This window comes from Mus caroli, unplaced genomic scaffold (genome assembly GCF_978045245.1).
Source record: "Mus caroli unplaced genomic scaffold, Mus_caroli_1 scaffold_4, whole genome shotgun sequence".
Lineage (NCBI taxonomy): Eukaryota > Metazoa > Chordata > Mammalia > Rodentia > Muridae > Mus > Mus caroli.
Genome location: NW_028227259.1, coordinates 69,787,465 through 69,850,070, shown reverse-complemented (window position 1 = coordinate 69,850,070; position 62,606 = coordinate 69,787,465). Strand labels below are relative to the sequence as shown.

The 62,606-nt window shown below is 41.7% G+C and overlaps 1 protein-coding gene across 2 annotated transcripts; it reads right to left on the bottom strand.

Annotated features, from left to right (window-relative positions):
* Positions 1-11,848: 11,848 nt before the first annotated feature.
* Positions 11,849-34,770, bottom strand: Tmem33 (transmembrane protein 33). 2 transcript variants are annotated; one of them, XM_021162531.3, is made up of 9 exons: positions 34,638-34,770; positions 34,411-34,480; positions 31,551-31,645; positions 30,919-31,106; positions 28,903-28,970; positions 27,595-27,728; positions 18,747-18,830; positions 16,969-17,089; positions 11,849-16,185 (listed from the first exon to the last, which is right to left on the bottom strand). In XM_021162531.3, the coding sequence occupies exons 2-9, from the start codon at positions 34,453-34,455 to the stop codon at positions 16,180-16,182; spliced, it is 741 nt and encodes a 246-aa protein (XP_021018190.1). In that variant the 5' UTR covers positions 34,456-34,480; positions 34,638-34,770; the 3' UTR covers positions 11,849-16,179. The 2 variants fall into 2 exon arrangements, with proteins under 2 accessions (XP_021018190.1, XP_021018189.1); XM_021162530.3 differs by having other exon boundaries at positions 11,849-17,089.
* Positions 34,771-62,606: the final 27,836 nt, after the last annotated feature.

Here is a 62,606-nt window from a genome sequence, read left to right as displayed (position 1 = left end):
GTACAGAGGCTAGAGGTTGGTATCAGGTGTCTTCCTCTATCTCTACCTTTTATATTTAAAATCACATTTATGTAGGTGTATGTATATGTACATGTGTTTGGTGAGATGGTACAGTGTGCCTTTGGAAGGCAGAAAAATAACTTGTGGGAGTCAGTTCTTCCCACCAGGTGGGGTCCCGGCATTGATCTCAGGTTATTTCATTAATCATGTGTGGTGACATGTGCTGTATCTGCAGAAACATCTTGCCAGTCCCTCTGACTTATTTCCCATTTTATTCATTCATGTGTGCGTTCACGATGGGGAGAGCACGTGCCATTTTACACATGTGAAGGTCCAAGGACAACTTTGTGGTGTCACTTATCTCCTGCTTTTATGTGGGACCTGGGTATCAGATTTATGTCATCAGCCTTAATGTAGCAAGCAGTTTGACCCATTGAGCCATGTCCAGAGCCAAGAGAGGATTATTCTTATGCACTGACTTCAACATTCCTGGATGTGCTTGTGGGGGAGTCTGGGCACAGGTGTTTTGTTTCATAAACAGGATCTCAACGGAGCATTTGCAAAGAGATGAAACATAGATCTAGTCTGACCAGATGGGGAGTTTTTTAACTAAAACTGAAAGTTTATATGAGGACTAAAATTAAGTACCTGGAATAAAAATTTTCATGACTAAGGGGCTGACAGCTAAAGGAGCTACAGCTTGAAAAAAACGACAAGTGTAGAAAACAGGAAGCTCTCTGCTTGTGCCTCCTAACCTCCTTAGAGTCTTAGTCAAGCAGGTTAGCGCTTTGTCTCCCCTGTGTGCTGTGAACATCTTTAGACTTGGGGGCATTTCTCTCATCTTCTTACCCTATGTGTTCACTATAGGTAATAGCATAGAGTATGCGTAGTGGATAAAGGAATGGAAATTTAAAGCTACACAGTTTTAATTCTCCTTTTCTATCTAACCCTTCTTTGAGAAAGATAAAGATGAAACTTCTATGAAATCTCTCCGACTTCTACCCTAGACAGTGAACTTTCAATGCACTTCCTCATTTTCTGGTCAACTTCCCTTCCTTCTCAATATAAATAAATCTTAGCGCCCCCTGCCCCTTTATCTCCTGTTATTCCCTCTCTCCTTTCTTTTGTTCATTAAGTTTGGCTTAGAACTGGCAGGAACTCCTGACCTTAGCTTCCTGACTGCTGGGATTGTTTCAACAACATAAACACATTCCTCAGTTGTTTTACCTTGTCCTAACACCTCAAACATTGTCACTGTCAATGTGTCACTGGAAACACTTGGCTGACATCACTCTTCTGCTTGCTGATTAAAAAAAAAAAAGCCAGGCGTGGTGACTCACGCCTTTAATCCCAGCACTCGGGAGGCAGAGGCAGGCGAATTTCTGAGTTCAAGGCCAGCCTGGTCTACAAAGTGAGTTCCAGGACAGCCAGGGCTATACAGAGAAACCCTGTCTCAAAAAGCCAAAATAATAATAATTAAAAAAAAAAAAAAGCAGTTGAAAGCATGCCAGTTGTTAGTATTGATTTTAGCCAGGCCTCATCCACTTTTGGACATAGTTCTAGAGAAACTGAAGAAAGACCATCTCCTTCCTGCCCTGTTTTCTGTTAGAAGGAGCAGAAGGGAGGCCAAAGCATGGTCTGCTTTTGCCTTTAGAAGATGAGGCCTTGGCTGTGCCTGGGAAACTGTAAACAAGCCTGACTGCTTTGGTTTCCTTAAGATAAGGAACAAACCCACTGAAGCATCCAATGGTCCCATGTGCAAAAGAAGGAAACTTTAAGGAGCCAAGACTTCCCAAAGAACTGAGGCACAAGTAGGAGGCTAATAAACAGAAACAAAAGGAAAGCTCAAATTGTGGAGTTAAATGTTCTTTTCAATAGTTACAAATATAAAATGTCAAAGAATTATTACTAAACCCACATGTCTTTGACAAGTGAATTGCAATCAGAGGTCAGGGTACAAAAAAGAATTATTAACTTGCACCGTAGCACAGACCACATGTCGCTTTAGCAACTTTCTACCCTTGCTTTTTCTGAGAATGAACTCATATCCTTGTTCCTTTCTCATGAAAATAAGGTTTTTTTTTTTTTTTTTTTTTTGGTTTTTCGAGACAGGGTTTCTCTGTGTAGCCCTGGCTGTCCTGGCACTCACTTTGTAGACCAGGCTGGCCTCGAACTCAGAAATCCGCCTGCCTCTGCCTCCCGAGGAAAATAAGGTTTTTTTAGTAGTTAACTTACTTCTGCCCCATAGCTAAGAAATACCAGTCCATAATGGAAGAAGATTCACACCCTTATTCCATTAAAAAAAGAAAAAAAATCCAGTTCTTACCTTAGCCCCACCCCCAGTCAACAATGAAGGTTGTGCTTCCAGTTAAGGATCTAGGCTCTTACTAGGTCAAATGAAAATTAGATATTCTTAGATGCACAGAAGCATTACTGTAGGTGGTCCTTTGTTCCCCACCTCACTTAGAGGGTAGAAGGAAGGGCGTGTAGGGAGCAAATCGATTGAGCCTGGAATCCTGAGGCTGGTGATGTGGCAGTCCTAGCAACAGGCGGGAGAGCTGTGCGAGGCTCAGCTAGGGATGTCTAAGCTTGAGATTTTGTGTGGAGGAGGCATGCTGAGAGGATTCAGCAGATCCATCGGTTGCTACATCAAAGCCAAACTGTGGGAAAGGGTGGGCAAAGCAGAAGTTTAAGGAAGCTACTGCTAACGTCTAGGTAAGAGATGAATGCATTTTCTGTTCATGTGGTGACCGGAGCTGGTGACATATTCTGGGTATACCTGACAATTGGGGACAGAGGACTTGTGAGCCATCCTAATGACTTAATCCTTCTGATGGCATGCTTGAGTTGATGCACTGCTGGTGGTATGAGGCCTTCTATGGTGTTAGTTTTATAGTTCACAATATCGGATGCATGAAACAAGATGTCATCACTACTACACAGGAACTGTAAAATCAATATTGGGTGGGAGGTAGCCGGGTGGGTCAAGGGTTGCCACATCAATGTAAGGACCTGCGCTCAAATTCCCCAAACCCACATAAAAAGCTGGTTGTGGTAGAACACATCATAACTCTAGCATTCCTAGGGTGAGACAGGAAAGAGAGGCAGGTGAGCCCTTAGAAACTCGTGGACCCATAACCCTGGGCATCCTGATTTGAACAAGGGGCAGGGCATACACCCATCTAACGTTGTCCTCTGGCCTCCACGTGTACAGCACAGCATGCTTGTGTCCCCATGTAAATGTTCATTGCCTACTATGCCCAAGACAAGGTAGACTTGAGTTTACAGAGACCATTAGTGTTGAAAGAGGTGGTGAGAAATCCCAAGCACACAGGCCTGCTGGCCTTACAGGAGGGGAAGGCAGTCAGGCTGCCTGAAAACTTTGTAAATAAACTAATAAACAAACAAATAATAAATAAGCAAGCAAGCCAGCCTCAGAAGTAAACCTTAACCTTTGATTTCCCAGAGCTCCAGAAGCAGGAAACTACAAACTTGAAGTCACCCAGTTTATGAGATTTTGCTATGGTCATCCAAGTTAATTTTGTAAGGGGAACAGCATTTAATCTATAGCAAAACAGTCTTTAGTTGTCCAGTTTAACACACACACACACACACACACACACACACACACACACACACACACACAATCTGAGAATGTTCAATCATAATTTTATATTTAGGTCACATAGGCTAACCACAAAATTGAAAAGCACTAGTCGCTGACTTTTTTTTTTTGTAAAAATTTATTTATTATATGTAAGTACACTGTAGCTGTCTTCAGACACTCCAGAAGAGGGCGCCAGATCTTGTTACGGATGGTTGTGAGCCACCATGTGGTTGCTGGGATTTGAACTCTGGACCTTTGGAAGAGCAGTCGGGTGCTCTTACCCACTGAGCCATCTCACCAGCCCTAGTCACTGACTTTACACCCCCAGCTTGTCCTTAGGGTCCATTCGGGGCCATGAGGTCTTGGGCTCTGGGGAGAACATGTGTGATGTGACAATCAGCAGAGACACTCCAAAGAGTGCTTTCATATAGGACATGACATTAAGAATAACACATATAGCAGGCTCAAAGACTCAAAATGGGAAAAAATGAAATACACCAATTAGCTTATCTATCAGTTGCTGAAATGTTTTGATTATGTTAAATAAAACATTAGAAATGAACTTTATCAATGTTTTTCATATATTTACGGTTCTAGGATGGACCCCAAGATTTCTTACATAGTAATGCAAAGCACATACTACCAAGGCTGGCTTGCTTGCTTATTTATTTATTTATTTATTTATTAAGTTTTCAGGCAGCCTGACTGCCTTCCCCTCCTGTAAGGCCAGCAGGCCTGTGTGCTTGGGATTTCTCACCACCCCTTTCAATGTTAATGGTCTCTGTAAACTCAAGTCCACCATACTTTTTATTGTTTTTAATGTGGCTAGCAGAAAACCCAAAATTACCTACATAGCAGCACTGCATTTCTACTAAACACACATACACCACCCCTAAATCTAGGTCGCCTTGAGGTACTCCTTCCTTCAATGTCAGCTCTTACAAGTCATCTTCGAATTAAGAAATCTTTCTCTGCTCCAACTGGTTTTGTGTGTGTGTGTGGTCATGGCAGTGGTGGTGGTAGCAGGCATGTGTGCACACCTGTCTAAATGTGTAGGCTGTAAGAGGACAGAAGATGCTCTGCTTCACCACTCTCCTTACTATCCCCTTGAGAAGGGTCTCTCACTGTCCCTGCCTCCCACAGAGCTAGGGGTACAGGAGCACATGACCATGCCCAGCTGTTTACATTTGGGGGTGGGCGGATTTCCTAATGTTTGCACAGCAAGCACTCCTACCCAGTGAGCCATCTCCTCTGCCCTCCAACTGGTTTAACATCAACAAGGGGCAGTTTTCAAAATGTGTGTGTGTGTGTGTGTGTGTGTGTGTGAGAGAGAGAGAGAGACAGAGAGAGAGAGACAGAGAGACAGAGAGAGAGAGAGAGAGAGAGAGAGACAGAGAGACAGAGACGAGACAGAGAAAGACAGAAGAGCAGAATCCTCACGAAGCCTAGAGAAATGAATCTACTGCAATGAAGTCTTTTCCTGTTTTACTGAGTTCCTTTTCTCCTTGGGTGCCACTGCTTTTTAAAACCACCCTTTGTTATTTCATTAACCTTTAGAGATTCAACACCCTAAAAAAAATGGGGCTGACAAGAAAACCATACCCTTAATACATACTTTAATACTTGGGTCCTGTATAACATTTTTCTAAGATGTTTCCAAGAGAAACAGATGTTTCGAGCAATTAAATGTATTCCCTAAGGTCACAGAGCCATATAAGACAGTGCTGAAATATGGGTTCCTGTGACACTTTTATCATTATATCAAAATATCAATCATGTCTGCAAGCTCTAAAAAAATTTCAAACCTAAGGAGGTAAAATTATATCTATCATTACAACTATCACCTATTACTATATAGAACTATGGGATTTTTTTTTCTTCTTTTTCGAACTGGGCTATAAGTACACAGGAAATTATGTTAGTTTATCCAATGAAGCAATCTGCAGAATTGTTCTAACTTATAGATTACAGTGAGAATGACAGCCAAAAGTTACCGAGTTCTGTATGTAAAGCACTATTAAAATTGCTTGACTCATTTATCATCTCCCAAAAGATGATGTGTTGCCAGCATGCCAATTTACATGCGATTTAATTTTGTGATACAGGCACAAAAGCAAAGTGCAACTGAAACCTCTCCGACCCGACTTCAGATCCCTGACCGTGGCCAGACCGCGTGGCCTCCCACTGCCGTGAGTCAGAAAACTGTGACTCCGACACACTCTCTGCACGTCACAGGTGCACTGAGCTCTGAGCAGTTCATAAACTACTTCTGCATCCTACTTGTGTATTCACTGGGGATAATTCGAAAGAGTGATGCCTTTTAATCATTTGCTCATTTTAAAGATACAATTTCTGCAAAGAGCACTTTCATTTAGACAAGTGTGAAGTTTCACTAAGTAACCATACTTCTGGATTCTACCTGCTGCATATATTTCTGGAATTGGCAGGCTAAAACACCCTACTGTTGACACACGTTTTTACACTGGAATGGGGGAAATTTTTGAATAGGTCCAAAGTTTAGTTTCTTTTTTACTTCTTTGCTGGAGATTAAACCCCAAGTCTTGCAAATGTTCAACCCAAGCTCTTTCACTGGGCTACAAGCCCAGTCCCGAGTTTCATTTCCTACAGGGGTCACAGAAATGAAGCAACCCTGATTCATCCAAGGTCTCTCTTGAGAGCAGCTCCTTACAATCTCCAGGAGTCCCGGCCTAGAGGCAGAATGTAGATAAGGCCCCTGAAAAACTCTTACCACCTGCAAATACTTTCACATACACCCCATCAAGCAATCTGCCAAGTTTTTCTACTAGCCACATTTTACAAATGAGGACATTAGGTCCAGGAAAATGAGAATATCCAAATGCTAGAATCATAATTTCTGACATTTTTGAGACAGGGTTTCATATAGCCCAAGATAACCACAAATTTGCTATGTATCTAAGGTTTCAACTCCTGCCTCTACCTCTCAAACGTTGGGATTACTGTAGGCTGCCATGCCTAATTTCTGACATGACTGCTGGTTGTGTGTGTATATTGTCTTTGTTTTAATATTGGAATGCTAAATTAGATCTACAGTGGATGATTTTGGTATTTGGGGTTTGGAGGTTGGTGCTAGGAAATTAACCCCCAGGGCTTTGTTCGTGCTAAGCCAACACAATAGCACTGAGTTATACCTGCCAGCCCTAACATTTGCAGGCCTTTGTGTTTAAACATGTACTCTCCTGCTCAATTCACTCTCTCTGCTTCTGTGCATGTGCATGCCCACGTGTGGAGGCCAGAGGACATCAAGTGTCCTCTTCCTGCCTTCCCACTGTACCTGGATTGACAGTATTTTTTGAGCTAGGGTTGTGGCCAGTAAGCTTCAGCAATCCACCTGTTTCTGCTTTCTGAGAGCAGGGGTTACGAGCCCTGGAGCCTTTTTAAGTGGATGCTAGGAGTCCAGACTCAGGACTTCCACACTGGGTAACAAGCAAGCCCATTCAGAGCCATCTCTCTAACCCCTTCCCACTTACTGTTAGTAAGTCAGGTAGCTAACTCTGTGCCTTTACTTACTCTTCCACCAGAGTGGCTAACCAAACATTTTCTATTTTGTTAATGTCTCTGAGACAAGGTCTTGTTCAATATACCATGCTGATTTCAAAATTTGCAAGTCTCCTGCCTCTGCCTCTCAAACGATGATTAAAAACATGTACCACCAACCCTGGCAAGACAAGTACTTTAGTATTAAACCTTCATTCACTGGCTGAGCTCCAATCACCCCCCTTGTTTGGATGTCAGCCTTCTCTTCATCTGCAGGACGTCCTGGGTTTTGGTGAAACTGGAAATGAGAATACCACACTCGGCTCATCAAGACAGCTCGGTGGCGGGACAAGTCACCGCCTGCTAATCCTGACAAAGTGTGACTCCTGGAACCCACACAGTGGAATAAAAAAAGAACCAAGCCTGTAAGCTGTCATCTGACCACAGGCACACCACTGCACAAGCCTGTGCGCCCACTTGTGTGGACACACCACGCATACAAGAGAAAGCCTTCTGAATCCCAGTGGAATCCCTTAAGAAGGGAATTATAGCACTTGCAATCCTAACACTTGTGAGGTGGAGGCAGAATCAGCAGTTCAAGCTTGAACTACTGGAAACTAGAGTAGGGGAGAAATAAATAAAAAAGCAAATCTCATGTTCTAATCACTTCCCCAAGGGGGCAGAGCTGCTGCGGCCTCTCTATTCTTGCTCTGAGGGTGGTCAAGAGAACTAAGCGAATCTCCCTGTACTCAGACATCCCTTCGCGATGTGCATCTGTCTTCATTAAGACTCCTGTTGCTTGATAAAGCACCATGAAAGAGCAACTCGGGAAGGCCGGGGTTTAAGTTACAGCTCACGGGTCACACCCCATCTCCAAGAGAGCCTGAAAGCAAGAGCTGAAGGAGAGGTGCTGCTCACTAAAGCCTTGTTCCTCGTGGTTTGCCCATCCTGCTTTCGTTGATAACCCAGGACACCCGCCCAGGGGCAGCACCACCCACACTGGGCTGGCCCCTTCCTACATCAATTATGTATCAAGAAAATGTCCCACAGGCTTATCTACAGTCAGTCTGATGAAGGCATTTTTTTTTTTAAACTGGGGTTCCTCTGCTCAGTAAAGTCTAGGTTTTTGTTAAGCTGACACAAAAATCTAGCCAACATAACTGATCCCTTGTCAACTTGACACACAGACACAACACCATTCAATTATATGATCTTTCTTTTCTCATTTGTTCCCAGGTTGTCATGTTGACATTAGAATCACAATATAAAAAATAACTTTTTTTAATACCAGTCTTTAGAAGACCCAAGCCCTTGTAGAAATTTGATCCCCTATAAAATGAAGAACAAGTTACATACTTCCTTAGTCCAAGAGGGAAAATCAAGAGCACAGCTACATTCCAGTAAAAGCAAAACTGAAGTCCAACATGGAAGCCCTGCGTTTGTCTGGGAGCCACGGTCTTCTGGGCTCCAAAGGGCTTCAACAACTCTACTCTCTGGCTCTGGCGTCCACAGCATACACTGTGTGTCCCCCGGGCTCAGGCCTGCTCCACTTCACAGCTACCGCTATCCTTGGTACTTGTCCCAAGTTATTATCTCCAAAATGCTAGAGCCTCTTGATGCAACTGGACTACTCCTTCACCAACAGCCTCTTCTGAGTTCTCATGGACTCTGACCTTGACCCATGGTGCCAAGTCTCAACTTATCTCTATGGCCCCTTCAATCCTGAGGCTCCAACGCGACTGAGACTTTACCTTCATCAATGGCCGCTCACGGTGCCAAGCCGGACTGCTCTCCTTGACCCTTTCCTACCTTCAAAACTAGTACCGCCTGGTAGACTCTTACATATTACCAAGTTCAGCTTTCAGTACATGGTATAGCCTTGCCTCCCCCAGACCAGTTTGCGCTCTGATCTTGAGGAAACTTGTCTTAGTGGTTCAGGTTTCTTGTTAATCAGTCTATTCTTCAGCCCTAGCTGACCAGCACCACAAATATCAAATGCTCCAATAAAGACTTTAAGTGATTCTCAAACTTCTCTCTGAAACAACACAAGCCAAGCTTCCACTGTCTGCATTGCTCTCAACATAACCTTAACTGCTCGCAACAGCTCTTTAACTCTGAGCACTCAATGGCTTGCTTTCCCAGCCCCAAGCTGTAAATTACAGTCTTCCAGCAATCCTAAAGACAGCATGGCCAGGGCTGGCAAAGCACTACTCCACTCCCGGCACCAATTTCTGTCTTTGGGTTCCTATTGCTGTGATAAAATATTATTGCCAAACAACTTGAGAAAGAAAAGGTTTTTCTCAGTTTACAACTCTCAGGCCACACTCGTATCACTGAGGGAATTCAAGGTAGGAACTTGGAAGCAAGTCTGCAGAAGCCATGAAAAATCACTGTGACTGGCCTGCATCTCATGGCTTGCTCAACTGGCTTTCATTTATAACCTAGGACAACCTGCCTAAGGATGGTACCATTCACAGTGGACTGGACCGTTTCCACATCAATTATTAATCAAGTAGATGCCCACAATCACCCTGGGGGCATTGTTTTCATTGAGATTTCTCTCCCTAGGTACTAAGTTTGTATCGAGTTGACATAAACAGCCAGCACATTGTCAGAAGCCTTATTTCTATCAACCAGCCTAAAGTATCTATGTCAATTGCTTAGATATTTTTAATACTGATCTTAAGAGATATTCTTTTAAAGAGACATAATGGCCTTTTTTACTCAGAATATAATGTGAAATTTACATCCAGAAAGAGAAAAGTAAATGGGATAACAGGCCATGATAGAGTGTTCTGTGCTCTGTGCAAGAAGACTTCGTCAACGCACATGTATGTTTAAGGCTTGCCCTAAGATACATGTGTGTGGTAGGAGTGGTGTGTACATACATGGAGGCTGGATGCAGATGTGCTGCTCAGTTTATTCCCACCTATTTCCTCAGTAAACTTGGAGCAAGCTGGTGGCTGGAGGTGTTTCCTCATCTTCACCTCTCACAGTGCCAGGGTTACCTGCAGGTGTGTAACCATACCCAGCATTTTACATGGACTCTGCAGATCTGAATTAACCCCAGGCTTGCAGGGCAAGCACTCATATCCATTGATTCATCTCCCCGGTCTGGAGATAAACCTTGAATAGGATTCTCAGTTATACATCCCCCTCTCTCTATGATCTCAGCAGTCACCATTCAACCAAGGAATGAGCACGTTTTGCCTTCCCAAAGTTCAGAATTATGGAGCTGGATGTAGCTGCACATGTCTTTAATCCCAGCATTTGGGAGGCAAAGGCAGGCAGATCTCTTATGAGTTTCACCAGCCAGTCTGGTCTACATAGCAAATTCCAGGACACATAGGGCTATGTAAAGACAGCCTGCTGAAAACAAACAAACAAACAAACCTCAGAATTATGGTATGAGAAACTCCAAAGAGTTCAGCTCTGTTTTAAAACAGACACACAAAGCTATATAATGAGCCGACTATGTGTATGTTTCTGAAATAATCTTCCTTAAAACCTCTAGGAAGAGGCTGGAGAATTAGCTCAGTGGGTAAGAGTACCTACCCACTCTTCTTCCAGAGGACCTATGCTCAGTTCCCAGTGCCCACGTGGCACCTTACAACCATCTGTAACTCCAGTTTCAGGAGATTTGACACCTTCTGACCTCCACAGGCACCAGGCACAGATAAGGTACACATACATACACAAACAAAACATACACATACATAAAAAGAATACATTTTTTAAAACTTTAGAAAATCAATTTTTCTTAACTTTGATGTAATGTTGGAGAACAAATCCAGGGTCTCACTTGTGCACACTAGAGAAGGAAATGTGTTACTGCTTAGCTATCCCCAGAGCCCCCAAACACTTATATTCTGGGTTACCAAACATTTTTTCCTACTTATGTAGACAGCTCTAATTGCCTTTGGACTTTTCTGCACCTGTTGCCCCTTGCCGTGCTTCCCCTGCCCCCTTTAAAGCTGAGGATCAAACTCAGAGTTCTTGAGATTGCACTAATGAGCTAAATCCCCTATATGTGGATAAAGAATCCACTATTTTTCACCTACAGAATTGTCTTTATATAAAACTGATCTTATTATTATATGACTGTACCATCTGCATGTACACCTTCATATCAGAAGAGGGCATCAGATCCCATTATGAGACACCATGTGGGTTATTGGGAACTAAACTCAGAACTTTTAGAAGAGCAGCCAGTGCTCTTAACTGCCGAGCCATCTCTCCAGCTCCAAAAGTGATCTTTATAATGTCTTTTAGATTGCATTATTGAAGTGGAAAAGGACTTATATAACTGGTTGATAGAATAAGTATAGGCTGTTCAATCAACCCAGAAAATATCTACCACTTCAAGATACCTATAAGGAAAATGTATTCTGTTGTCTGATACTGACTGATAACTTTGGATATACTGTATATTATGAGTCAATGAAGTATAAATACTGCATCCACCAGACTTTCCATTTCATGAATCGAAAATATATAGAAGCAAGCAACTGCGCTATCCAGTGTCATCTCTTACCAAGTCCCAGGGTATCATGCAGTTTTCCTATTGAACAGCATTCTTCAACATCACAGTATCTCTATTATCTATATTGGGGTGGGGACCACAGAAGCATTCAGACTCACCTTCTTCTAACAACAATTAGGAACAAAAGAAAGCTGAGTTCTGACTGTAAATGTACTTGTACAACATAGCATTTCTAAACCTGCTTAAATCCAGGAAGACTTTTATTACACAATTTGACTTTACATCGATAAAATGTTAGATAAAACATTATAGATGAAGGAAGAACAATTTAATTTGTTTTGAAATAAATATTAGACATACGAAGTACATACAGTGAAAAAAGGTCACAATAAATTCCAGGTGGAGACATGACTTTGTGCAGTCACCAAAGAAAGCTCTTGATACTTCCAATTTCACACCATCGAATTTATCATTCTTGCTGATTTAAGCAGAACACAAAACAAATATGGATCCTAGGGCTTACTTCCACCAGTACCAGCGTGGATAATTTACTACAGTGATCCAATTTGAAGATCAGCAGGGACCAGTAAATTGCTGCATAAAAGAAAGAGCGAATGAGGCCTTTTTCCTTAGTGTCAGCAGGCTACGATTATTATGTTTATGACATTTTCTTGAAAGGACCCCACGTTTTCTCAAATATGCAGGAGAACTATATTTCTCCTCTGAGCCCTACATTAGCATTATGTGCTTTGGTCTTGAATACAGGAGAGTGATGAATTTTTCAATTTATTTTATAAATTTATAGCCAGGATAATAATGGCTTGAAGAGTATATATAACTCCCCAACCTATACAATATATTAAAAATGGATTCAAGAGAAGTTAGTAAGAAGTGCTGACGTACTGTATATACAATTTTTTTAGCTCAATAGATCCCATTGTATCAAGCACCAGAAGCGATGCAGTTATAAATCAAACAGTTCCTATGAGTATTGCTAATCTCTGCAAGCCTTGTATATTTGTTCCAATATATACAAATTGTAAGTGTTGCCTGGCTAAGAGTTTGCTCTTTTGGTCTCAACTTACAGATACGTGTAGACAAAAAATAATGCCAAAAGGAATTGTTCTTAAAGTTACAAATAATAGTAAACGTTTGGAATTAAATGTTATGAACAAGGTTAGTTTAAAAAATGCTGAGCCTATTTTTTTAACGTACCTTTAAAAAACTAGGAAAGATGGGAGGCAGAGGCAGAGACAGGAGGATCCCTGAGTTCAAAGGTCTACAAAGAGAAACCCCGTCTCAGGGGGAAGGGAGGAAAGGAAAGGGTATGATTCTTGTGCCCTTCTTTCTCCTACAATAGCCAATAGAGTCGTTAAAAGGCTCTAGCAAACACAGCTATCAATAATCTTTTTCCTATGGTTGGAAGAGCCACTTGAGATACAGAGAATACTTACTGCATGCTGTCTGTCACTACTGACTCACACTCAGTATGGGCTGGTTACATGGCATGTGCATCACAAAGAGAAGCCTTTACCCGAGATTCCATCCATTCTGAACGGGCCACCTAAGTGCCATTGCAAAAATCCCAAAAATCACACTGATTAACTAATTCCAGGAAACCTTTCAAATTCCCAGCAGCTCCTTTGATATCCTTGATAGACACCAGCTCCAAGAATGGCTCTGTAGTCAAACTATGAAAGACCATGTGCACTAAGGAGCTGCTGAGAAACAACTCCGGGCTTCCAAAGCTATGTAGTGCCTGCTGAGCTACACCAACACATGGCCAGTGTTGAACTTCCCTGATCCAGGGAATTCCAGTGGCAGAACGAAAATTTGTTGTCTTTATAAACTACACTCGATCTTCAAACCTAGGTAGTATTACTGATATAGTAGTTTCCAAACACTCAAGTGCTTTCAAATTACAGGGGAAAAAATAAATCTCAATTGTAGTTTAACTGATTCTATCTAGTATACCTACAAAATAATCACAAAAAAATTAAAATTCCATCTTTCTATATTAGAAAAGTTATCATTTCTTTGAACATTTGAAAAAGGGAAAAAATAACCTTAACAATTTACGTACTTGGATGACTGGCTGAGAATGAAATGAAGAGACACGAACACACACACCACTCCAGACTGGGCCCTGTTTTCCTGGCTTGTATTGACAACACACTTCTTTTGAATGTTTTACTGTTATAAAATGGTACTCATAAGCTGGGAATATAACTCAGTAGTAGAACAAGGGGCCCTGGGCTCAACCCCCATTCCCATCTCGCAGCACACATAAATACTTAGTGTCATAGCCTACTAAGCACTTTAAGTAGCACAGCATAGTCTTCTAACCCAACTTGTGAAAATGGGGACGACCCAAGGAAACAGTGACACCTACCGATCATAAAGCTAACTCTCCACAGCTAATTTCTCCCTGGGTGAGTTAGTCAATACAAATTCCAATATATTGCCTGAGTGTTTTTGTTTTGTTTTTTAAACTACAATCACAGGTGCTCACTTTCCCATCTGAAATGTTTAGATACCTGGCTTCTGCTTTGTCTTCTTATATACACATTTGTGATCCTATCCAGGTTATTCGCTAAACTTACAACCCTAATTCAAATTTCTGTCTACATCTCTATACCGACTGAGAACGATGCGGTTCTTATTTAACAGCATCCACTCACTTCCCAGAACTTCAGGTTTGTTACTAGCTTGTCTTGACATTCTCTGTCAGGGACAGATACAAGCATCTCAACTTAATCTTTAAAACTAGCTTTCTCTCTTGCTTTTCTTTCAAAAGCATCTCCCTTAGTGAAATTTTATTTCAAGGAAATTTAAATACAAATTATACTGAAGAAATTGCTCTATGGATTACTATTAAAATACAGCCAACTGGGTGAGAGATGAAGTATGCAGAAGAGATTGAATGCTTGTTAGAAAACAAGAGACTTTGTCTGAAGCTTCCACTTGTCCACAAGGTTTAAAAACACGCCAGCACCATTCCAGTTTCTAAAGCACTAGATATTCTGCTTGATCAATCAACTTCCTTTAAACTGCTTAGTTATGCAGTATTAAAGTTCCCCTGCTACACCCACTTTATGCACTAGTCACGTCCTCACTTTTGACGTGTGTACATGGAAACACTAATTTCAGATTTGAGATCAGCTGGTTGTACATATTCACACAGAGTATAATATTTCTAACTGCAACTTCATGCAAACTAGCATCTATTCATGTTCAAATTATAAAATTTGCCTTTTTATGGGCTTGAGACTATACTACACCTTCCCTTAAGGAACAAATATACATTTTCACTCATGCACAAGTTATCAAAAATTATGAAATTCTGCAATGCCATTAAAGAGTCTTAATTATATCACTAAGCATTTGAAATTACAATTTTAAGAAAAAAATTCTTGTTAAAGTCAGCACGAATTAGCTCTTCTAAGGAAAGTTTCTGGACCAATACCATAAAGAACAAACTCACTTACAGGCCTTGAAACATAAAAGGCAACCCAGGTACCAACACAGTGCACACACGACACAAATGAAAGAGTTGGTGAAATACAAACGCATCTTGTACTTTAGCTGATCCAAAGTTAGTATTTTACTTTGCATAAATGTCCTACCAATTAAAAGAAGATGCTAATATAAAAATAGACAAGTAAGAGGTGCATAGGCACTCTCAGCACTATTTTTGAAGTTCTTATAAATCTAAAATGTTCCAAGATTAGGGGGAAAAACGTAGGAGAAAAAACATTTCAAAATAAATATGCCTTTAGCTGCCAGAACTTGATGTCATTCAAGACAATGTTTTAAAAACATCATTAGAAATCAGTATGTTTACATAACAAGATAGTCACTTTATTGCTCTACAAAGTTGTATTCTTAAAACATAGTGATAAGGAGGCTAGGCACACACATAAAAAAATTAACTGGATATTATGAGGTTGCTTCTCCAACTTGGTGGATAAATATTACAAAAATATAAAAGTAGCTGGTTAAAGCTGAGCTATCAAGTAGTATTTTCTGGAAATCTACCAAGACTATCACCTTTCTATAGATTAGTAACTTCAACAAAAAGAAAACTCATGTTTTAAGTTACTAATGAATGTATTTGAAAAATCCAAATTACATGCAGATAGAACTGGGTATTTAAAAAAAAAAAAAAAGCCACACTACATTACTCTATATTAAAGTTGTGCAGTGTTTTAAGCACTTCCAATCATGCAACAGTGAGTAGTAAGGATCAGAACGACTTTTATAAAGGAATAGAATTGAACATATTACACAGCCTCAATCACAGATGCATTGTACATCCAATCCCCCCAACTCAAGTATGCGTTACCAGGCTGAAACACCCATTACTGCCCTCAACTACTCCCCAGGCCCGTTCCCCATGAATTGCCTTACCCATAACCCTTTCCATTAAACCCTCTGAACCGCATTTGCTGGGTAAACATGTATCTACAGAATATTCTTCATTATTTCAGAACATACAAGTGCAATCACATGCTGTCTTCAATCCTATCCTTTCAGAGGCATCTGAACTGCTGCTGCACATGGCTAGGAAATTTCAAGCCTAAGAAACCAAGAAAACTAAAGTCAATATTCTGGAACTATGTAATCCTACAAACTATAGAAACACTGATAATCTACTGGTTGACATTTATAAAAGTTAGTCAGTAGGTCTCTGTGTCACTACTGTCTTCTACAGTAAATGATTACATGGCCCCAAAGATCTAATTCAAAAGAGGTGTACAGTCAATCCATTTTTCAAACATCATTCAAAGCCACAGATGCACTATGGGAACAACAGCTTCACAGGTCATAAAACGAATACAGACTTCTCTGTTATGGTGCAGGCTAAACACACCTGTCCTAGAAAGCAGCATAGTAGAGTGTGAACTGAAACTGCAGGGGGATGTGCTTCTGCTAAAATCTCAACCCAAATTACAGAATGGAAAACTACTGTCTCCAAACATACTCAACTCATCTAGTACCATAACTCACTCCAGACATAATGTGGGTTAATAGTTAGGGGAAACAAATTTCAGAATTCTTTTTAAAAGAAATAAATGTATTTCATGATGTAGGCACAGCAGCATCTAAAACAATTTAGTAACATTTATCACTAAATACAAACTTACATAACCACAAACAGTAAAATTTTCTCAGAAAGTGTTAAAGGCTTGATTTAACATGCCAGGAAAATTATTATTTTTGCACTGAGATGCATTCATGTAAATCATGTAAATTGGACTGAGGTCAGTGTTAGACCTGTAATTTGGGACCCCTATCAGAATTACCAGCTAATAATGCTAATCTTCTAAACACAGCTTAACTAGATGTTAAACTACGCAACTGTTGGTGCCAGTCTGCTAATAAAGGCGATGCTCTGGAGACATAGTCTTCTCACGAACAGTGGGCAGGAGGGCTTCATAATAATGTGTTCAACCACAATCCTCAGTTCATTAAACAAGTTCCTATAAGATAAAATAGTTTTATTTAGAAACACAAGAAAAAGAATACAGATACAAACAATGCTAAGAAATGCAGAAGAAAAAGCTGACCAAAAAAAATTTAAAGAAGTAGCTGGATGAAGTGGCACACACATTGAATCCTAGCACTTGAGGGGCAGAGGCAAGCAGATCTCTGAGTTCGAGGTCAGCCTGGTATACATAGTAAGTTTCAGGACAGCCAAAGCTACACAATGACACCCTGTCTCAAAACAAACAAAGCCCAAACCATTTAGTAAAAGATGAACCTGGAGTACACTGTGCGGAATATACAAAGGAGAACCCAGGCCCACCTGGCAGGCCCAGCCCTCAGCTGCTAGTGCAAGAGGTGGAGAGCCAGCCAGGGCAGCTTGAGCACTCCTTCTCATCACAGACAACATTTCCAAGCCATACATACAAGTGTCTTTTTTGAGTAGAAAATTAATAAAAACACTAAAGAATATGCGGCTGTATCTAAAATGGATTATTTACTTTTTTTGTTAGTCAGTTTTCAAATTTTCAGACAAATTCAAATTATTCTAAAAATGTCTGAAAGATTACATGACATGGGCAACCTACAATTTCTTTAAGTGACTGCTCTCTCACACCTTTTCTGGACACTAGGAATTTCAGTGCTGTAGTGAAGATAATGGAGACTACATGGAACACATTCAACGTTGCTTATAGCATGGACACTGATCAACCTAGCTTTTCCTATTAAACCCTACCCAAGAGCTCACATGATCTGGTGTGATCTTGCTGTTTCCTGCTGCAGCGGACAGTGCTGTGCTGCTCTGTTTGTTCCCAGGCTAAGTGGCCTTCCTTGCCTGACCTCTCCTACCCACGAAGTACCCTTCATTCCATACTGTACATGCATATGTACACACACATCATACCCAAAATGGACTACAAGTCAATTTGGTGAATCCTCAGGGATACTTTTAGTTACCCATTGGGCCTGAGCTTGGGATCCTCGTGAGTGCAGAGAATGACAGAGCACTCGGGTTACAGATGGGCACCACCTTGCATGGCTATGAGCTTTTTAGACCTCATGTAACAAAAGTATAGGAAGCTACTTAAGGAGTGTGCTTAAGGAGACTACTACTGTATATTGACTTGTGAATTTTTACAAATCATATTTGTTTCAACTAAGAAAGTCCTTAAAAATGGGGCTTAGGTCTCACATATTGCCAAAGCACATATACAAACAATAAAAAAGAAATATAGTGACTCCATATATATGGAGTTGAATGTTTTAACCTCCAGTATTTTTACTTACACTGCTGCAAAAGTGGCAAGCACTCAGCAGCAGCCTACTTCAGATGGCGTCTTTTCTAAGGCTAGCATTACGTGGCGCATCTCTACTGTGATGCTGCGTTACAGCAGACAGCTGCATTACCATGGCACCCTATGGAGCCCTGTGCTGCTAAGCTGTTTGCTGGCGTAGGTGCAGAGTGGTCCGCTGCTGAGAAACTACCTTTTCACTCACCCCCACCCAACTTGTTTCAAAGCCTAAACTTAGATTGCAAAGACACTTCTTCCTTCTAAATTCTAAACTATTAGTTAAGAAATTTCCAAGAGTTTATAAATACTACATCTGGACACTATACTACACGGAAGAGATTTAAGCGAGTCACCAGCTTACCGACAATATGGATTTCTTCTAGAGGAATATCGAAGAGTAAGAAATCTATAATATATAAAAGGCTGGAGCAAACTTCCTTGGCCACTGAAATAAAAAAAATGCAAGAGAGATGAGCACACATGACTACTTCATATATACATTAAAAAATTACAGGCAATTTAAAAACAGAGTATGTGTCTGCATCAAATGGTCAGTACAATGACCTATCTAAGCACAAATCACTCTTACAAAAGAAATAGAATATAAATGACTAGAAAAGAGCATGTCTTAGTCAGGATTTCTATTCCTGCACAAACATCATGACCAAGAAGCAAGTTGGGGAGGAAAGGGTTTATTTGGCTTACTCTTCCACAATGCTGTTCATCACCAAAGTAAGTCAGGACTGGAACTCAAGCAGGTCAAGAAGCAGGAGCTGATGCAGAAGGCCATGGAGGGATGTTCCTTACTGGCTTGCCTGCTCTGGCTTGCTCAGCCTACTCTCTTACAGAACCCAAGACTACCAGCCCAGGGATGGTTCCACCCACAAGGGGCCTTTCCCCCTTGATCACTAATTGAGAAAATGCTTTACAGTTGGATCTCATGGAGGCATTTCCTCAACTGAAGCTCCTTTCTCTGTGAATACTCCAGCTGTGTCAAGTTGACACAAAAATAGCCAGTACAGAGCAAAATGCTATTTATTAGTTAAGTTTTTATGGATATATCCATATATTAAAATTTTATATACTAAAACTCAGAAAACACTAGATATTATTTCTATAATTAACAGAGACAATTGATAAAATCAAGGGTTTTATGGGCACTTTAAAAATTATTCCTGATTTGTGTGTTTGTATTCGTGTGTGTGTGTGTGTGTGTGTGAGGGGGCCTGGGGGAGGGAGGGAGGGAGCTTTATTGACTGTGTGATGATTCAGGCACCTGTGTGTGAAGGTCAGCGGGTAACTTTTGTAAAGTCAGGTTTCTCCTATTGTTTCCATGGGTTCCAGGGGTCAAATCAAAGGATCAAACTCTTGACTGTTAGATTGGCAAGCGAGTGCCAATCACCTTGTAGGCTCAATGTTTTGATTTTCAAAACAGGGTCTCAATATGTCAAAGTCTGGCCTCCCACTGCAGCATTTAGAGAGCTGAGACTACATGCGTATATCATACCACATGCCACCCTAAATTAAATTTTATAACACCCCCCCCCAAAGAAAACCTCTGTAGACCAGGCTGGGACGGGACTGACAGAGATCCACCTGCCTCTGCCTCCCGAGAACTGGGATTAAAGGTGTGCACTATCACTGTCCGACCCAAGTTCTAAATCTTAAAAAAAAAACTTCCACACAAAGGAAGGTTTATTTTATATGAGCAAACATACCAACTAATTAATATACTGACATAGCCTATAATAATTAGTATTCTTGATTTAAAAAAAATAATTCTAATACCTCAAGAGGCATGTATGTGTATTTTCTGTGAAACTCTAAGCCTTCTTTCTTTTAAAAACTACCTGTATTACGACATTCAAATAACTAAAAAACAAACAGGAATGGAGCAGTGGATGTGGCTCAGTGCTAGGTGGAACCCATAGCAGGCGCGCACAAGTCTCTAGCTAGCAAGGAGGATGAACTATAACTGCAAGTTCAGCTGGACAGTAAAGCAGTAGGGTTAGTAAATTATATTGTATTTAGTAATTTAAAAATCTCGGCCATGAAAAATACATAATGGACAGCTATACATGGTGGCACACCTATAATCCCAGGACTTAAAAGACGGCGGCTAGACGGTCAGTTTTAGCTATTTGGTGAATTTGAGGCCAGCTTGCCTACACAGTCCTAAAAAACCAAAAAGGGGAAAAAGAAAGAAAAGCTCAGAGGGCAACTTTTTAGAAAAGCAAAAACGTGATGGCTCAGTAGGTAAGGGGCTGCCAAGACAGAATCCTGGGATCCACATGACAGAAGAGAGTACTAACTTCTGAAAGTTGACCTATGGCCTCTACACATGTGCAACACACTTACACCGACAAAAATAAATGTAATAAAAAGAAACTTTTTTAAAGCTAGGTAAAATGGTGCACGCCTTTAATCCCAGCACTTGGGAGGCAGAGGCAGGTGGATCTCTGGGAGTTCTAGGCCAGCCTGGTCTACATGATGAGTTCCAGGATAGCCACAGCCATATAGTGAGATCCCTCAGAAAAAAACCAAACAACAAAGATTTTTTTAAAAAGAGAGCAAAATATAAAGGTATATATGATCATATAAGCTCTTAAATCGATATTTTTAAGCTTTTCTTCTAATTTGTGTGGGAAAACTCGACTAATTAAGGTAGAAAGCTGCCATCGTCTGAACAGCTCAGCAGGCACATAGTGGAAGATCCCTTTACTGGCAGGGCTTCCCCTTCTCGGACCTTGTCTGCAATTCAACTCCCCCACCCCACACACACTGTAAAATGTCACATAGCCTTGGTTAGATCACAGGTTCAACTTCCTGCCTCCTGATAAGATCCTGTTCAGCCAATTCCTCAGATTCCTGAAATGCTTCCCCATGCTAATGAGGCATTTTGGTAACCTAAGCCTTGGTGACCTTTGCCTGGATATTCCTACCCCAAAATTCTATAAGCCTTGAATCACCCCAAGTCAAGTTGCTCTGCCTCCCTGCATCTGGTCCTAGTGTACTCATACTCACAGGGCTTCCGACACTCTCCAACCATCTCTGCTCTCTTTGCCCACAGAGACTGATACTGGTCAATGATCCACGAGGGCAGGGAGTCACAATTTGTACAATAACTTAATAAAAATGAATTACATGACTACAAGTTTATTACTTAATGCTATGTACCTTTTGCCCAACAAATAATCTGAAGTAATTTCCAACTTTCTAAACTGAAAATTCTATCAACACTAGATATTACTTCTATAATTATAAACCAATTTTGCCATTATCCCACTTAGCCCTTTATAAACTCTCCAACACTCTCTCCACAATCTATCCTTGCAGAACTTACATACACACGTGTACACAATGACTAACACTACCCAACACTCCTCATATACTAGTCACGAGTTACCAGCTCCTGACTGCTTGACTCGAGGATGTGAGCTAAAAAAGCATGTACGCGAACACGCTGTAGGTTGTTAACCAACTTTAACTTATATTAACATGTAATATGTGTGAGATAGCATGCAAATTATCTTACTCCTTTTACACCTTCAAGTACTCCAAAGTCTTATGTTCCTACTATTATGTATCAAGCCTCCCTAGTTTTAGGAATATTTAGACTGGTTCTAGTAAAAGAATAAAGCTAGGGTGGGAGAGATGGCTGAGGTTAAGAGCACCGACTGCTCTCCCCGAGGTCATGAGTTCAATTCCCAGCAACCACATGGTGGCTCACAACCATCTGTAATGGGATCTGATGCTCTCTTCTGGTGTGTCTGGAGACAGCTACAGTGTACTCATAAAAATAAAATAATAAATCTAAAAAAAAAAAAAAAAAAAAGAAAGAACAAAAGGAAGGAAGGAAGGAAGGGAGGGAGGGAGGAAGGAAGGAAGACAATAATGCTATAGCTAAGAGTGTAGTTTGGTAGCACCTGCTTACCATGCAAAACATTCTATAAGCACACGTTTTGGAGAGTGATTTTTTTTTTTCTTTTTTTTTTTGAGGATTAAACCTCTCAAAACAAACAAAAAACACAACAGGGTGCATGAAGCCCCAGCATCCTGGTACTCAAGAAATACAAGTGGGAGGACAGCTTCAAGAACAACCTGGGCTACAAAACAAGGCCTTGTTTTTCATAACCCCAAACCTGGGGGAATGTAGGAAAGCAGAAAGGGAAAGGGAAGAGAGGAACTAAAAAGAATGAAGGAAAAGAAAGGAAAGCAGTACACAAACTTACAATGAGCATGTGTCTTTGCAGATGTGTGCATGCATAGACAAGATAAACTAAGACTGCAGTTTATCTTCAAATACAGAGTTCTGAGTAATACGGCCTCTACTAGTCAGGCAGTGTGTCTGCCACTCAGGTAGCATATAAAGACAAGTGATAGCATGGCTACTTTAATTTTATGGTTTGGGTAATATTTAAGTCACACACTTAAATTACTAAGTATTCAATATATAAATCCTATTGCACATGGAACGGTGCCTCAGTGGTAGAGCCCTGTCAAAGCTGTGAACCTTATCCCCAAAGACAAATAAATAAACTTCATAAATAAAGTAATTAAAATTATAAAATACTGGGCTGGTGAGCTGGCTCCGTGGTTAAGAGTGCCGACTGCTCTTCCAAAGGTCCGGAGTTCAAATCCCAGCAACCACATGGTGGCTCACAACCATCCGAAACAAGATCTGATGCTCTCTTCTGGAGTGTCTGAAGACACACTACAGTGTACTTACATATAACAAATAAATAAATATTTTTAAAAAATTATAAAATACTGATGAACAACATTAAATACACACAAAACCAGAAAAGTCTTCCATGTTTTTTTTTTTTAATTTTTAGAACCAGAAAAGTCTTCCATGTTTTTTTTTTTTAATTTTTAGTCTTCCATGTTTATGCATTGAAAAAAATTGTACTGTTAAGACATCATGTTACCCAAAGCAGTTTACAAATTCGTCCATCAGAAGAGCAATTAGGAAAAAAAAAAAGAAAAAGAAAAACATAGCCAGCAGTGGTGAGGATGCAGAGAAAAACTAACGTATGCATGTGGTGGCAATGTGCACTAGGACCAACATCACGGAAAAGGGATGGACAGATAATGTAAGGACCTCAGGATCCAACCATCCCACTTCTGGGAGTGTATCCTGAGGAGAGGAGAGCATCTTCATCAAGTGATCTGTGCATTCTACGCTTATTGCATCACTACTCACCACAGCCCATATACAGACTCAAATGCAGGATCTACCAGCAGATGAATGGATATGCTACATATACCTAACTATACATACATGCTTCAGTGATAGTCAGTCCTAAGACGATGAGATACTGGGCTTCTTCAGGCTTCTGTGGACACCAGGCATGCACATAGTACACATACATGCAGAGTAAACATTCATAGACATAACATAAAGTACAGAAACCCGAGACAGAAAGATTAAACACTCACTCGAATGCAGTCGCTAGAAAGCTGATTTCAAAGAAGAGAGTAAAAAAGTAATCACCAGAAGCTAGGAGAGAAGAGGCATACGGAAAACCTGAGAGCCGAAAGTGGAACAGACCAGAGAGATGACTCAGAGGCTAAAGTGCTTGCTGCACAGGCTTGAGGATCTGAGTTCACATGCCCTGGGGCTCGCTAATTAGCCAGTCGGAGGCCAAATGGTGAGCTCCCAGTTCAGTGACTCAGGAGTGTGATAATGGAAGACACTCAATGTCAACCTCTGGCATCTATATACACACATAAAACAAACACATGTGTAATACCATATACACACATACACACACACACACAGAGACACACACATACATATACACTAGTTAATTAAAGAACGAAATTCTAGTGAAAAAAAATATCCTTGCCGGGCGTGGTAGCGCACGCCTTTAATCCCAGCACTCAGGAGGCAGAGGCAGGCGGATTTCTGAGTTCGAGGCCAGCCTGGTCTACAAAGTGAGTTCCAGGACAGCCAGGGCTATACAGAGAAACCCTGTCTCGAAAAAAAGAAAAAAAAAATATCCTTAAAAGTATTTCTGGTAAACTCTTCAAAATTAAGATGCTGACAATTTTGTCCATAGTGTTAAATAAATGCCTTAATGAGCTCAACTGAGTTAAGTATCAATGAGGTTAAAACATTATAGTTCTAAACTAAGATTTCCTGTTAGTGTGTAAGCTCTGGAGCTCAGTAATGTATAAATGTAGCTACAATTAATACAGTGGCAGAAATTCAACACAAAGCCTTACATATGCTAGGGAGTATCTCCTGCTAAATGAGAAAATTCAACGCTCAGAACAAGTTAAAAGTCTTATCAACTAAAGTCTAGGTCAGAACACCACCTATTAAGAAAATTTTTATAGCCAAGTATAGTGGCACAAACCTTGAATCCCAGTACTTGGGGAAGTAGAGACAGAATGATCTCTGTGAGTTCAGGCCAACCCAGACTACATAGCAGGTTCCAGGATAGCCTGGACTACATAAAGAGCCTGTCTCAAACAAATAAATATGAAAACTTTTATTCTAGAGCTTTATAGTATTCAGAGTCCCACCACTTGAACAGTGTATGGCAGCCTTAGAATTCACGAGAAAAAGAGTAACTTAGAAAAATGAAAGAGATGAATTTATAGAAAAATCTGGGAGAGGTATGAAGAGAGATTGACTACTAAAGAAAGTCAGTCTGTTGGTACAGGCTGGCAGCTAGCTACTTAAGAGGGATGATACAGGTTGCAAGTCCAAGACCAGCGGAGGCAATTTAGTGAGACCTTGTTTTAAAATAAGAAAGAAAAGAAAAAGAAAAAGAAAAAAAAAAAAAAAGGAAAATGGACTGAAGCTATTGCAGCTCAGTGGCATAGACAGTGCTCAGTAAGCAGTGCAGGCCCTGGGCTTAATCCTCAGTGCAAGAAAGGAAGGAAGGAAGGAAGGAAGGAAGGAAGGAAGGAAGGAAGGAAGGAAGGAAGGAAGGAAGAAAGGAAGGCAGGCAGGCAGGCAGGCAGGCAGGCAGGCAGGCAGGCAGGCTGGCTCGCTCATTGGTCAGTGAACAAACACTTAAAAAGTATAAAGTTTTATACGTGGTAACAATAACTTGTACAAATGAGCAAAATTATGAAAAACAAGTAAACAGATTTCTTTTCCTAGACAAGAATCTTACTGTGCAGCCTAAGCAGGCCTTGAACTTGAAACCTCCTGCCTTAGCCTTCCCAATGCTAGGATTACAGGCCTGAACAGGCACATTGACATTTTAAGGAACATTTGATGTGGTTCTATTAATTACAAAATACATTAAGCTTAAAGATTGAAAAATTAATCCTGATATCTATGTTGAAGAAAGCACTGTTGGTACACACATCTAAGCAAGCTAAGAAAGGTGTTTACTGCATCACTATGTGGGAAACTAAAACTGTGACCCACTATCCATTGCCAGGGTAATAAGATACTAACCCAAAGGTGATAATATATAACCTTTTAAAGAAACAAATGCCAACTCTAGATATCGACACAAACAGATCACAAAATACATCCTGACTGAAAAACAAGCTACAAATAATTATGGTAACTATAGTGCACAGTAAAAACAATAAACAAAGCTACACCAGGCAAAGTGTACTTCCTACAGACATGTATTTTTCTAAATGGACTACAAATGCAAACCCATTAAACTGCTTACTCTGGAACAGAGAAGACAGAACCAAGTCTAAAATGCATCGTAAAACACTATGTTAGCAGAGAAGTGTGTTCAACCTGGAGCCTGTGAGGCCAAAGCTCCAGTCCAACATACACCAGTAACCTTATTTAAAATATTGTGCAGGAGTCTTTCTTTGCTCCATCATGAATTCACAGATGACAACACAGCCCAGCCAACCAATAGGCTAGCTATCCCTATTACTTTATCTACAAAGCATCCAGGTAGATATGTATATACTTAAAATTAAATGCAAACTTGTCAACAGAGAGACAAGTACAGCTGTGATATTCTACCTCTCAAAAGAAAACTTTCTTTATTCACCCATCATTTCCAGATTACAAAGTATGTTCACAATTGTAGGCAATTGTTAAAGACTATATACTTTAAAAATGTTTGCTTTTAGTGTAAGAAAAAATACCTTCTCAATAATGGCCAAGAATGAATCAAATTAGACTTCAAGACTGTGCTGGCTAATTTTATGTCAACTTGATACACACTATAGTCATCTCAGAGGAGAGAACCTCGGTTGAGAAAACGTCTCTGGAAGATCTGGCTGTAGGCAGGCCTGTGGGGCATTTTCTTAATTAGTGACTGGTGGAGGAGGGCCCAGCCACTGTGGGTGGTGCCATCCCTGGGCTGGTGGTTCTGGGTTAAGAAAACAGGCTAAGGAAGCCATGAGTAGTTAGTCAGTAAGCAGCTCCCCGCCATGGCCTCTGCATCCTGCCTCCAGGTTCCTGGCCTGCCTTCCTGATGATGAGCTGTGAAAGGGCATCGCAAGCTAAAGAATCCCTTTCTTCCCCAAGAAGTTGCTTTCTTTGGCTGTGGTATTTCATCACAGTGACAGTAACCCTAAGACAAAAAAGTTCTTTTAAATGTAGCATTTTTGGAATTAATTTTCAAAACTTAAAGTTAATCTGCAAGAGTTAAATGATGTACAAAGTCCCTGTCCCTGGGCTATTCATGGCTGTTGGGGAAAGAAGTCATCGTCTTCAGCTGTACACACATTGGTGAGCCCACCGTGCTACAGTGGATAGTTTCACACCCGTGGGCACACAGATGGCCCTGGTTTACACTCAATGGGTAACAAAAAAAATTACAGGAAAAGCACTTGTAGGGAAGAATAGATTTTGAGGAGGATGAGAGAGAAATACAAGAGGGTCACACATATTGTACACATGCATTAAGTTGTTAATATATTTACTCAATAATCAAACATCCAAGTCTGGGCTTGTTGGGAAGGGTTTCAACAAGAGAAAAGAGGAGAGTGATGGGGGGTGGGGGTGGGAAAAATAACAAGCACTCAAAATACACATGTATAAAAATGTCAAAGAATAATAATTCTAAAAGCTGTTAAACACTGCGGGGTAGGGAGAACAGAAATCCCTAGTTTTCCTGCGTCTCAGTGATCCTTCTAAAGCAGCTGGGATGCTCTACCTAAGTATACAAGCTGACACCTGCTGACTCACACAGTATAATATCTGTGTGGGCATCTTTATGTTCACTTAGAATCAGTCTTCAAAACAAGCATATTTGAATGCTTACCTAAAGAGCATAAAAACTGTAGCAGGCATCAAGAATATTTCATTACAAGCGATGAATTTCAAAATATTTTGTTGGTTAGTACTTAATTTATCCAAGAATGATCTCAACAGAGGTAAACTATTTGAACCCTTTGCCTAAAACAAAAGAAAACAAACATTAGAAGTTACTAGGCATCACTAACAACTCAGTCACCCTAGTACCAAAATATGTGGATGCTTGCTAAAGTGGCACCACATTTACATACAACACACTCATTTTCTATACATTAACCCATCTCTACATCTCCTACATCTTAGTGCGACACAAAAGCTGTGCCGTTGTCTCACTGTACCATTTAGGGAATGCCAAGAAAAGCCTGTTCAGTTCAGACACTCTTTTTTGGCAAACACTTTTGATTTATGGTTGATCAAACTGAAGAACTAATGAACACCAAAGGCTAACTGTCAGTACCTGACAGGTAACACAACCAAAGGCCAATTATTTCCAAGTAACTTGAAGAACTTGCTCGTTGTGCTTCCCTGCTTTAGTCTGTGTCTCCAAAGAACCCAAACACGCCAACACATTTTGGCATTCTTACTTTATTTCCCACAGAAAGTTAAATTCCACCCTCTCCACAAAAAACAGTGGTTATTTCTCCCCAGTTGTAACAAAAATCTGACTGTCCAGCAACAGTTAAAATACCTGTGACCCTCAGATAACTAACACTACAGATTCTGGAATCCTTAGGGCTTCCGTGGCTAGAGAAATAAAGAAGTATAATAAACCCACAGACTCGGGCCAGGCATGGTGGTGAACACCTTTAACCCCAGCACTCGAGAGGCAGACACAGGTGGGGATCTCTGTGAGTCCAGCCCAGTCTGGCTACAGAGAATTTCAGGCTAGCCAGGGACTCTGTATAAAGAGACAGCCTAATAAATAAATAAATAAATAAATGAATAAATAAAAAAAATTCAGGAAAATAACTCTTAAAGTTGCTATACAGACACTTCCCATGGTTCTACTGATGCATAAGTTAGCAACAGTGAAGAAGATCTCTGACGCCTTATCAAACTTAACACATTTAGTGAAGATATATATTTCAAACTTCAGGGAACTGGAAGACAATTTTAAGAATAATCCTTTCTCTACAAAATAAAGCTATTTTGTGACATTTCAACCATACAATCTTCAAATCTAAAAGAATTTATCAAAGTTTGTGGAGACTGCAGGGACCTTTGGTGAGAACTGCCTAACACTCAAACTCATGCCGACTTTCTACACATGCCGACTATCTACAATCTCCAAGGCGACGAAACAACATTTACTTACATCCAGGACCTTCTTAGTGTATGTGGCAGCATGGAGCAAAGAAAATAACAAGACTGGAAAAATACTCACTGGAGACCCATTAAGGAAAGCCGTCATGTCACCAGGCACACATGTACATGGCTATGTATTACATGCAAAGGAGAGCTGAAGCAACGCCTGACTGTGAGTTTAGTGGAATGGCTTTTCTTTTTCCTTCATCTTTCAATCAAATCAAGTTTTGCCACCCAGAAAGAAATAACTTCTTTTCTAAAGCTTTCCAGCTGTTTGGAAAGTCAAAATCGTTTTCAATAAAGCACCATAAATACCTCCTAAATAAAACTAAACTGCAGGCCACCCCAAAGGACTGAGTACAGTTTTTAACCCTACAATGAACTTTTTTTTTATTACTTTTAGTTGTGTGTGCCTGCATGCGTTTATGTTCACCACACACATGCAGGTGTCCTAGGAGGCCAGTGGGTATCGGATCCTTTGGAACTGGAATTATAGGTATTTGAACCAAACCTGGATCTTCTGCAGGTATGGAAACCATCTCTCCAGTGTACCAATTCGACCTTAATCACAGTCTTCTACAGTGATTTTATGAATTCTTTTATGAATTTACACTGTTGACAAAAGTTAATGGCTTAAGTCCCATTACTTTGAGAAACTATACTTTTAAGAAAAAAAAAATCTGAATTTGTAAAAAAAAAAAAAAAAAAAAAAAAAAGGCTGTATACTTCAGCTTGCATAAAATCTACCACAGGTTCTATGAAGTTAATTACAATAGCAAGGAATTTTTACACTAAGTCCAATGGTATGGCCTTATACTGTGGTTAAATACAAAATTTTTATTCAACTTTTCAAAAGAAAAAAATAGAAACAAATTCCCTCCAATTTTTGTTAGGTGAATAATAGAAAACCTATCATGAGACAGGATCTCATGGAAGCCCAGGCTAGACTTGATTTTCCAAGTGCTACAATTACATGCCTGGTTCAAAGTCACTTTTAAATTATTTAGAAAAGATAAGGGGTGAAAAGGCTACCATTTTAGTCTTAAGTGCCAGTCACTGACGGAGCAAAAACAATATACCACATTAAGAACAAAGGCCCAAGTACATGTGTAGGGTTACTCTGAGTCGCTTTTGCATGCTGCCGTAATTCCCAACTTCTTTATGGATTAGCATTCTTACCACTCATTAATTCATGTTCTTGCCACCGCTCAGTATTTCCTAAGAATTACCTTGTTGGGTCAACTTGCTGCGTTTGTTTGCTTTTTGAGACAAGATATCACCATGAAACCCTGGCTAGCCTGAAATGAGCTATGTAAATTAGGCTGGCTTTTAACCTACCTGTGCCTCCTAGGCCTACAAGCCTATACTACCACACTTGCTTATGTCCTTTCTATTTTACGTACAGTGAAAGTGAATCCACTTTCACTTCATGTACTTTACTAAGTCATTCTGGATTAATTTTTGTCCCTGGCTCACCGGAAGCTGGGGGAGCCAAAGATCTTTTCTTATGTGTTACTTATTCTAAGTAACACATTTGTAGGACTGGAGAGATGGCTTGGGGATTAAGACCACTGGCTGCTGCTGCAGAGGACCTGAGCTGGATTTCCATCACCCACACAGTAGTGCACAACTGTCTGCAACTTCAGTTGCAGGGGTTTTAACATCCTCTTCTGATCCCCACACGCATCAAGCACGCATGTGGTACACATACATATACACAGGCAAAACACTCATACAGGTAAGTAAAATGAAATTTGCATCTTTCCTCCAAGATATAAAGTCAATGAACTAAAAATTTAAATATTGAATTCAGGTATAAACTTGTGCCTTGAATGTTAACTGTTAAATATCCAAGAACATTGAGAGATGAAGTTTAAATTCACAAAACAGCTCTACAGAGTTTACATTTCAAATTTTGGGGACAAAAATTCAAGTGACAGACTAAAAGCAAAATAGCTTTATGAATTCTATCATCACTGTATCCTTCCAACAGGAAGACTCCACTGTCCCAGCTATGAAAGGATACTTGTAACAGGGTAGGAGTTGACGAAGATGAGTGAATACAGCAGGTAGTGGCAGCTGTCCTCTAACAAGGCCTGAGCCAGGAACGCTCTGCTCAACTGGAAGTGAGGTAATCTCTGATGCAGTCTCAGAGCACTGGTCAGAGCATTGGCCAGCAAAGCACGCTGGTAAAAGCTTGCTGCTTCATGCAACCTGCAAATTACCAGAGGAAAAGTTATTATGAGACTTCAAGAGCTACCACGTCTCTTCCTTTTGTGAATTGCATCATAATTGCACAACACCTAAATCATTTAATTGTTAATAGAAAACAAATTACACAAATGCACTCCACATTCTGGGAAACATCTCCTCACATATACATCCAACTGATTAGTATAAAGCAGTCATACTTTTGTCAACTTAAAAGACCTGCAGAATCCATCTCAACCCAAGATATCTAGTTTTCCTCAGATTTTCAATGAGCAGTCACACAAACTAGAAATAAAACATCCTAATTGGTATTACTAGATTACTGTTGCTTTTAAGTGGGCTTTGTGTTAGTCTTAATCCCATTTACAATTTAACAATTCTAAAGCTAAAAAGCAGTCCATAGATACTGACTGAACACCTCTGAGTCAGAAACAAGATAATACATACCCAAGAAGAGGCAGAACGAACAAAGCGGAGCAATAAACTGTGAACAGGCGAGAAAGCCACATTGCTGTGTCCAGTTTATTGGTCATCATGAATTGCTAGATTTAAAAAAAAAAAAAATTATGGTACCCTAAGCCCAAAAATTATGTTAAGGACAAATTATGCACTATAATCCTATGAAGACTATTGTAACACCACCTTGTCCTATTTGCTTTTGCAGATCAGTAAGTGGAAACGCATGCTACTTAACCACCTCCTCACACATATGCTGTGGAAAGCATGAGAAACACTTTCAGAAAAAAATCGGGACAGTAAAACTTTCTGTGCTATTTCAACATTTATAATAATGGCTCCATGTACTTTAAAACAACTTTAAATAATGACTAGTGGCTCTCAAGAGAATTTTAATGTCTATTCTTAGAAAAATCTCAAACCCAAATAGTCAGGACTCAGAACTGAATAAAGCATCTGATATTAGGTCTGGATTAAATAATCCATTAAAAAGAGAAATGTAAAATCATTGCAACAGTTGGCATAGAACTCATTGATCTATAGACTATTTGTCTATGTACATGCAGAGGTGCCTAGCACCCCCAAGTCATTGGAAATAAGCCTATCAAATATGAACTGCTATCTGCTTCTCAGGTCCTATTACTCTGCATCTCCTACAGGTCCCATACAAGTTTACCCTGATATCAGTGGCCCTAGATTAAGCTTATCATGAAAGCAAGAACTTAAATCTGCTTTAGTTCGAACAAGCACCTCACACCAATTTCTAAAGAGGCTTTCATATTCTTCACTATAATGCTCAGAAATAATTTTAATACCAAGACATAACATATGTGGGTATATGAAGTGAAAGGAGTCTTACAATACATATTCTCATTAAATGTGGTGGAGTTGTTTCTAGTTGGTGCTTCCAATAAGCTGATTTTGAAACATATTCATACATCTATCTGAAGGTTTTAAATACTAGTTTTAAGCAATGTCACTGTTTTTGTGCATGCAAACATTTTTAGGAAAAATGCAAGTATATTTAAAATTCAAGTTTATTTTATTACATGCCTTTTAGTTACATGCTAGCAATTTCAAAAATAAAATATACTGCTAGTTTATTCTATCTAGACCCAGCTATGATTCTGTGATGCTACTAAATTTAGCTGACTGGCAACAGCAGCAGTCAAATGCAAGGATGAAATCTAGATTACCATGTCAGTTTGTTCAGAGCCTTCTCTTTACAATCCATTTGTTGGGCCATCAAGACAGCCCAGCAGTAAAGGCACATGCTCCCAAGGCTGATGACCAAGGTGTGAACCCTGAGACCACTGTAGATGTAGAGAACTTATAAGAATAAGTTGTCCTCTGACCTCCACACATGATACTCCCTAATGAAATAAGTATTTGTGTAGGGTTTTCATTCTTTAGCAAGTCACTGAATTGACCATTTTAGACATCTATTCTAAAGATTTGATTTTATTATTTTTAACTGTGAGTATGTGTGGTGCATAAAGTAACCAACGGAGTCCAGGGGATCCCCCTGGAGCTGGAGTTACGGGTGATTGTAAGTCCTCCCCCACCCCCGACCCCCTCTGTGGGTGCTAGGAACTGAACTAGGGTCTTCTGCAAAAGCAGCACTCACTTATAAACACGAGCCCATCTACCCAGCCCTTCCTCTGGGTCTTCTGCATGTACCTACACTCCACTACAAAATCAAGGAGCTGAAGAGGCTGGTTTAAGTAGAGTGAACTGCCTGGTATATATAGTTCCAGAACAACTACAACAAAAATATTTTAATGGATCATGGGACTGAAGACTCGAGGACAAATTATTCACAGTTTCGAAGTATTAGGCCAGACAACGTCTTACTTACAAAGGGCGAAATCTATTTTTACAATGGCAAATCAGTTGATTCAGGATCACACCTGAATTCCCCAAAGAATCAACATAAAATGGTTCTTGTGTCCTGAGAAGGACATAATCAAAATGTAATTTCAGTTTCTAGAGCCTTCTGCAAAACAGGTCTAGACTTTTGAAACTACGTGTGTCTTCAAAGCCCAGAGAGAGAGAATAGAGGGATTTCCACTGACTGACTGGGAGTAAAGAGGCAGGACAAATAAACACAATGGCTGCTTCCCAGAGTGGGCAAGGGACAATGGACAGTTAAGATAATCTGCACATGAACTACAAAGTAGGTTAACATACATCCATGTTCAATTCCCCAAATGTAATGAAGTGGAAAATAATACTTAAGTATTTGTGGGTTATCAAGAATCTCCAAATGGGTCAGCAAAGTTAAGTGCGTGTACACAGTACAAGGGTGTTGTAAAAAGCTTTTTTTTTTTTTTTTTTTTTTTTTAATCTAAACTTCAATTTAAGGGCAAAAACACAAAAACTGCCTCGGGTCGACCTGTAGAACAACATTTTTAATTATAAAGTTACAAAAGGGTGGTCCTCCTCTTTGTAAACAACTAATCGAAGAAACACACCACTCTCTCTCTCCCTTTTGCAAAATTTCTTAAAAGGCTTGAAGTAGGTACAAAGGGCAATACCACGACGCGCACCATGAGGCCTGTGGGTTGAATAAATGGTATCTTCCACCTTGGGGGCCGAAGACGATCGGAGACCGCGGTGTGGGAAGGGGCAAAGAGGCCAACATCCCCAGTAGACAGGTGACAGCCACCTGCTCCAGAACTGCCTGTTGTCGCCTTTGAAACAAACTTGGAGCTCCTCTCGCCGCCACTGCGCTCCTCCCTAACCCCAGTCCGGCAGGCAGCGGCTTCTAGAACCCTCTAGCCCTCTCAAACACTTCCTGCTCCTCGCCAACTCGGGCTGATGGAGCCGGGCGACCAGGCCGCTCACTTACCACAGCGCCCGCCCCTTGGGGGCCGTTCGGGGTCGTATCCGCCATGGGAGACACTCGGGAGCCCGGGACGCTGCGACAGCAAAGAAGAGCAAAACGTCAGTGCGGGGCGACGACCCTCCGACCTGCTTTCAGAGCCGGCAGGAACCCCAAACCCCCGAAGGAACGGGCCCTCCCGGACGCGTGCAGCACACGGCCGCAGAAGTCCCCCTATGGCGGTCCGGTAATACCTGCCCCGCTCGGTCCAGACCAAAGCTGCCTTTCTAGAAAGACCCAAGCGAAGGCGGAGCTTCGGAGAAAGGCCTTAAAGAGCCGATCGACGCCGCCGGTTCCCGGGGTTGCAAAACCGGAAGTGATTTTTTCTTTTTCACGTGAGGCAGGCGGGACGTTGAGAGTCACCGGGCGTGGTTTCCGGAGGCATGATGGGAAATGCAGTTTTTCTCCTTGTTTTGATTCCACCTACCCTACGAGCCAATTGGCACGGAAATGTTAAGTGAAACCACCGAGGCAACTTTCGTCTTAACCAGCACTCAGGCGACTTTCCTCGCTGGCTTCCGAACCTCAAAAATCTCTCTACTTCCATATACAGAAGCTTCAGAAATATCTATGATCTCTCCAGATAGCGATTCACCAAACCCTGTGATTTAGTTTCCTTATTTCAAGCACTAGAGAAACCGGCTATGTGACGGACGCATGGAGAAAAAAAAAATGAACATAACACTGACCTTCTCAGAGACAATAGAGCAAATACGACCATAAGCTGAGTTAATCAGGGGTTCCTGGAAAAGTAATTCTGGCCATAAATCTTGAAGGGAAAGGAGAAATTGTATATGAAAAGGGAAGGAGGTTCCAAATAAGGGAACAGAGCAGATAAAGTAACAGAATGAGTCAGGACAGTTCGGTGTGAGCTAACTGAATGAATGGGTCTGGGGGGGATGAAAGATTTGGACTGCTGAGAGGCAGGGTGTGCCAAGAAAACCATTACATGAGGGCATGGGAGGGGTTGGAAGGAAAGGGGAGAAATGATGAAGTTATATTTTAATTAAAAATATTTTTAAAGACTTATTATGTGTACAGTGTTCTGCCTGCATGTATGCCAAAACTTCTGAACTTAACTCTGCAATCTAGGGAGCCAAGTTACAACTTTCAGCAGAAGTGTGACATCATCTGTATTAGAAAGATCATAGGGAGGCCATTGCACACAACTAGGGAGAGCAATGAAATCCTGCATTGTGGTGATGGTGTGGGAGAAAAGAACAGGAAAGAAGACTTGAATGTGGCTTCCATGATTTCATGTCTGGCTAGATAAAAGGTATGCAGGGGTGGGGCTGTCGTCTGCAGAGACTCGGAGAAGAGGCATAGAGAAAAATGAAAAAGAAGAACAGAAGAGAGTGGTGGAGGACAGGAAGCTGACTACAGATCTATACTCCAACTTAGGAACCGAGTATCTCTAAGCTCCTCCTTTCTCAGAAGTACAATTGCCTTTATGATTCATGGCAGCCCAGGCGCCAGTCCGCTGCTGTCTAGGAGTCAAAGGATGCTCTGTAGAATGTTGTAAACTTTTCTTCTAAGGCCAATGTCCACATTCGGGTCCCCACAATCTCCAGCCTAGATTCCCTATCACCCTAGCTCAGCTAACACATTATCTTCTCTGCATTGCTGGAGTATAATTTGTCCCCTATTTTATCATTTATCATTTATTTATCATTGTCTAATATTTCTTTTTGATTATTTGTTTAATCTGCATCTCCTACCATGTATGGGTAGTGTGTGTGTGTGTGTGTGTGTACATGGACACATGTGTATCTTGGTTTACCTGGGGTGTCAAAACAAATACAACAGACTGAGTAGTTTAAACAGTGCAACTTTTTCCTCACAGTTCTAGATGCCTGGAAATTCTAAATCATTTTATCAGCAAGATGAGTTTCATTCTAAGACTTAGTGTTGCTGACTAGATCAGTGATCTTTTTACTCTTAGTAGCAGAATTTGATTTCCTTCTGCCTCTTCTGTATTCCCGAATTTGCTGACTATAAGTAACTATACATAAGTAGATAACAATGCATCTGGTTTACACTAAAGTTAGACCTTCAGTCTTCCTACTCTCCATAATAGCTAGATTTTCTCCTTGTGTTCCTATCTCTTCTAAAATATAGAAATCTGGAAGGCAAATGGAGTCTGTTTCTAAGTCTATCCTCAAACTTCAAATGAAACCGTACGAGCAGATGTTATTTCAGTTTCGGTTAACTCAGTGAGTACAGTTCCAGGCCATTTGGGGACAGTAGAAAATAGACTGAGTCCACAGTGGAAGCTGAAGCTGCTCTGCAAAGGCACTAAAGCAAAGATTCTGCCGAGAGAATGTTTGCATCTTCCGCCTGATAGTTCTCTCTTTCTCTTCCCTCACTGCTCTCCAGCTTTGAAAATTACTCTGAGCACATTTTATTTATGGGTTAGGCAGGCAATAGCATGTGTGTAGAGGTCAGAGGACAACTTGTACGCACCGTAAGCACAGTAATTAAAACCTTAAGTGTAATATTAACCATCACCCTATGTGAGTATGAACCCAGAATTCACACAGTAGGAGATCACCAACTCCTGAAAGTTGTCCTCTGACCTCCATACCTATGCCATGTCATGCCTGCCCTAACCTATAAATAAAATGTGATTACAACACACATACACACACACACACACAGCTTTCTCAGGGTGTACAGGCTGTACCCTGTCAGCCCATTTCCCCCTTTTCCCAGATGTTGAAGACTATTCTTAAATTGACTGAGCTCCTAAAATATTCTGTTCTGGCAAGATAACAGGTCATGTGACTAACTGGTATTTTTGCTTTTGTAATCAAACTCTGTTTTAAAAAGATGATCAAGACAAAAGCAAGACATGCATGTTAATATAAGACCCTGCCTACACCTAGTCAAAATACACATAATTAAGTGGGTTTGCCTTTATAAACCCTGGGCAGACATGGCTAGGTGCTGCATCTTGGGAGTGCTCTCAGGCACAACCCTGATGCCTGTTTGAGCACCAGTACCTAGATAATAAGCCTCTTCTTATTAAAATGTATTCGTGGCCATGATGAATCCCCAAGTAACCTCAAACCCATAGCAGTAATCAGGCTCGGCAGCAAGTGCCTTTACCGATGAGCCATCTTGACGGCCCAAGACATCTTTTTTTTTTTTTTTTGGTTTTTCGAGACAGGGTTTCTCTGTGTAGCCCTGGCTGTCCTGGAACTCACTTTGTAGACCAGGCTGGCCTCGAACTCAGAAATCCTCCTGCCTCTGCCTCCCGAGTGCTGGGATTAAAGGCGTGTGCCACCACGCCCGGCTCCAAGACATCTTTTCAAATACACCGCGTGGGCTTGGAATTCTCCTGATTACCAATACAGCAGTGTCCCCCTCATGTGAGGTTTCACTCAGTGAAGCTGCACACCAATCTGCAGCCAACCAGGTAGAAAAAACTAAAGCGGAAACTCCAGAAAAATCTGGGTGGACATCTGCCATCCCCGTTCTTGAGAGAGGAGGAGGCAGGAGGAGGAGTTTAATAAGGTCATCCTCAGCTACACGGGGAGTTTAAGGCCAGCCTGGGCTATGTGGGGTTTTGTCCAGGGGAATTTTTAGTTAACTTGTACTCAGTTTTGAGTGATGTGACCAAGCTTTGTGTCATCTCACTTTAAAACAAAGAACATCTTCCTGTCATAGTGTCAGGTCAGTAACAGCCTGATACCACCGTCTGCCACATCTCCTGGCATAGGCGCACACTCTCAATCTCTGTATGTGTCTCTCTGTCTCTGTCTCTGTCTCTGTCTCTCTCTCTCTCACACACACACACACACACACACACACCACCTCTCTCCAAGCTCTCATTCTGTAGCACTGGACTAGCCTGAGACTCACAAAGACGTTTTCCTGCCTTTGCTTGCCAAGTGCCAGGACTACAGGCATGGGCCACCACACCTAGCTCCGTATTGTCCTCATGGCAGTGGAGACACAGGTACAGCAGCACAGTAGTGTATTTTGAGAGAACACACACATATAACTTATGAGGTATACTCTTGTGATTTTTCTCTACTTTAGTCTCAATGTTTTTAACTATGCTTGCTATATAAGTTAAACTCAATTACAGTCACGTATGTGCAGGGTAACAAATACAACATATGTAGGGTCGGGTACTACTAATAATTGCAGTGCTAGACCTCCCCTGAGCACCTTGGAGTATGCCTCCCACCATGGATAAGTAGGAAAATGACTGCAACAAAGGTCCAATAACAGAAATTAAATCCAAACCAACATAGGAGAAATCAAAGGGTCGATGACAAAGCAACTGTGAGGCACAGCAGAGACAGATGACCCCTTCTTTAGTCACAAGCACATTCAAGAGTTCAAATAACATCAAAGAGACCTAGTCTCCTCTCAGCCTCCCCCTAAACTGATTTCATTGTCAAACTGGTTTCTCCCACACATTAGCCCATGCTCCACCAGCTCAGCAAAGACCAGCTCACACAACGCTCCCTTGCCCCGTGTTTTTATATGATCATCTCACTTCATTCTCACGACATCAAATTTACTTCTACAAAATTCCTAAGCCAGCCCCTTGTCCTAAAACATAGTCAGCAAAGTTTGGGACATTCATCCACCAAAGAGGAATGAATGGAATTATTTCAGAGTGTCCCTATAAAGACATCATGGATGCCAGAGGAGGCAAAAAATAGACTTTTTTTTTTTTTGTTTTTTTGAGACAGAGTTTCTCTGTATAGCCCTGGCTGTCTTGGAACTCACTCTGTATACCAGGCTGGTCTTGAACTCAGAAATTCACCTGCCTCTGCCTCTGCCTCCCAAGTGCTGGGATTAAAGGCATGCACTACCACACCTGGCTTTTTTTTTTTTTTTTTTAACGAATTCATTTTTCTTTTCTTTTCTTTTCTTTTTTTTAAGATTTATTTATTTATTACATGTAAGTACACTGTAGCTGTCTTCAGACACTCCAGAAGAGGGAGTCAGATCTCATTACAGGTGGTTGTGAGCCACCATGTGGTTGCTGGGATTTGAACTTCGGACCTTCGGAAAAGCAGTCGGGTGCTCTTACCCACTGAGCCATCTCACCAGCCCCAAATTCATTTTTCAATGCCTGCCAGTTACTTCATACTTGATAAGCCTCCCCACAGGCTCAGAGTCAATTCCCAAGGCTTACCCAGCTTACTTTAATTGAAGGTAAGAAAAGCTTGTCAAAAACACACCTCACAAACTCGAAAGCAGTTGTCTCACAACAGGCCATTACTCCTTTTGCCTAGAAACTGGCTGAGGGAGCAAGAATTGATTTCAGAGTTATTGATGACTTGGCTCTCCCCAGTTTTCGGGGAGGATGTGGAGCGGGGAGTTCTACCGAACTGTCAAGTCATCAATTTGCACATTCCTATTCCCAGCAGTGATTAATAACCCTGTGTTGGGCGAAGCATCTCTGCTAAGCGCTGAGTCACTCGCCTTGCTGGAATACACTCCTCCTGCTATTAGCAGCCTGCAGAAGTAAGCTCCGTGGGGCTGCAAAGGCAGCTCAATATGGGTGTCTTAATAAATGAAATGTGTCGCCCCTTTTAAAAGCATACATCCCGTGGGATGCTGAGGGTCTAGGGACTGTATGAACCTCCATGTCTGGGCCTTTGTCTGGTGTTCTATTTAAACTCCAAGTTGCAGGTAACCAAATCTTTTCTACTGTGCTAGCATTCTGTTTCTGCTATTAAAATGTGTCTCAAACGTGGTGGCTTCAAACAATGTATTTATTACTAATGTAGTGCAGGAGAGAAGAAATCCTACCCAGAGCTTGCTGGGCTAAGATGCCTGCAGTGCTCCATTTCTTTCTGGGTACTCCAGAGGAGAGTTTACTCCCTACCTTTTCCAGTTGTCACGGTGCACTTTCCTCCTGGGTTCTTAGACCCTGGAAGCCAGCTGTGGTCCACTCTCCTGAATTTACAGTCACAACTCTGTCTTGACTCTCTTTTCTGCCACCCTCTTCCTCTTTAGAGACTGTGGTGATTACACTGAGCTGATCTGAGTGGTCCAAGTTCTCTTCCTACAATCAAGCCCGATGCAGAGGTGATCTACATTTCATCTGCAGCCATAAGTCCCCTTTGTGGCGTAATGACTCGATCAGAGGTTCTGAGGACTAGGGTACACAATCATGGGTGGCGGGGGAAAATGGCATTACTTACTATGTCTAAAGCAGGCGAATGAATTCCTCCTGGCTGAAGGTTCTGCTGCCTTTTCTACTTACCTCTTCTTGTATAAAAATCCAGCTTGCTACAATTTGTAAATTTGCTCCAATATTACTTTCTTTTTATTTTATGTTTTTTGAATTCTCAAGACAGGGTTTCTCTGTGTAGCTCTGGCTGTCCTGGGACTCACTCTGCAGACCAGGCTGGCCTCGAACTCAGAGATCTACCAACCTTTGCCTCCTGAGATTAAAAGTGTGCATCACCACCGCCTGGCTGAATATTCCTTTTTTTCCACATAAATTTTCAGCCACTGACTCCTCATTTTAATCAGCTCTGGCACCTTTCCCAATTCTCTTAATTACTGAGTTATATAAGATCCCTATCCTGGTGTATGTACACATATACACACACACACACACACACACACACACACGCACACACGCACATACACACATACATGTACACACACATGTACACACATGCACATACACGCACACGCACATGCACACACACATGTACACACACATGTATACACACACATGCACACATGTACACACACAAACACACACATACATTATAGATATTTTCTAATGCTTCTAAAATTAAAAAATCGTCCACCTTTGCATAGATTTCAACTTGTGAGGAGGATGGGCCTGGCAGGAAATCAGCTGTAATGGCCAATGGCTGAAAGTCAGAGGTTAGGCTATGCTCCAGCTCTACCCTACAATCAAGTTAAGGAAATTTAAAAAAAAAAAAAAATCAGGGCTGGTGAGATGGCTCAGTGGGTAAGAGCACCTGACTGCTCTTCCAAAGGTCCAGAGTTCAAATCCCAGCAACCACATGGTGGCTCACAACCATCCGTAATGAGATTGAATGCACTCTTCTGGAGTGTCTGAAGACAGCTACAGTGTACTTACATATAATAAATAAATCTTAAAAAAAAAAATCTTCTGCCCATGGCTTTATCTGGAACCCAGAAAAGCAACTGGAGAGTAGCTACCATTGTATGTCCACTCACTGATATACAAATAGTGCTCTTCGGGATTAAATACAAATTAAGCCTGTCTGCCTGAGAGTGTAAGATCCTCTGTTACTCTGGCCAAGTCCCTTGGAATGGATTCCTCCATTCTGCTGAGTGGCAGTTACTCTGCTCTGTTTACCTTAGACAACCCTGACACAATAGCTGCCTATGCATTTTACCCTGGTTTTTGCAATACAATCTCGTCAAACACAAAGGTTCCCAGGAAGCATGCCGCCGGCAGGATCTAAGGGAAGACGACTTTAACAGGTTACTATTCCCAAACACTTTTGCCATTTTACTTTAGGGGACTGGATAGCAACTCTGTAGCCCAAGATCATGCATGCAATAAACATGACAAAACAAACAAGCAAACAAATGACACCCCCGCGAAAAAAACCAGACAGGTATGATGGTACAAGTCTTTAACACCAGCATCCAGAGCTGAAGAGGAGAGAATCAGGAGTTCAAGGCCAACCTTGGCTACATGTTGACCCTGTCCCAACAAACAAAAACAAAGTAAAACAAGCTATACTACAAACTAAAAACACAAATAAGCAATAACAACAGCAATAATAATTAAAATAATAATATTAACAATGCAAAGAACAGAAGTTACAACGTGATGGGGTTTGTTAGAAACCTGAGGAAGTCCATTTTAAGTTTATTAAATGATATTTACAGATAGTTACAAGTTTGGTTTAAAATCCAAAGGACATTTTTGATATGTATTCATTTACACATACTCTCCTAATGTTCTTCACCACAAATAACATTATTAGTACTTTTAAATAGTTTATCACATTCTAGCTTATTTTCATTATGAGAATAAATGATACAATAGAAAAATCCAGAAACCTTTAAAACAGATGGAAAGTCATTCATAGTATAACCAACCCCAAGAAAATATGTCCTTGTTATTCATGGCTACGTTTGGGTTGTTCTACCTACATTTTAATAACTATTCTCCTACTTTTCTCTTTCTATAAATAAATTTCTATGCTCTTGCTAAATTTTTACTGGTTGCATAATACTTCATCAACTAGGCATGCTATAATTTTAATAACATCTGTGCATTTAAAACCAAAAACAACCTAAACACTCTACTCCTAACTTTCTGAAGTTACTTGTAGTTCACTGTCCTTTGGTTGACCTTTAAAATCCTTCATTTTATACATCATACAGTCGAACAGTTTGTTATTAATCTCCCACTAGAGCTTTGGTACTTCTCTTTGTCACTGTTCTAGTGCTATGAAGAGACACCATGGCCCAGGTAACTATTATAAAAGAGAACATTTAATTGGGGGCTTGCTTATAGTTTCAGACTGTAAGTCGATTATCATGGCAGGGAACATGGCAGCAGGCAGGTGTAGGGCTGGAAAAGTAGCTGAGAACTACACTCTGACCTGCAGGCAGAGAGAGAGAGAGAGAGAGAGAGAGAGAGAGAGAGAGAGAGAGAGAGAGAGAGAGAGAGAGAGAGAAAGAGAGAGAGAGAGAGAGATTTTTTTAAACCTACTTGCAATAAGGGTTCTCAAATGAATTGACTCCCCCTTCTATCCTACCATCCAAAGGTAGGGTAGAAAAGATGGTAAATAGGACAAGGGGATGGGGATCTGTTTAGAAGTAGTTCTTTAGGGGCAATTCAGCAGCAGTGGCATGATCCAGCAGAAACCACCAGGCCTTCCCTGAATCAACAGGAGTCAGTGGGAGCAATCCGGACCGGCTGAGATTCCAGAAGAAGTTCTCTGTCGTGTCTCCCTCAATGAAGTGGAGGTCAGCAAAGATGAAGTTGCAAGACCAATGAAGCATTTCAAAGCTAGCTATGCAAGCACACTGTCACTGTCACTGTCCATTGAGTTCTATTTATACTTTCTCCAAACGTCATGTGTCCTCCCATGGGTCTTGCCTCAGCAAAACACCACGTGAGTCTGTATTACCTGACAAATCCAGAAACTTCCACTACACACACACACACACACACACACACACACACACACACAGGGCTTGGCATGGGCTTCTGAAACCTCAAAGCCGACTCCTACTGACATACCTCCCCAACAAGGTCACACCTCCTAACCCTTCCAAACAATTCTTCAGCTAGGAAGCAAGCATTGGAATATATAATGCTATGGGGCCATTCTGCTTCAAACCACCATTCTGCATGTGACATTACGATGCCAGGACCCTGAATCCACTGACTCCTCCCTTGGGCCTGAAAAGGTGCCTGATGGGTTGCCACCATTTTCTGAACATGTGACCAATGGAGATCAATAATTATACCTAAGCATGCTGCTGATCGCCTCACTTCGAGACTCCCCTTTCCCCAAACCATAAATCATCTATAACTATCCAAAAGCCCTATCCTCAGGGAGACAGATTTCAGCCTCGAAGCACCCTGGAATACTTCAAGAATAGCACTTTCTCTTTTGCTTAACTCCCAGTTTTGGTGACTGGCATATATGTGGTCACAGTTCATACCTGTAACAAAATGCCTAAGAAAGATAACTTCACAGAGAACAGGGTTCTGTTCTGGTTTAAGAAGTTTCAGTTCATGGCAGGCTAGTTCCATTGTTTTGGGGCCTGTGGAGAGTCAGAGCCTTCTGGCAGAGTGTGGTGAATATAGTTGCTTACCTTGCGGTGTAATGGATACACACAGGCAACAAAGAGAAGCCCTGAGACAATGTTTGTCCTTTCCAACCCCTGCAATGCATTTTGTCCAATCAGGCCCCAGTTTCACAGCTCCCCAGCACTTGAGTGGTAGAAACAGGGGAGCTGGAAGCCTGAGGAGAGCCCGCACTGATATTGAAATCTTGTCTTGAGAACCTCGGGCTGGGGATGGCTGTCACTTAGTGGTAGATAGCTTCCCTAGAACACACCAGGCTCTTTGATCACAAGCATTAAAAAAGGTGTTTTTAAAATATGTATGAACTTCAGGTCGCTGAAAACACACACCTGTCCTTGGTCTTTCTTAATTTCTACGGTATGTGCTGAGCTATAATAGATACTACATAATGCTGGGAACCGAATTAGAGACACATCACCTCATAGAATTTCAGGCTGGAGTCAAGCAGAATCTCTCATGAAGCTGCTAAATTGGAGAAGCCAAAACCCACTAGATGGCTGGAGGGGAAATAGATGCCGTACTAGTTCCACCTTCGTCCTCTCTTCCTACCTTTGACATCTTCTGGGGAAACCGTTCTCATGGGGACTGCGTCTCTTCAAAGGTTCTTCTGCGTATCTGTGATGTCTTCATTTGAGTGCCCAGACTGAAAGAGCTACCCGTTGTATTAAACACCTTGCTTTGTGACACAGTGATAGAGAGTTAGTAGGGCTATATGACAGGTTTTTTTTTTTTTTTAAAGCATCTCAGAGCTGGATTTGTTACTCCCTGAAACTCATAGTTCACTGGCCAAAGAAAATCAAATGATCAATCCTAAATCAATGAGGTGGAACATACAGTTCTACCATAGGAAGGGGCTAACTATGTAGTTGCACTTGGAACAATGACACACTCAGAATGTCAACTTAAAAATATGAGTTTGTGGGAGGCAGATCAAGACGAACAAATACCTGTATTATATAATCACACCAGCTTGTTAAAAAATACTCTCAAGTATATTATAAATCAGTAACAGAAAGGCAATACAAGTCACAAATATGATAAAAAATATCCTAGCAAATAAAAAGTAATACATGAGCCAGTGGTGGCACACATCTTAATCCCACTGCTTGGGAGGCAGAGGCAGGCAGAGCTCTGTGAGTCTGAGGTAACCTTGTCTACAGAACAAGCTCCAGGACAACCAGGGCTACACAGAGAAGTCCTGTCTTGAAAAACCAAAACTGAAACCCAAACCAAAGCAAGAACAAAGTAAAAGAAAGAAAGAAAGGAAGAAAGGAAGAAAGGAAGAAAGGAAGAAAGGAAGAAAGAAAGAAAGAAAGAAAGAAAGAAAGAAAGAAAGAAAGAAAGAAAGAAAGAAAGACAGGAAGGAAGAAAGAAGGAAGAAAAAAGGGAAACATGTGGAATTAATTTAAATACTGCATTTAACAAAATATTGTCAATATTATTATGTAGTCAATATTACCAGAGATTATGAAAGCATTTTTGAGACAGGACCTTTCTCTGTTGCCCAGGCTGGACTCAAGTTCACAGCAATCATCCCGACTCCGCCTACTGAGAGCTGGGATTACAGGTACGAGCCACCCTACTTGGCCATTATGATTTTGAGTGCTCACCATACGAGCATGTCCACCAACTGAGGTCTCTTCCAGACCCCCTCTTTTCTATTGTCTTTGAGGGGGCTTGTTGCTTTTGGATTTCTGAAAAATAGAAACACAAACATACAGTGATCTACTTAATAGAAATCAGAATTTTTTTTCCTATGACTAAAAGAACCACATTTCTAAGGGAAAGCACCCTTACTTAGACATTAGTGGTTTGGCTCCTGAATATGAATGTTTGTTCTGAGAAGCAGGGGACCTGAGTTTCAAAGTTACAGGTGAATCAGTGCTCTTAACCTCTGAGCCATCTCTCCAGATCTAAATATTTGTTAAATTTTGATAGAAAATAGTTATTATAAGTTGATGCCTTTTTGGGTTTTCTTTCTTTCTTTCTTTCTTTCTTTCTTTCTTTCTTTCTTTCTTTCTTCTTTCTTTCTTTCTTTCATAAAGATAGGCTGTCACTATGTAGCCCTGATTGGCCACTATGTAGACAGGCTGATCTTGAATTCACTGAGCTTTCTCCTGAGTGCTGGGGTCATAGCTGCATGCTACCATGACCAGCCTCTTTCAAAAAATATATCTGCTCAAGCCCTACTTCCAGTATCTCAGAATGAGATGGGACTTGAAAATGGGGTCATTGCCAATGTGGTTTTCTTTTTTTTTTTTTTTTTTTTTTTGGTTTTTCGAGACAGGGTTTCTCTGTATAGCCCTGGCTGTCCTGGAACTCACTTTGTAGACCAGGCTGGCCTCAACTCAGAAATCCGCCTGCCTCTGCCTCCCGAGTGCTGGGATTAAAGGCGTGCGCCACCACGCCCGGCTGCCAATGTGGTTTTCTATGGGAAGTCACAGTGGAGCAGGGTAGATCCCTACTTCAAGCACGTCTGGGCTTCCTATAGGAAGATGGCCAGGTGAAGACAGAAGAATGTTGGGGTGTATCTACAAAGCAAGTTGTGTTAAGGATTGCTGACAAACTAGCCAAAGCCAGGAAGAAATAAGAAAGAACCCTTTCCAGGCTTCAGACAGACAGAGAGATGGCAGCCTACTGACACCTGATTTTAGCTTGAGTTTCCAGAGCTAGAGACAACTCGCTTCTGCTGAGTTAAGCCAAATTGTTTTCAAAACCTTGTCATGGCGGTCCTAAGAAATGAGTACCATTGTCTGTCTTCTGGAATTTTAATAAGATGCTTTCAGGAGTTTCATATTCTTAAGTCTACATTCACTCTTTTTTTTTTTTCCTTTTTCATATATAGTGAGAAAACGAAAGGTCATACAAATTTATTATTTATTTTTAAAATTCACTTGGCTGGCAAAGTGAGTCACAGCAAGTAAAATCCAAACAAAGACAGAGATAAATATGTTGTTTTATTTAATCCAAGAAGATAAAGAAATTATTTGCTATAGAATGTGGCTTATTGCCAGAGGCGTTGTTTGGAAAATAATTATAAGTACATTAAAAATGACATTTACAGAATCAACTATCAAATTATTTGCAGAATACATTTAAAATTAGATTTTCCTTCCCAAGTCCAATATCAAAGAACATCATTAATATTGTTTACAATATTAATTATGCAAAGAAGGTACAAGATGGCAGACTCACAAATAAATTGACAAATAAATTGCCTGAGCAGTACTTTGAAATACTGCTTCAAATGCAGAGATGATATTCAAGGATCATAGAAGTTTCAAAAGCCCTATGTATTACTGAAATCACTCTCAAGATTAAAACATGACTTCACATCCTGTCATATCATAAAGCAAGCCATATTCTCCATTGACTTATATGCAGAAATTCAAGAATGCCTAACCCAAGTTCTTGGCCAATGAATAAGCCCTCTGTAACCAGAAGGACCTCAAGGGAGACTGGACGCACTGAATCAGCGTGACCTCCCTGAGATAAGGCTCACAGATTTGTTCTCTTTCATCGGGAAATCACAAGCATCGCAGGGGCTGAGGAGGTGGCTGAGCTGCTGTCTTAGTTACTTTTCTATCACTGTGATAAAACACCATGACCGTGGCAACCTACAGAAGAACAAGTTTATCTGGGCCAAGTTTCCAGAGGATACGATTGTCATGGCAGGGAAGTATGTCATCAAGCCGCTGGAACTGGAAGTTGAGGGCTCACATCTGCATGAAGGAGGAGAGAACAAAGGAGAAATGATATGCATTTTCAAACTCTCAAAGCTATCCCCCAGCAAGGCCATCCCTCCTAAGCCTACTCAAACAGTGACATCACTGGGGATGACCTGTTCAAAGAGAATATGGGGGAGCCATGGCACCATAGCTGGTAACCAACCCTGGAGAGGCATGGACAGGCAGATTTCCAGAACTCCCTGCCAAGCCAGTCTAGCTGCTCTAGGTGCAGTGAGAGGTCCTGTTTCAAGTAATGAGGCAGAGTGAATGACTGAAGACATACAATGTCAACCTCCGGCTCTCAAACACACACACACACACACACACACACACACACACACACCAATCCAGACTAGACTATAGCCTGTTTTGATCCTGAAATGCTCACTGATAAGAACAGCAGCTGGGTTATGTTTAGAACAACAGCATGTCCATATCACAAACATCCTCTCTCCACAAAACTTCCCCACAGTCATCTTTTCTAGCTACAGAAATTTAACTTGACACCTACTATGTGCTGGGGACACAGACTTAAAATAAGTCTCTGTTCTCATGGAAAGCACAGTATAGCATGACATGCACACATGGAATGAGTAGTTCTATCAAACTGCTTGTATACGTGACCTTTGCTATTGAAATATGGAGTGTATGCATTGCTATGTGAAGAGGAATGCATTAATTTCCTCAACACCATACATTTTGCACTGTATTTTAATGCCTAGCTCCTCTGAGAAGACTGGGAATGATAGAGACAGAGAGATGCTAATGCGATTTAATTGGTAATTTAACATACAGAAAACAGCTATGGACACACTTGAGAACTGTGTCCCACCACACTGAGGGACCCTTCCACCCAGCTGCAAACTGTGATGTAGACACCTGCTTTGTGGCCGTGCGTGGAGATTGGCTCCGTGCGTGGAGATTGGCTCTGGCTCACAACACTTCACACTCCTCTGCTAATGTTGAATGGATAAACTTTTGAATCCAAAAGAACAATTACCACTCCGATTACAGTTCAATAACCAATTTTCAGAACAAGAGTTGGAGTCACTCCCCTGCCTCCAAAAGTACCATTCATGAAAGGCACTCTAGGAGATAAAGCCTTGGACTTGGGATTTTTGCAAGGTCACCTCATTTTCCTCTTGCTTCTCATTACAGCTGCTCTGTGGGGTTGTGAACAGTCTGTTTTAGCCCTCCTCAATCTACAGCATAGGTGCAGTTAGTGCAGACGGGATTTAGGAGATGGAGCCATGCCACGCACTCTGGTCGAGTCAGCTTAAGCCGAGAGGCTTGAAAGTCACTCATGAGGCAAAGAGCTTCAAGGAAGCTCTCCTCCTGGAGTCTGGCATTCCCTCTAACCCATACATTAATTTTCCATTCCTGCGTTAGTCTAGTGTATAGATCCACGTGCTCTCTTTTTAGTATTTTCCTATTATAAGTGCCTTTTAAGATTGAATTCTGACATAGCTAAAGCCTTCCGCCTGTGTTCCAACAGTCCTAGAACATCCTTGAGCAAGACCATGGGCTTGAAATTCAGTAAGAATGTAAAAGTTAAGTTACTCCCTTACACAGGAATTTACCATCACTAAGGAAGAAGGAAGTTTCAGACTGAAGGAGAAACCAGGATACTTAGAACTATAGCAAAGTTACACCCATACCCAACGTATTTACAATGGCCTAAGCGGAAGGTGGACTATACAATAGACTAAAATAGGAACTATGGCAAGGGCGCGAAGCCCTTGACCCTGGCTTCTAAGATTAGTGAATCTTAGGTGGAGCCCTTGTTGATCCCAGTTGTTATCAATGAATCCTATCTATCCCAGGTGGTTCCTGTTAGACCTTCTGTGTTTGCATTCCTCTGTTTTATGTAAGATTCCGGTTACCTCATTTTGTAACTTGTGAATATGTCACCCAACTTCCTTATTGTCTTCTGCATAAAAAGCCTGATGCTCGATTTGAAAAATACATTCAGATTCCACACGACCTCTCCTGTGTGCATCTGTTTGTCAATTTCATCCTACGCTTTGCCCACCTGAGACTAGAGACCTGTTCCACGCAGACAAAGGGACCCAGAGGGTCTGTGGCAGAGCCAGTAGCAACATTTGGGGAGTCTCTGCAAGATCACTTAGTCTTTATAAGAAAAGAAGGCTCAAAGTTGATATTCTTGGATGAGAATTGTGGGATTCTTAGTAACAACCAGGGGCTTTCAAATCTGTTTTCAGGAGAAAAAACAATTTTTTAAAAAAATATTTTTTATTACATCTTTTCCTCAATTACATTTCCAATGCTATCCCAAATGTCCCCCATACCCTCCCCCCCCACTTCCCTACCCACCCATTCCCATTTTTTTTGGCCCTGGCGTTCCCCTGTACTGGGGCATATAAAGTTTGCATGTCCAATGGGCCTCTCTTTCCAGTGATGGCCGACTATTGAGCAAGGTGTAGTGACACACAACTGTAATCTCAGCACTCGGAAGGCTCAAGCAGGAAGGTCGCTAAGGGGCGGGGATGGATAAGGAGACCTGAGAGATGAAGGGAGAGAACGCACAGAAAAAGAACAGTTCACCAGGAGAGCAAGGCTAGAAAACCACACAGACAGAACGATGACCACCCGTGCTCTGGAATCGTCCTAGGATGCACCATCGCTGCCATCCTTGGTTTGTGTAACTCTGCTGGAGCCACATCCACCACCACCACCTCACCCCACCCCCAGTCACAGGGTCCTTGCAGTCAAACCACCACCTGCTCAGGCATCTCTCCGGGTGCTTCCGTGGCTCAGTTCTACCCTGAGTCTCCATACAGAAAGCACCCGCCTCTGTCTGGTCTTAGCTGAAGAAGAAAAAAAAAAAAAAAAAAAAAAAGCCGAGCAAAGAACTGAGAAAGAACATTTTCAGGTTCCACAGTAAAGTCCAGGATAAGAAAGAGGCCATCAAGGGCGGGGCTTAAAGTGCGGCGGTAACTTCCTCCCTCACTACCTAAACCTTAAGTCCTGTCATTGTGCCTCCACGAACAGACCTGAGTTAGGAATGGACACGAGACCCCCTCTCTTTATAAAATATGGTGAAGTGAGCCAGCTTTGAGGAAGAGGCCACGGCTCTCCTTTAAGCATCTGCATCAGACCGGATTTAGCCCTAGCTGGTCCCATGGAAGGCACATCCTTACTCAAATCACAACACTTCCTTTTCTCTTCTACAATTCTGAGCGTCAAACCCAAAGCCTCCCCATGCTAGCCAAGAGTCTTGCCACTGAGCCACTGAGACAGGGCCTCACACAGGCTGGCCTAGACTCTGACCGCTGAGCCACACGCTCAGCCACTGGGTGCGTGCGTAGCTTGTATGAAAATTGCCAGTTTGTTTGTGAGTCTTGTGGCTTCCACTTACATTAAACAATTAAAATCACAAATAATAGTAATAATATTTTTATATTGGAATGGAGGATGAAAACATGATTTTAAATGTTTCCATCATGTATTTTGATAGCTAAATCTGTAATTTGTCATTCGAGCCTAATTTCCTTTTCGGGGCTTCCACAGCTCCCTCCTTCCATCTTCCACAGCTCCCTTCTTCTGTCTTCCACAGCTGTCATCCGCTGCAACAGTGTTGTCAATCTAGAAGGGAAGTCGGGACAGGAACGCAAGGCAGAAGCCTGAAGACAGGAACTGAAGCAGAGGCCGTGGAGGAGTGCTGTTTGCCGGCTTGTTTTCCATGGATTTTCAGAGTGCTTTTTCATACAACCCAGGACTAGCAGCCTAAGGATGGCTCCACCCACAATGGGCTGGGCCCCTCCCACTTTAATCATCAATCAAGAAAACTCCCCTCAGACTTGCTAATGGTAGGCCAATCTTTTTTTTTTTTTTTTTTTAATATTTTTATTACATATTTTCCTCAATTACGTTTCCAATGCTATCCCAAAAGTCCCCCATAGTGCCCCCCACTTCCCTACCCACCCATTCCCATTCTTTTGGCCCTGGCATTCCCCTATATTGGGGCATATAAAGTTTGCGAGTCCAATGGGCCTCTCTTTCCATTGATGGCTGACTAGGCCATCTTTCGATACATATGCAGCTAGAGACAAGAGCTCCGGGGTTCTGGTTAGTACATCATGTTGTTCCAACAATAGGGTTGCAGATCCCTTTAGCTCCTTGGGTACTTTCTCTAGCTTCTCCATTGGGAGCCCTGTGATACATCCAATAGCTGACTGTGAACATCCACTCCTGTGTTTGCTAGGCCCCAGCATCGTCTCACAAGAGACAGTTATATTTGGGTCCTTTCAGCAAAATCTTGCTAGTGTATGCAATGGTGTCAGCGTTTAGAAGTTGATTATGGGATGGATCCCTGGATACGGCAGTCTCTAAATGGTCCATCCTTTCATCACCGCTACGAACTTTGTCTCTGTAACTCCTTCCCTGGGTGTTTTGTTCCCAATTCTAAGAAGGTGCACAGTGTCCACACTTTGGTCTTCATTCTTCTTGAGTTTCATGCGTTTAGCAAATTGTATCTTAAATCTTGGGTATCCTAAGTTTTGGGCTAATATCCACTTATCAGTGAATACATATTGTGTGAGTTCTTTTGTGATTGTGTTACTTCACTCAAGATGATGCCCTCCAGGTCCATCCATTTGGCTAGGAATTTCATAAATTCATTCTTTTTAATAGCTGAGTAGTACTCCATTGTGTAAATGTACCATAATTTCTGTATCTATTCATCTGTTGAGGGACATCTGGGTTCTTTCCAGCTTCTGGCTATTATAAATAGGGCTGCTATGAACATAGTGGAACATGTGTCCTTTTTACCGGTTGGGACATCTTCTGGATATATGCCCAGGAGAGGTATTGCTGGATCCTCCGGTAGTACTATGTCCAATTTTCTGAGGAACCGCCAGACTGATTTCCAGAGTGGTTGTACAAGCTTGCAATCCCACCAACAATGGAGGAGTGTTCCTCTTTCTCCACATCCTCGCCAGCAACTGCTGTCACCTGAATTTTTGATCTTAGCCATTCTGACTGGTGTGAGGTGGAATCTCAGGGTTGTTTTGATTTGCATTTCCCTGATGATTAAGGATGTTGAACATTTTTTCAGGTGTTTCTCTGCCATTCGGTATTCCTCAGGTGAGAATTCTTTGTTCAGTTCTGAGCCCCATTTTTTAATGGGGTTATTTGACTTTCTGGAGTCCACCTTCTTGAGTTCTTTATATATATTGGATATTAGTCCCTTATCTGATTTAGGATAGGTGAAGATCCTTTCCCAATCTGTTGGTGGTTTTTTTGTCTTATTGATGGTGTCTTTAGCCTTGCAGAAGCTTTGTAGTTTCATGAGGTCCCACTTGTCAATTCTCGATCTTACAGCACAAGCCATTACTGTTCTATTCAGGAATTTTTCCCCTGTGCCCATATCTTCAAGGCTTTTCCCCACTTTCTCCTCTATAAGTTTCAGTGTCTCTGGTTTTATGTGAAGTTCCTTGATCCACTTAGACTTGACCTTAGTACAAGGAGATAGGAATGGATCGATTCGCATTCTTCTACATGTTAACAACCAGTTGTGCCAGCACCATTTGTTGAAAATGCTGTCTTTCTTCCACTGGATGTTTTTAGCTCCCTTGTCGAAGATCAAGTGACCATAGGTGTGTGGGTTCATTTCTGGGTCTTCAATTCTATTCCATTGGTCTATTTGTCTGTCACTATACCAGTACCATGCAGTTTTTATCACAATTGCTCTGTAGTAGAGCTTTAGGTCCGGCATGGTGATTCCACCAGAGGTTCTTTTATCCTTGAGAAGAGTTTTTGCTATCCTAGGTTTTTTGTTATTCCAGATGAATTTGCAGATTGCACTTTCTAATTCGTTGAAGAATTGATTTGGAATTTTGATGGGGATTGCATTGAATCTGTAGATTGCTTTTGGCAAGATAGCCATTTTTACAATGTTGATCCTGCCAATCCATGAGCATGGGAGATCTTTCCATCTTCTGAGATCTTCTATAATTTCTTTCTTCAGAGACTTGAAGTTTTTATCATACAGATCTTTCACTTCCTTAGTTAGAGTCACGCCAAGATATTTTATATTATTTGTGACTATTGAGAAGGGTGTTGTTTCCCTAATTTCTTTCTCAGCCTGTTTATTCTTTGTGTAGAGAAAGGCCATTGATTTGTTTGAGTTAATTTTATATCCAGCTACTTCACCGAAGCTGTTTATCAGGCTTAGGAGTTCTCTGGTGGAATTTTTAGGGTCACTTATATATACTATCATATCATCTGCAAAGAGTGATATTTTGACTTCATCTTTTCTAATTTGTATCCCTTTGATCTCCTTTTGTTGTCGAATTGCTCTGGCTAGGACTTCAAGTACAATGTTGAATAGGTATGGAGAAAGTGGACAGCCTTGTCTAGTCCCTGATTTTAGAGGGATTGCTTCAAGCTTCTCACCATTTACTTTGATGTTGGCTACTGGTTTGCTGTAGATTGCTTTTATCATGTTTAGGTATGGGCCTTGAATTCCTGATCTTTCCAAGACTTTTATCATGAATGGGTGTTGGATCTTGTCAAATGCTTTTTCCGCATCTAATGAGATGACCATGTGGTTTTTGTCTTTGAGTTTGTTTATATACTGGATTACGTTGATGGATTTCCGTATATTGAACCATCCCTGCATCCCTGGGATGAAACCTACTTGGTCAGGATGGATGATTGTTTTGATGTGTTCTTGGATTCGGTTAGCAAGAATTTTATTGAGGATTTTTGCATCAATATTCATAAGGGATATTGGTCTGAAGTTTTCTATCTTTGTTGGGTCTTTTTGTGGTTTAGGTATCAGAGTAATTGTGGCTTCATAGAATGAGTTGGGTAGAGTACCTTCTGTTTCTATTTTGTGGAATAGTTTGTGAAGAACTGGGATTAGATCTTCTTTGAAGGTCTGATAGAACTCTGCACTAAACCCATCTGGTCCTGGGCTTTTTTTGGTTGGGAGACTATTAATGACTGCTTCTATTTCTTTGGGGGATATAGGGCTGTTTAGATCATTAACCTGATCTTGATTCAACTTTGGTACCTGGTATCTGTCTAGGAACTTCTCCATTTCATCCAGGTTCTCCAGTTTTGTTGAGTATAGCCTTTGGTAGAAGGATCTGATGGTGTTTTGGATGTCTTCAGGATCTGTTGTTATGTCTCCTTTTTCATTTCTGATTTTGTTAATTAGGATGCTTTCCCTGTGCCCTCTAGTGAGTCTGGCTAAGGGTTTATCTATCTTGTTGATTTTCTCAAAGAACCAGCTCCTTGATTGGTTGATTCTTTGAATAGTTTTTCTTGTTTCCACTTGGTTGATTTCACCCCTGAGTTTGATTATTTCCTGCCGTCTACTCCTCTTGGGTGAATTTGCTTCCTTTTGTTCTAGTGCTTTTAGGTGTGTTGTCAAGCTGCTAATGTGTGCTCTCTCTAGTTTCCTTTTGGAGGCACTCAGAGCTATGAATTTTCCTCTTAGAAATGCTTTCATTGCGTCCCATAAGTTTGGGTATGTTGTGGCTTCATTTTCATTGAACTCTAAAAAGTCCTTAATTTCTTTCTTTATTCCTTCCTTGACCAAGGTATCATTGAGAAGAGTGTTGTTCAGTTTCCACGTGAAGGTTGGCTTTCTATTATTTATTTTGTTATTGAAGATCAGCTTTAGTCCATGGTGATCTGATAGGATGCATGGGACAATTTCAATGTTTTTGTATCTGTTGAGTCCTGTTTTGTGCCCAATTACGTGGTCAATTTTGGAGAAGGTACCATGAGGTGCTGAGAAGAAGGTGTATCCTTTTGTTTTAGGGTAAAATGTTCTGTAGATATCTGCCAGATCCATTTGATCCATAACTTCTGTTAGTTTCACTGTGTCCCTGTTTAGTTTCTGTTTCCATGATCTGTCCATTGGTGAAAGTGGTGTGTTGAAGTCTCCCACTATTATTGTATGAGGTGCAATGTGTGCTTTGAGATTTACTAAAGTTTCTTTAATGAATGAGGCTGCCTTTGTATTTGGAGCATAGATATTCAGGATTGATAGTTCCTCTTGGAGGATTTTACCTTTGATGAGTATGAAGTGCCCCTCCCTGTCTTTTTTGATGACTTTGGGTTGGAAGTCAATCTTATCTGATATTAGAATGGCTACTCCAGCTTGTTTCTTCAGACCATTTGCTTGGAAAATTGTTTTCCAGCCTTTCATTCTGAGGTAGTGTCTATCTTTTTCTCTGAGATGAGTTTCTTGTAAGCAGCAAAATGTTGGGTCTTGTTTGTGTAGCCAGTTTGTTAGTCTATGTCTTTTTATCGGGGAGTTGAGTCCATTGATATTAAGAGATATTAAGGAAAAGTAATTGTTGTTTCCTGTTATTTTTGTTGTTAAAGTTGGCATTTTGTTCTTGTGGCTGTCTTCTTTTAGGTTTGTTGAGGGATTACCTTCTTGTTGTTTCTAGGGCGTGGTTCCTGTCCTTGTATTGGTTTTTTTCTGTTATTATCCTTTGAAGGGCTGGATTCGTGGAGAGATAATGTGTGAATTTGGTTTTGTCGTGGAATACTTTGGTTTCTCCATCTATGTTAATTGAGAGTTTGGCTGGGTATAGTAGCCTGGGCTGGAATTTGTGTTCTTTTAGTGTCTGTATAACATCTGTCCAGGATCTTCTGGCTTTCATAGTCTCTGGTGAAAAATCTGGTGTAATTCTGATAGGCTTGCCTTTATATGTTACTTGGCCTTTTTCTCTTACTGCTTTTAGTATTCTATCTTTATTTAGTGCATTTGTTGTTCTGATTATTATGTGTCGGGAGGTATTTCTTTTCTGGTCCAGCCTATTTGGAGTTCTGTAGGCTTCTTGTATGTTCATGGGCATCTCTTTCTTTAGATTTGGGAAGTTTTCTTCTATAATTTTGTTGAAGATGTTTGCTGGTCCTTTGAGTTGAAAATCTTCATTCTCATCCACTCCTATTATCCGTAGGTTTGGTCTTCTCATTGTGTCCTGTATTTCCTGGATGTTTTGAGTTAGGATCTTTTTGCATTTTCCATTTTCCTTGATTGTTGTGCCCATGTTCTCTATGGAATCTTCTGCACCTGAGATTCTCTCTTCCATCTCTTGTATTCTGTTGCTGATGCTTGCATCTATGGTTCCAGATTTCTTTCCTAGGGTTTCTATCTCCAGTGTTGCCTCATTTTGGGTTTTCTTTATTGTGTCTACTTCCCTTTTTAGGTCTAGTATGGTTTTGTTCATTTCCATCATCTGATTGGATGTGTTTTCCTGTTTCTCTTTAAGGACTTCTACCAGTTTGGTTGTGTTTTCCTGTTTTTCTTTAAGGACTTGTAACTCTTTAGCCATGTTCTCCTGTAGTTCTTTAAAGTCCTTCTTGATGTCCTCTACCATCATCATGAGATATGCTTTTAAATCCAGGTCTAGTTTTTCAGGTGTGTTGGGGTGCCCTGGACTGGGCGAAGTGGGAGTGCTGGGTCCTGATGATGGTGAGTGGTCTTGGTTTCTGTTAGTAAGATTCTTACCTTTACCTCTCGCCATCTGGTAATCTCTGGAGTTGTTATAGTTGTCTCTGTTCAGAGGTTGTTCTTCTGGGGATTCTGAGTATCCTCTGTCAGCAGACCTGGGAGACAGGCTCTCTCCTCTGAGTTTCAGTGGTTAGAGCACTCCCTGCTGACAAGCTTTCCTCTTAAAGGGAAGGTGTACAGATATCTGGGGTTTGGACCTCCTCCTGGCCGAAGAAGAAGGCGGAAAACAGGACCTTTCCCAGATGCTGTGTTGCTTTGGCAGGTCACAGAAGCTGTAGGCTTCTGTGGTACACACTCTCAGCTGTGCAGACTAAGTTCCTAAGTTCAGTGGAGTCCTGGATCCAAGATGTGCTCCCTGCTCCTGAGGCAGAGGGCTCCTGTGCAGGGCAGACCACTGTCTTCCAGCTAGGAGGGTGCTGGATGTCTGTGGCCCCAAAAGGGTGCTGCCTCAGCAGCTCTGTGGCTCCCGCCTGTCCCAGAAGCTGTCTGCTCTGTGGTCCTCACTCTAACCTGTACAGACTAAGTTCGGCGGAGTCCCGGAGCCAAGATGGCGCTCCCTGCAGGGCAGGTCACTGTTCTCCGGCTGGGAGGGTGTCGGATGTCTGCGGCCCCAAAAGGGTGCTGCCTCAGCAGCTCTGTGGCTCCCGCCTGTCCCAGAAGCTGTCTGCCTCTGTGGTCCTCACTCTGACCTGTACAGACTAAGTTCGGCGGAGTCCCGGAGCCAAGATGGCGCTCCCTGCAGGGCAGGTCACTGTCCTCCGACTGGGAGGGTGCCGGATGTCTGCGGCCCCAAAAGGGTGCTGCCTCAGCGGCTCTGTGGCTCCCGCCTGTCCCAGAAGCTGTCTGCCTCTGTGGTCCTCACTCTAACCTGTAGACTAAGTTCGGCGGAGTCCCGGAGCCAAGATGGTGCTCTCTGCAGGGCAGGTCTCTGTCCTCCGGCTGGGAGGGTGCCGGAAGTCTGCGGCCCCAAAAGGGTGCTGCCTCAGCGGCTCTGTGGCTCCCGCCTGTCCCAGAAGCTGTCTGCCTCTGTGGTCCCCACTCTGACCTGTACAGACTAAGTTCGGTGGAGTCCCGGAGCCAAGATGGCGCTCCCTGCAGGGCAGGTCACTGTCCTCCGACTGGGAGGGTGCCGGATGTCTGCGGCCCCTAAAGGGTGCTGCCTCAGCAGCTCTGTGGCTCCCGCCTGTCCCAGAAGCCGTCTGCCCCCGTGGTCCCCACTCTGACCTGTACAGACTAAGCTCGGCGGAGTCCCGGAGCCAAGATGGCGCTCCCTGCAGGGCAGGTCACTGTCCTCCGACTGGGAGGGTGCCGGATGTCTGCGGCCCCAAAAGGGTGCTGCCTCAGCGGCTCTGTGGCTCCCGCCTGTCCCAGAAGCTGTCTGCCTCTGTGGTCCTCACTCTAACCTGTAGACTAAGTTCGGCGGAGTCCCGGAGCCAAGATGGTGCTCTCTGCAGGGCAGGTCTCTGTCCTCCGGCTGGGAGGGTGCCGGAAGTCTCGGTAGGCCAATCTTATAAAGGCATTTTTTCAACTGAGGGTCCCTCTTCTCAGATGACTATAGCTATGTCAAGTTGACAGAAAAATTTAACCATTAGTGTGTGTGTGTGTGTGTGTTAGAGAATGGTTACAAAACAGTTAAAGGAGCCATGCAATTCAAAGATTTTTTTTTTTTTAAACTGGAAGCAAAGGCAGATTGCAAAGACAGCAGCTATAGTGCTTACGTAAGACATTAAGGAATCCAGTTAGAGGGCTGCTGGCGTCACAGATCAGAGTTGGGTTTCAGAGGCAGACACAGGGGTCAGTCAAGCTTTAGAGGGACAGGACTGTGGAGATGAGGTGCAAGACTAGGAGCAGATAGATGGATGGGGCAGAGGGATGGACAGCAGTTTGAACAGGCCATGTCAAACAGTGGTGATGAAGCTGAGCTGAAGGCCTGCGGGTTATTAGGAGCTCTCTGCCTGTGGGCATGCAGACACAGAGAGAGACAAACACACAGACAGACAGACAGACAGGCAGACAGACAGAGAGATAGGGAGACAGAGACAGGGACAGAGTCAAACAAACACACAGAGATAAACACAGACACACAGAGATAAACACAGACAGACAGACAGACACACACACACACACATGCACACACACACCAATTAGTCAGATGACAGGGTGGTGAAGCCTTTGTTATCTCCGTTAGGTGGCCTCCATTTTTTGTTTTTAAAGACAAGGTTTCCTGGATGGAACTCCCTATCTAGACTGGGCTGACCTGGAACTCACAGAAATCCACCTGCCTCTGCTTCCCCAGTAATGGGATCAAAGCCGTGTGTGTGCTCCCATACCACACATGTGTCCTGTTCAGGAGGTCAGGCTATAATCTACTTTATTCTGTTGTTTTTATTAAGTTCTTGGATCTGGCTTTGCTGCTATGGTTTTTAAAATAATTTATTTTTATGTGCATTGGCATTTTGCCTGCAGGTATGTCTGTGCGAGGGTGTCCGATGTTGGAGTTACAAAGAGTTGTAAACTGCCACGTGGGTGCTCAGAATTGAACCTGTGTCCTCTGGAAGAGCAGTCAGTACTCTTAACTGCTGAGCCATCTCTCCATCCCCTCTGCTATGGTTTTAATATGCTCAAGGTCTTACATGGTCCCAGCCTACTTTTGATAAACTTGTATATGGTACCTTTTTAAAAGTTCTCTTTTCACTTTAGGACTAAGCTACTTATCAGCCTTTGCCTCCACCTGTGCAGCCATCATGCCTCTCTGCGAATTTGCACTCAACATGGGGCCAAGTGGTCCTTATAAGACGAGTCACTCAGAGCAAGGCACAGTCTAAAGGCCGGTTTTACACATACTGCATAATCCAGAGAAGAACACTTCTGCTGTCCATGTCTGTTTCAGTGTCTGGCTGTGATGCAACCTTGCCACGGCGTATCTCCTCTGTCATTCTTATCTGGATGATGACAGAGTGGCCATTTAAGAGAAAGAATGACTTATTCAAACCTGAGCTGAATTCATTTCAACAGGATGAGAAAAATGCACTTTGTCAATGTGGAGTCAATCTGGAAGTTCAGATGTGGTGAGAAGTACAGTTGAATAAAAAGTGTTTATTGTATTTACGAATTCACCACAGACCCCTTGTCTTAGCCACTGTTCTGTTGCTGTGAAGAGACACCATGACTATGGTAACACTTCTAAAAGAAAGCATTTAATTGGGGCTGGCTTACAGCTTCAGAGGGTTAGTCCATTATCCATCGTGGCAGGGAGCACGGTGGCACAAAGGCAGAAGTAGCTGAGAGTTCTACATCTGGATCCCTAGGCAGCGGAGAGAGACAGACTCTGCACCTGGTTTTCAAATCTCAAAGCCCACCCCCACCCCACCCCCATTTGACATACTTCCTCCAACAAGGCCACACCTCCTAATCTATTTCAGACAATGCCACTCCCTAATGACTGAGCATTTAAATATATGAGCCTATGGGGGCCATTCGAATTCAAACCACCACAACACTGAGGGAGAATTATTCAATATGTATAGACAGAAGGTGTCTGTCATCTTTATATCCAAAAAATTCTTGTGTCCAGTGTTGGTAACAGAATCCGGGGGCCATGAGCACACTAGGTAGACTCCCAAGCAACCCTTAAGCACATTAAATTCAAGGGACACAAGCTGGGAGCATTTAAAGGTGTCTCATAAGATTTCATACCATTCAGTGTCACATTTGATAACACATTGATAACTGTGTGAGTGGCCGATAGTCCCAATACTGATCTTATCCTAAAATGGTCTATAATTTCTGCCTTGGTTTCTTTCTCTTTTTTTACTTTTTAAAAAGATTTATATATTTTATATACATGAGTACACTGTAGCTGTCCTCAGATGTACCAGAAGAAGGCATCAGATCTCATGGATGGCTGTAAACCACCATGTGGTTGCTGGGACTTGAACTTAGGACCTCTGGAAGAGCAGTCGGTGCTCTTAATCACTGAGCCATCTCTCCAGCCCTTGGTTTCTTATTTAAACCTTGGAGGGCAGGACTGAGGATGTAGCTTAGTTGGTAGAATATTTGCCTGGCATGCACAAAACCTCAAAGGCTTTGATGTTTAGCATGACATACATCTGATATGTTTGTGCATGCTTATAATCTCAGCATTTAGGAGGTGGAGGCAAAAGGATCAGGGGTTCAAGGCCATCCTAGCTACTTACTGAGTTCAAGCCCAGCCTGAGATATATGAGACTCTATCTCAAACAATAACAACAGCAACAGCAACAACAACAAATCTCGATGGATATTTAGGGTCATGGGAACGAACACTCTTAAAACACACTGACAATTTGGTATTGCTCTAGGTGATTTTTTTATTCATGTCTAATAAATCCTTGACACACAAAGAATACAGTCAGGCTAACATTACACACACCATCAGAGCACAATGAGTTTTGAGAGCTTTCCTTCTAAAATAGTCGAGCCGCTGCTGAAACAAGTTCTCAACTAATGATACAGTTAATACTTAGAAATAGCTTTCCTGTCAATCCCAAGTTACTTCAACTTGCAGGGAAGCCTCTCACTAAGAAAGAAAAGTAAACTGCACATATCATGGCTGCGAATCCCTGTCCTTGACTAAGTGATTGTTCCCTGAAAACAAGAGCCATTTGGGAGTTCTTTTCAGTCTGGCCTGAAACTGTACTCTCTCCAGCACCCAAGCTACTGAGCTACAATTGTATATATAATTGTGTGGCGTCTTAAAGGCATTTGCTGTGTAGTTTTTATCAGAGAACAGCAGTAGATGACCAGAACCAAAAATACTTTTCTTCACATGGTGAGGCGGACTTGCAAGCTTTTCCTCCATTCTTCAGCCAATGAAAAGCTAATGCCATGCAATCACGATTTCCTGGGATTCTGTAAAACCACTAAAGAGGCGCATTGATGCCCTCTGAATGGAGACACTGTAGCATGGTTTGGATTGGCTCTGTTCTGGGGGGGTTCTTGACACTCATATGCTCAAATCAGTCTTTTCAAAGGGTCCTTTTGTGTCCAAGACACCCAGACGGCCTGATTTCAAGCATGCACTTCTGGATGAATGCAGATGGCAACGGGGTGGAGTCGGGGGTCAGAAACGTCATTA

Excerpts from the sequence above, each read along its gene's own strand:
- Tmem33 (XM_021162530.3), bottom strand. The coding sequence starts at position 34,455 with ATGGCGGATACGACCCCGAACGGCCCCCAAGGGGCGGGCGCTGTG. Across the intron at positions 31,107-31,550 it reads TTCGTTCTGCCTCTTCTTGG|GTTGCATGAAGCAGCAAGCT; the intron begins GTATGTATTATC and ends GGTAATTTGCAG. Across the intron at positions 18,831-27,594 it reads ACAGTTTTTATGCTCTTTAG|TGGCCAAGGAAGTTTGCTCC; the intron begins GTAAGCATTCAA and ends TTTTTATTTCAG.